The sequence below is a fragment of the Salvia miltiorrhiza genome, chromosome 2 (genome assembly GCF_028751815.1).
Source record: "Salvia miltiorrhiza cultivar Shanhuang (shh) chromosome 2, IMPLAD_Smil_shh, whole genome shotgun sequence".
In the NCBI taxonomy this organism is placed as follows: Eukaryota; Viridiplantae; Streptophyta; class Magnoliopsida; order Lamiales; family Lamiaceae; genus Salvia; species Salvia miltiorrhiza.
In genome coordinates this window covers 11978785-12050140 of record NC_080388.1, presented here as the reverse complement: position 1 = coordinate 12050140, position 71356 = coordinate 11978785, and the positions used below count along the sequence as shown (strand labels likewise).

Below are 71356 nucleotides of genomic sequence, written 5' to 3'. Positions count from 1 at the left end.
GATTTTGGCCATGGAGTCAATGAATGTCATAGAATGGAGGAATACACGCCAGATGGAGAAGCTGAAGTTTATTCAGCTCAAGGATATCCAAGCAGACCCCAATTTGAGCAGAGACAGAATTATAATCAAGGCCAAGAGAACTTTAATAGCGGGTGGAGAGGTCAGCAGAATTTTGGGTGGAGAACTCAAGCTTCAGGAGGAAGTCAAGGAAATCAATTCCGTAGACCACCTTAATTGGGATATCAATGATTTATGCTTAATTGTTCGTATTTTGGGGGTTTGATTGCGCTAAATTTGAGTTAAATATTCTGGAAGTTGGTGCGTGTATGGTTTGTTTAATGCTTTGTAGGAGATTTTGATAAAATAGGAGGAAGAATGCCAAGTTGGAGTTTTTGGATAAAAAGTCACGTATTTGGACTCAAAGTGGTGTGCAGAGCTGACCTTGTCCAGAGCTGCTACTTCGACAGAGCTGACCAGAGGTGACTATCTCCAGAGCTGGTATTCATGTGTGCAGAGCTATATCTCCAGAGCTGACTTTACTCGCCAGAGCCAACATTGTTCCAGAGCTAACAACCCCACGCCAGAGCTGAATTCCAGAGTCGACAATCTCCTTATCCAGAGCTGACTACTTCTATAGAGGTGATTTACAGAGCTGCCATGACTCGCCAGCGCTGATGTTACTTGTCGAGCACTCTTTCCAATCCTAAAGTTTCCTTTGCTGTCACGACTTTATTTTTTAGGCCCAGCTTGGCTGGGCCGTTCTTGATGGATTTTGGGGTTGATGAAGGCTCTATAAGAAGGGATGAACGTGCATGATCAAGAGACACTCTTCTGCCTCAGGTATTTAGTTAGAAAACTCTTCTGCCTCCGGCATTTAGTTAGATACTCTTCTGCCTCCGGCATTTAGTTAGACAATCTTTTCTGCTTCTGGCACTTAGTTAATCTTAGGCATTAAAATTACTTTACGGTTTTTATTGCTTTCATAGTTCTTTAAGTTTTCCATATTTCGTTCTAGTTAGATTTCAATTCCAGTTTTAGTTAGTTCTCCGTTTAGAGTTGTAGTCAAGTGACAGATTGCTTCTCGAGATGATTTATGGTATTTTGTATTTAAGTTAATTTCTTTGCCTCGTTTTAAATTATGCTTTACTTTCAATTATGCAATTTCGTTTCTGCCTAGTTAGATTAGAAGCTTTTAATTAAAGTTATTTAAATTCAACTCACCTAGTTAATTCTTTTACTTTATGCTTTTAATTATGCCTAGGTTTAATTGTTTAATTCTGCTTAAGTATTTACGTTTGTTCATTTCTGCCTAGTTAATGATTCTTTCTGGCCTAGTTAATTTTAAGATTAAGTTTTAGTTAAGTTTAATTTGCAAGCATTAGTTTACTTCCTTTTCCGCCTAGATAATTCTTTAGTTTAAGTTTCTAGTTAAGTTTTAATTTCAAGCTTTAGTTAATTTCACAGCTTTCAATCCGATCTTTACTGCTTTCTCGTGATACAATTAGAAGCCCTTTAAGATCTTCCTTGAGAGACGACTTTGGGTTAACTTACCATTGCTAGAGTGTCCTTGTCCTATTGCAAGTCAATCTAGAGGTGTTTTAGGTTGAGTCAAATTTTGGCGCCGTTGCCGGGGAAGATTTTAGGCGTTTTAGTTGTGTCGCTTTTCTTTCTGCTTTACTTGCTTTATTTAAATTTAAGTTTTTCTCGTTTTTGTTACTTTCTCTCCCTCAGGTGCGTTTAATCCGTGTGTTTTAGTGTTGTGCATGCAGGGACGCCGTAGTTTGAAAGGACAACTGGTGTCTCCGTTGGATAGCACGAGCACGGGTGTTTTCAGAAAGAAAGGAGAGAAGAGCTCTGATTTTAGTTCGGACGAAAGGGAGCGTGACAGAGCAGACGAGCCCAGCCCTGACGAGCCCAGCTCTGACGAACCTAACTCTGACGAGACCAACTTTGATGATCCCGCCAGCTCTGACCATACAGAGCAGCCCGTAGATCAGGAAGAAGAAGCGATGAGCGCTGTATGCTCATTAGGAGGACCCGTAGCTGCAATCAAAGAGGATGTGTTTTCACAGGGATTAAGGCAGCTGAAGCTTCAATGTGACTTTGGTTAAAGGTTTCTCTAAGTCGGGCTGGCGACTTTAAAACTAGCGCTTTGTGGGAGGCAACCCACAGTTTGTTTAATTTTATTTCCGTTCTGCTTGTTCTTTGTTTTCTGTTTCCGTGTTTCTTGTTTTGTTGCCTATCTTGTTGGCTTGATTTTGAGTGTTCTTACTTGTGTTGCAGATGACGGGAATTATAGTGTTGCTGTGTTTTGCAGAAGAGTTTATTCGCCAACGCTGACAAGGCCGCCAGCACTGGCAATCACTCGCCAGCGCTGACAAGGCCGCCAGCGCTGACGAGGGCCGCCAGCGCTGACATTCCCCTCGCTGAGTCCTTAAAGCTCATAGGCCGCAAATTCTAAACCCCGGACGCCACGGGTGCAGATATATCACTGCAGTGTTAGTTTTTGTCGAGATGTTCAGCGCAATTATGCACCAAAATCATATTATTTGTGGGTAAGTCCAAGATCTTGTGTTATATTTGTACTTTCCATATATTCCAAAAGTACAAAACTTTTTATCTTTATGTGCAACTGTTCATTGTTTGCATCAATGTGTTTGTAATTTAGTTTATATTGAATGTTGTCGTTCTGATGGTTTGATGATTTGGTTTGATCGGTTAGATGAGCATGTGCCATTAGATAATGAGTTAAGTTGATAGGATAGCTGAGTATGTGTCATTAGATATGAGTTTAATCTAAAACCGCATATAAATTCAGTCTAACCAGACGTACCTTGACATACTAGAATTGTTTACAAAGATATATAGTGTGAAGGCTAAAAAATACTTACCATCTACCTTACCCCCTGCCCAATGCATAGTTGCTACTTAGATAGGCTTTAGTAACAAAACGATGTCGTTTAGGACCCACTCTCATTGTGGAGGGCAGAAAGTGATGACATATCTCTTTGCCCTGCATTTGTTGAGGCTTGAAGAATCAGCAAAGGCGTAGCTATACGCATTGGGACAAATGGCCTTGAACAAATTTGCAAACACTGTAGGTTTGCATACTGTCCTGTGCAGGAATATTTTGGTGATTGCATACCCGACAAGCCGCCCTCCCACCCTCACCTCCAGCGTTCAGGTCGACCTCGCACGACGCCACCCCACATCCGATGGGCTTCATTGAGACGGGCAGGTTGAACCCATGTGTCATCTCGACCACCGTCGCTGGTGGTGCTCCGCCCATTCCCTGGCAGCGGAGCAGTCGCCCGTGACGCATGAGCCTTTCCCATTAGAGTCGAAGTTACAGAGCTGCCTTCCCCACAACCGGCCTGAGGAGGAAGCCACCGTCACTGAGGGTTCGCTGCCCCGCGCCGGCCTGGATTCCGGGCCATATGCTCTCGTTGCAGTTGTTTACTACGATGAGCTGATATCCACTGCCATCTGCAAACATAGATTACTGTTAAGATCTCGATCACAATTGAGATTGAAAACAAATGAAAAAATAGATTAGCAGAAAATAAACAACAATGGGTACTTGTTCTAGTGAGAGACAGGACTATGGTGATAGTAATGAAGAATCCATATTGGAAAATAGGCAGCATTGTTAAATCAATCTGTACCAAAACTAAAACTTGTGCTTCTTCTGCGAGGGATGGATGCTCAATTCAAAGTAGGAGAACTCTGCTAGAGGCTACTGGCTTATCTTCAGTTTGCAAGTTCTTTATTTGTTTTTATTCCTCTTTTCCCACACTTTCTCTTTTTGTATCACACAGCATATATGCATTGCTTCTAGCTGAGGATTTCTATTACTTTGATGATAATGTGGATTGATCCATGTCGTAGAAGTGAATATTATCTATTATTGTGTAAATGTCTAAATTTGTACTCACATGTAGGTAAATAATGGATCAAGTTAAGGCATTTCCTGCATATGCAAAGCAAAGAGGATATTTTGCCATCTTTTAACAGATTTTGCAGCATATAAACAAAACTAGCCTTTGTCATTTTATAGGCGGCTGGATATGGATTTATTTTCTGCTGGGGAATATTAGATTGCCCGACTCTCAATCCTCATATAAAATTGGCTTAAGCCGATAAGAGCATCCGCAGCGGTGGGTGCGATGGCCGGATCGAACCCGGCCTATCGCACCCACCACCGTTGCCGCACCCGGGTGTGAAGGAGGGGGGGCGTTGCTTCGCACTCGTGAATAGTGGGAGCGAAGGAGGGGGCGTGTAAACACGCGCCCCTTTTCGGCCCAAAAAAAAAAAGAAAATTAAAAATAGTCGTTTTTTACCGTTTTTTTTTTCGTTGCCGATTTTTCTTTTTTTTTTTAATTTCTATACTCCCTCTATATATACATATACAACCTCATTCTCTTCTTCATTCTCTATCATTCATCCATTCTCCTCATCTTCTAAATTATTTCAACAAATAGCAATGGAAGGCGATTGGAGCAACTATTGGCGTGAACATCCTCAAAATCCATCCCCCGGCGAATCAAATGCTTCCAGGCAAGGATTCTCGCCGTTCACGCAAGAATCGAATGCCTTTCAAGCGGCGGCCACCAATTTGAACCCCCGCTTTGCCGCCGTTGCCGAGCCCGAGCCCGACGTGGAGGAGATTGCTTCTATGCCGGCGGCCACCAAACGTAGCAACTATTATCCGCCAGAAACGGTGCTAATTTGCCGTTTGTATTGCGAGCACACCCACGACTCTGTGGTGGGTGTCGACCAAAAAGGGGCGAAGTTTTGGGGCTCCCTCTGCACCGAATACAACGCTAAAAGGCCCCAAAGATCTATTTCATGCGACGTCACGCAAATCAAATCTCACTTTCAACGGGTGTCGAAGGATGCGAAGAGGTTTGAGGCCATGCACAAAAAATGCCACGATCAATGGAAATCAGGCATGAGTGATATTCAAATCCTGGAGCAAGCAGAGGCAATGTGGCTAGCCGAGTACAAAGTTCCGTTCCGGTATCCGCATGCATGGAAGATCTTGCGCGAGTCCAAGAAATTTGCAAGTCTCGGCGAGGATGTTCACTCCGATGTCCATTCAGACAAACGATCAAAGGGGTCCGACGGTCTTCCCACAACGACTTCTAGTGACGCGAGTATCTCCACCCGGCCCCAAGGCCAAAAGGCGGCCAAGAGAGACAAGCGGAAAGGCAAGAAAAAGGTCGAAGAGACGTCGGAGGATAACCAAAAAGCTCTCGGGTACATGGCGAATATGGTGAATGCAATGGAAACGTTCTCCCAAGTTCAACGTGACCTCGCCGATAGCATGTTGATGAGCCGGGACACCTCTCAAATGAATCCCGACGAATTGGCGTTTCACGTGTGCAAGGTGGCGGAGATCAAAAAACGACACAACATCCCGTAGATTTTTAGGATTTTTTATTTTATGTTTGTTTTAATTTAAGTAATTTAGGATTTTAATTTCTTGTATTTCTTTTATTTCTAACAATGTAGGATTTGAATTTTAATTCAATGAAATTTTAATTTCTTAATTATTGTTAAATGGAAACTAGAATAAAACTAATTCAAAAATAAACTAAAATCTATTGCACCCAAGTGGGTGCAATACCATTGTGGGAGTGGATGGTGCAAGCATTGTGGATGCTCTAAGTCGATAACTACTTTGATCTGAAGGGAAGTTAGATCGAGAAATAGTAGATTATCAAAATTTGGATAATCTATAAGTTGAAATTGCGTTTGATATTTTGAAGAAATTTCGAGATATTATACTTCTTATTTTTATTTTTGGAACATCTTAATACATTACTTTCCGTTATTATTTGTCGAAATTCGATGAAGAATTATTTTAAATTGTGATTTAAATTATATTCTCTTCGTCCTTCAAATATTTTCTAAGAACAGATGACACGAATTTTAATAAAAGTTAATTGTGTATTTAGATAAACTAGTGTGTAACCCGTCGAATTTCAACGGGTATCATTTAGTGTTATAATTTATATTAAAAAAAGCATAAAAAATTATTTCTTAATATATTTATAAATTTTGGAGATTATTTACTAAAAAATGTGTTAATATGATATAGGTCTACGTTACACAACATACTAAAATGAAAAAATAAATTAAAGAGGACTTTCATCGTTAATATGACTTAGCGAAACGTATATTTGAAAAAATTATTTGCCACCCACTAATATTTGTTACTCATACCCGCGATCCGCGGATACCCGTCACCCATCAGGTATCGGCCACCCACTACCCGTCGGATACCCGCCGAGGCTTGAGAGGTAGGGGCGCAGCTGCTTCTCGGTGTCGGCATCCTACAATAAACCACCCAACAAATGCAATAAACCACCAACAAATAAATCACCACGAAATTTCAGCAAATTTTAGAGAAATTTTAACTTCCTGTATACTACTATTTGCCATCCTTACTCACGACCCGTGGATACCCGCCACCCGTCGGATACCCGCCGAGGCTTGAAAATAACGATAAATATTAGTTGAATAATAGAATAATTCTATGAAGCATGGGGACGAATACATAATACGGAAACGATACGAAGACGTAAATATGTCATTTTTCTAAAAAACATGATACGATATGTCAAACAATACGTTTTAGTTTTTTTATTTAAAATATATTTTATATATATTATCACTACAAAAAAAATTGAGTTTTTGCAATAAATTTTTTTGTTACAAAAATACATATTTTCATCATAAAAGACTATATGTGAGGGAAAAAAATTCGTCACATAGTCGTCAAGACAGGGTCCTCACATATAGTATTATGTGAGGAAAACTTAATTTCCTTACATTAGAGTGTCATGCTAATATGATGAAAAAAATAGTCACAAATAGTCATTTTTTATCACAAAAACCCAAATAACTGTAAGGTAAAAAATTCCTCACAAATAGTCTTATTTTTCATCACATCCCTAATTTTGTAACAAATACCTCAATTTATATATATATATTTCAAACCTTAGTGAATAACACATTTATTAATGGCACATAGTAATCTGAGAAGACACATACAAATCCAATTCGAAGGAGAAACCTACTACACTAATGATCCTACGAGATCTCAATTTTATATACAAATATGATCTGGTGGTTGGTTCTGCAGAAAGAACGGCACTCGTTGCCTCAAATAAGTTCGGTTGTTCCTCTGTATCTCCTGCTGCAACCTTCTTCACTTCCAAGGTTGTAACTCCTTCAATACCCTTCTTGAACTGCTCTTGTTTCTCGGCTTCAGGAAGCTTGGGGATCAAGTTCTTGATATATTTCTTTACGTATGATATGAACTGTTTTTTGTCGAAAGGAGGTTGCTCTTGAATGACCCACTACACATACCAAACAAAACTTGTCTTAGATTTCTCACTAATCACACAAAATTCATATATAGTATGAGTGCATATGATCATTAGTTTACACCTTTCCTTCTACTTCTCACAACATTCCATTCTTGATTTCCTTATATGGGAATGAGTTAGAGAGAAGCTCATCGCCTGCAATATAAATTTAGCAGAGTTAGCTAATAACCAAATTAATCTGATCATGAATCAACTTCTGTTTCTTAGGAAACCTTTCAAAATCAGATTAATTTGCTCAATACATGCAACATGGAGTTTTACAATTGTGATATAACATCATCTTTAATTCAAACAACTTTAAACTTAAAACACGACAAACCAGAAAAAAGCTAAAAATATCAGATGAATTTAACTGACAGCACCTTTAGCTTATCCCAACTAACTCTTCGTATTGCAACAGCCAAGGGGAACAACCGAGCACTCTCCGTTTCTTCCTCGAGCAAGATAACATAACCTAGGCAAGGTTGAACAACGGCCCTCGCCGAGTTTTGGAGAACATCGGCAGTTCGCTGGACCCGAGCCGATGGCACGACTGCGCGTCGTCGAACGGTTTCCAGGCTCAAGGACGACCAATAGTCGAGGCATAATTTATAGCTCAAATACTACTATTCGAAATCCAAATCTCAAATACAATTTAATATGCGAAATTGTTCATCATACATATATTTTGATAATTGAGTTAAAAAAAACATTAATAAAATAAAATTGATATAATGTATACCTTGAGAAATAAGCAAAAGGAGCAATAAGCAAGAAGACAGTAGAATGTGCTGCTGTAAAACTCAATGCGGCAATAAAATTTCTCATTCAAACTAATGAATTTAAGCTAAAATGTAGGTTATAAAGTTTCCATTGTTAAATCTAAACCCTAAGAATTTGCTGATTATTAATCAATTGGTAAATCTTTCCAAATTTTCATATTTCTAAAATTTAGTACTAATCATAATGAAATGTAATCTTTCCTAACATAATAATTTTCCATTGTTAAATCTAAACCCTAAAAATTGGCAGATTATTGATCTATTGGTAAATCTTTCCAAAATTTCATTATTCTAAAATTGAGCACTGATCATAGTCAATAATTACATTTCCTAATTGAATACTTACCATGGCGAGGTGGCGGACTATGTCGATCTCGGCGGTGGCCGGTGCGGCGAAGCGAATCGCAGCGGGAGGCAGAATGAAGAAATTGGTGGAGTGGGAGGCAGATCGGAGCAGATCTCTAGCGATTGCGGCAGCGGCGGTGACGCGAATCACGACGGAAGAAAGGGAGAAATTTCTACACGGAGACAGGAAGAAGGGGCCGCGGTGGCAGATCGGAGTAGATCTCTGGCGATTGCGGCAGCGGCGGTGACGCGAATCGCGGCGGAAGATAGGGAGAAATTGCTACGCAGAAACAGGTAGGAGGGGCCACGGTGCCGAGTTGGGGCCGGAGTAATCGCCGCGGGAGAGGGGAGAGGCTGGTGTGGAGCTGCAGAAATAATAGATAAACGAAGGGGAGGGATTCACGGCGGAGGAAGGAGGCGCTGATTCAGATGGGGGAGGGGAGAGTAGTGTGGAGACGGGGGGTGGTTGAGGGGAATTGAATTTGGGGAGGAGAGATACTTAATTTTGTGTTTTAAGAATTAAAATAAGATATGTCATGTAGGATGTATTTTGCCACATAGGATGACTAATATTATGTCAGAAGCTCTAGAATTGCAGGAATTTTGAATACTGAATATTTAGATACGCCACGTAGGATCTAGAATCGAGGAGAGGCCAGGAATCACAAACCGTATTATATATTTGATGGAGAATGAGTCCCACCAAAAATAAAGATTGCAAGAGTAACACTTAAATTTGATTTACTAACAAAAAAATTCAGGAATGTGTGAGTGTATATGAGCCCATTTGGCCCAATACAGCCCATTTTAGTTCCATGGAAAAGAACATAGCTTTTGGAACAACAGCAAGAAAAATCAGAAACCAGAGCTGCAATTCGAAAGTTTTTTCTTTTTCTTGATACAAATCAGAACAAGGAGGAGGGAACTGAGGAGGAGAAAAAAAATACAAAAACATAAATAAGTGAAGCAATATGATGAGGCTCACAGCTAAAGTTTCGAGGGCCGTGAGAAATGGAATAGGCTCCGTTTCAGTGCTTAAACCACCACCGCTTCCAAAAGCGGCGGCGCCGCCCCGCAGACAATTTTCTGCGAGTAGCAGCACTTTCACGCCGAACCCAATTGCAGTTGAAATGATAAAATACGCCACCTCTCTTGCCCGCGAGAACAAAACAGGTGTCACCCCTCATGCTTTGTTTATTCACTCTTCAAGTTTGGATTTGAAGTTTGAGATCCTTCCCTTAATATCAGAGAAAAAAAATAGCTGAGATTAGTGGTATTGGTATTTGCAATTTCAGAAGAATCTTACGCGCGAGGATTGTTGGTATTGGAACAGTGCGAATCAACTCAACCAGATGAAAATTCCAAGGGTTTGGTCGAGCTTGCTCGTTCTACCTTAATGTTTGAGAGGTAATTTTGAATTTCTTTTACTTGTTTTTTGTTATCTTTTACTCCCCTTTTATTTTCTGAAAATTAATTTGATTTAGAGGTTCCCATGAGACAGCAATCGAGGGACTAGGAAAACTTCAAGATTTAAGCTTGTCATCTCTTGATATTAAAGGTGATAAAATCGCTTCATTTACTTATTCTCTTTTCCAGACTTATGTATTCTATTCGATATTGAAATCTGTGTTGGGCTTGTGCAGTTGCTGCTTCTGAAGCTCTAGTGGGAATTTATCTAGAAATATATCGAGTAAGTCACAGTAATAAAAAGAATAGTTTCTAGCTATTTAGCTCTGTCCTTTTCAAGTTCAATGTTGTTTATAGATTTATAGCTCTGTTCAAATTCTTCAGGAGGATGCTGCATCAGCTGTTGCAGATTTGGCATTGCAAATCCTAGGATCAATCCGACATGAACTAGGTGATGGGGCTGGCTTTGAGGCTCTAGAAGCCCGAATCAAAGCTCTGAAAGGTCTGATTGAGCTCATATGTGGCGACATTGAATGTGGTGCGTATGATGGATCTGTCAGGTCCTCTGTATATTTTTATGATGGCGTCTTTTATTCACAGTGTCTGAATTTCAATCCTTATCTGCAGCAAAGTTGGTCTTTGAGGGAGTTCCGAGGGAGGGATTGTCGAATGGTAAGGTTTTAGTTGAATGTCAAATAGTATATAACTATCATGGAAAAGAACCCACACTTATATTTATCAATATTGTACTATTTTGTAGCCAATGCTGCCCTGTCTTATGGTGAATTCCTTCATGGAATGCGGAAGTTTTCTGCTGCAAAGGAGATGTACCAGAGAGTGATTCAGGCAACGTCCGACATCAAAGATTTTGGTGATCCTAACAACCTCGGAGCTTGTAACATGTCGCCACGGGAAGTTGCAATTGCTGCCGGTTGTTGTTTAGGACAGCTTGAGGCTCATGCTGGGTAATTAAATGATTAGATTATTATAGTTTGCGAAAAATTTCCCGTGTTATCATGGTCCTCGTGTTAACGAGTGGTTTTTCACCTCTAGGCATTTTGGTGATGCAGAGGAGATACTGACCACAGCACTGAAGCAAGTTGAAGAGCACTTTGGTATTCTACGTTCACGATAAAACTGATCAGAGCACGAATTGCGTATGAATTACATTTGTATAATGGTGCCTTTGCTGATATATGCAGGCCCTCAACATCCCAAAGTTGGTGTCATTTTGACCTGCATTGCTCTCATGTATCGACTAAAAGCCATGGTGGAGCGCTCGAGCTCCCTTCTAATTCAAGAGGTATGGAAAATTCTTTTGCTGCGGATAGGATAAATTGTCAGATATATCAGTTATCTTCATTCACTTTTCTTCACTGTCTATCTCTATTGTAATTCGACTCAGTGTCAAGTAAAAAGTTATTGCAAAGCTTTTTACTATGTTTTGGCATTGTTGGCCATGTTTGAAAACATCCTGGTGTTATACTCTTTTCTTATATGGTTGATAGGGCCTTTTCAGAAGAGCAATCGAACTGCTTAAAGCTCCACCTTTGGAGGTTGATGGTACGAAATTGCTTAATATCTTCATGAATCTCACCTTCCTTGAAACTTAGGCACTTTTTTACTGAGGCTGTTTCTTTGTAATGATAATAGGTGCCGATGCGAACATTAACAGAAAAGATATAATTGTACTAGCCAGAGGTATGTCTTAATATCTGAGCTAATTTGCTTGCTAATATGCTTTTGCTTATAATTATGCGCGGTTATTGTCTATATTTGTGAAGGCGGGTATGCAGAAACGCTGCTTGTGCAACAGTCGAGAAAAGCAGAAGGGGAGAGATTGAAACAGTGGGCAGAAACTGCTTGGGGGAACCGGTGGATGTCACTGGGGGAGGCACTGGAGCTGTCGGAATCTTCGCCTAAGGTGCCAGTCATAGATACTCGAATATGCAGGGTCGTGTAGTTTCGTGTACATAATATATAGTTTATAATTATATGATCTTGCCTCTGGTGACAAAACTACAACAACTATTTATACCTTGAGTTAATACAGCACAGTTGTTATGTTGCTGTTTTGTTTTAGAATGGAAGATGTTCATTTTGAGGTTTACTAATAAGGAGGCAACCATGGAAGTCATATGATGTTTCTGATTGAGGATGGCATATAAAATGTAGTGTTAATTGGCCCTGGATTTGATTATTAAGTTGTTGAAATAAAGAAATTCAAACTTCTGTTTGACTGTTTATTTTTGTTGTAGGATTAATTAATGATGTTTGGGTTGTTTGTTATCTTAACATAATTTCTTGAGGCCTAGTTTGGTAGTCTAGTTTAGTCCTAGATAGATTATTAATCTAGGCATATCATATGTTTGGTATCCTTTATTACTAATGTATGGCCCGTCCATGTTTTACTGTAGCTTTTAGGTTTATTTGTCTTACCATTCCCCTCGGATTATTAATGTTGAAATGAATAGTATGAATTGATAAAGCATTGATTCTCAATTTTGCCCTCATTTTCAAGATCTCAAAAACCCTTTGTGATTCCCCATTCCCCAACGTGCTCTCCAAAAAGTTCAGTAATTCAATTGCAGGCGTGGGTGCTCACTCAGAGGTATGCCGAAATTTGTTTTCTTTCCCATCACCGATTAAAGCTAAACTAACTCCACCACCTCTCGCTCACCGGTCGCCAACATTGCGCCTAAATCTGCCGCCACCAGACACCCCCGTTGTTTGTTACGATGCCGTCGGAGATAATTTCACAATCCGATCCAAAGCTTTGGAAGGCTGGGCGGAGGGATGGCGGAAGACAGGTGGCGGCAACCGATTAGTGGGCTAGGAAGAAAAAAATTAAGTGATGAAATTTACAGAAATGATATTTTTGATGTAGGCGAAAAATTAGGAGATGAAATTTGCAACAGATTAGTGGGTGGGGAAGAAGAGGAGAAAGAATAGGCAACGAAGAAGAAGATATAGGTAAAGTGGACGGACCGCAAACCTTAAACATTAAATTTAATTAATTAATATTAATCAAAAGTAAAATTAATAAGTACTAAGCAATTAGATTTTTTTTTTAAGTTTTCAATGCAGTAATAATTTTATTTATTTCAATTCAATATAAAGTTGCATTTAAATACTGTTTATTTGAATTAGCAAATATATTAATCTGCTTAATTTTTTAAATAGGGCAGAGACAAAATTGAAAGTTCATAAGTTAATCTTGAGTTTAAGATAGAGTACCAAACAACCATCCCTAGTATTATTAGCCTGTAAATACATGAACTTTTTATATTTTCTGAAATTTAACATGACTTTTATTTTTAGCCCATAAATACACAAACTTAGCATTTTTTATTATTTTTTACATCGACATGAAAAAACTATTTATTGTTGAGGTGGAGGCCGGAATACATGATGTGGACTACGAAATATGCACTTGAATAGAGTAATTTGATTTATTATTTTGATTAGAGAGTGAATGACATGGTATACCGACCTTCACGTTAATAGTAAATTAGAACTTTGTTGGGAACCTAATGGAATATCATAATCCCTGTTTTGATGATACCAAAATCCATAGGCCTTAATTGTAATAGACTAGAACTGTTCGAACTCAAGTGTTAGAATTCTTTTCTAGTTTAGTTAGCTGTTATGAAGACTGAAGATTGAAGACTGAAGTTGCCAACTAAAGTATCAGTTGAAGAATCAGTCTTGAACTGATTACTTAATGCGTGCCACGTGGATTCAGCGGACTGATACTAAAGTCAAGTATCAGTTAAACATTCTTCATCGGACTGAACCTCCAACGTTCAAAGGAAGCCACGTACTCCAAAAAGTACAGCCGCATTAAATGCGGAGATCTCAGGATCATCCTTTTCTGCAGAGGTCATTCCTATTTGGTGGCTAATTTATCAGAGACATCGCATCTCCTGCTCTTCAACATAGTCGTTCTCACCAAACAAGGAACCTCGAAGATTGAAGCCTCAGCCCAAATTCAAAAAGCTCTCCAACGGAAGAAATCTTAAAGACGTTCTCCGCCAACAGATCTATTCAAGACCTCTCCTATAAATAGCGCTCGAGGATCACTTCAATCTTCACCGATTCAACAACATAAGCTGAAACTCTGCCAAAATTGTTTCTCAGCCAAAGCTTAACCTCCCCAAAGCTTGAATCGAAGAAGATAATACCAAAGCCAAAAATCAGTCACTGCTGATTACATACATTCTCTTAGACCTTAGGCAAACCCCTGTTTATCCAGAGCCTAGGTCAAAACTAATTCCAAAGAACTTGTTCTTTGGAGTTTAGTTGGCAAGATTTCAAACCTCCCTTCGACCGATAGAATCGAGTGTTTGAGTTGAAAAGGAGTTCAGGAAGGTACTCTGACTCCGTGAGATCCTAGTGCCAGTTCGTGCTACGAGTGAGAAATCCAACGCGAGTGAAGTGTTGGTACTGAAGATTGGATCTTCAGTTGATTCGGTTGTGTGCACCCGGCTAAGCACACGGATTCGGTTTGCAGTGCACCCGTAAGCACTTGCGGAGTAAAGTTGTTGGTCTGATCAACCGACCGTGGATGTAGGAAGTGTTTTCCGAACCACGTAAAAATCTCTGTGTTATTTACAGCTTTCAGTTTTACTTTCCTACTTGTGTTCTTACTTTTGATAAACTGAATACTGATTAAATACAAAGAGAAACCTAAGATTAACAGCGTGCTCAACAAAGGCTATTACGAAACAAAAGTATTTCCGCTGCGTATGTTATCAGTCTGACTGATCTATCATCTGATAGTCAGGAAGATTTATAACATCTTTATTTTAGCAAACTCGGTGGAAGCCTTAACGTGCATCAGTTAAGTTCCAGTGACTTAACTAATAACTCATTACTGAAGAGTATTTCGGTATCAGTCGTCAACCCTGTTTGGTCAAAACTCTTTTCAGTAAACAGGCGTCTTAGTTTGTGTGTAAAGTTTCATTTTGATCTCTATCTTGATATCCCTCTGATTTGCAAAAAAATAGCCTATAGGTGTATTCCCTCCCCCCTCCATACACCTATTCGAGACCCTCCGGACCTAACAATTGGTATCAGAGCAGGTTGTTCACAAGAACAATTCTGTTTCTGATTAAGTTCTAACTGAACTAGATCCTTTTGAGGGTAATTTTCTTTTATCAAAATCTTCTCGAGATTCTTCTTGAGAATTGCATGTTCCGTGTTTCTTTCTTACACCCTGTGTGTCTTCTTTTCTTTAATGAACAGGATCAAGAAGGACTCCTCCAGCGACTATATCAATACATTCTTTCGAGGAGTCAACGGACTTGAGATTGGGCTATTGGATTCAGACCACGACGACAGACTCATCCTTTCAGAAGAAAATCAGAATCCAACCCACTCACAGTCAGAAGGAACTTGCAGATATGATCAAGTTCGACAAGAGTATCAAGACCTAAGAATGAGATTTGAAAATCTCCTTAGGGAGCACAGACAGATCATCAGAGAGATTCTCTATGTGCAAGATGCTCGAAAGATAGTCATGCGCTATGTCTCAGATGAAGACGAAACTGATCGTAGAAATGTTCAAGAGCGCAGACTGATCAACAGACTGAAACTCCTTCAGTCTCAGAAACAAAAATTTTTGCCACGTCTTGAAGAAACAGAGATAGACTTCAAAAGGACGTCAGAAGTATTTGAAAAAGTGATTCATGAAGAAACACTTTAATTCGGAAGAAAGATGAAACAAGAGAAGAACGTGCAGCAACAGTCGATAACGAAGCAGCTGAAGAAGAACCAGTCATCTATTTAAGGGGGAACTTCCACTGTAGTCAACGACTAATCAAGTGCTGGTCAATGTGTAAGTTTCTCTCAACAAGTTCATATGTTTTAATGACTAAGTTCCTTCGCTTCTCTCGACTGAAAACTGTTTTTAGGCTGATGTGTCATGATTCCTATATCTTCATATGCTTTTAAATGACACGAAGAAATTCCTCCTAACTATGACTGTCACACGTTCGCATGATCCTGCCCTTTTCACTAACAAGCGGATTGATCCACGTGCCACGTCTTCATTTGCACGGATTTCAAAAGTTTATTGAAACCGCCTTGTGCACGATCTTCCACATTCTCTTCAAAATCGTTTCATCTTTTGAAAAAGATTTACTCTATCTCTGAGAAATCTCTTGTGTCAAAACTATCAAGTGTGTTTTCTCTTCCCAACTCACCGTGAAATCCACAGTTCAATCTCTGTGAGAACTTTTTCGAGATTTTTGCAGAAACCTCTCATTTCAAAATCTACACATGGCAAGATCCACGAAATCCATCTCTCAACAAGCAGTATGTTACGCGCCCATCGTCACATCCGAGGCTCTTTAGAGTCTCACTGAACATGTCAAGATTAATGAGATCTTGGAATGCCATGGATGGACAAGGTTTCTTCACAACTCGTCAGAATTCCTTCTCGACGAATAGATCATCAGAGAATTCTATGACAACATCCAAACTGATGAGTCGACTGGTGACTTGACAGCGGACATCAATACCTACACCAATGAAGATTTTTCAGAATCATGAAGTTGTTGGGAACCTTGAGGAATATCCTAACCCTTGTTTTGATGATACCAAAATTCATAGGACTTAATTATAATAGACTAGAATCACTTTGAACTCAAGTGTTAGAGTTCGTTTCTAGTTTAGCTTGCGGTGTCAAAGACTGAAGACTGAAGACTGAAGAACGAAGGACTGAAGACTGAAGACTGCAGATACCAACTGAAGTATCAATTGAAGAATCAGTTGAAGACTAATTACTTAATGCGCGCAATGGACTGATACTAAAGTCAAGTATCAGTTGAATATTCCTCCTCGAGCTGATCTTCCAATGTTCAGAGGAAGCCACGTACTCACAAAGTACAGCCGCATTAAATGCAGAGATCTCAGGATCTTATCTCTGCCGAGGTAATTCCTATCTGGTGGTAACTTTTCAGAGACGTCACATCTCCTGTCCATCAAAGAAAGTCGTTTCCACCCAGACAAGGAACCTCGAAGATTGAAGCCTCAGCCCAAATTCGAATTGCTCTCCAATGGAAGAAATCTAGAGGACGATCTACGCCAACAGATCTATTCAAGAGTTCTCCTACAAATAGCGCTCGAGGATCACTTCAACCTTCACCGATTCAACGACATAAGCTGAAGCTCTGCCGAAATTGCTACTCAGCCTAAAGCTTAAATCTCCCCAAAGCTTGAATCGAAGAAGAGAATTCCAAAGCCAAAATCAGTCACTGCTGATTACACACATTCTTTTAGACCTTAGGCAAACCTCTGTTTACCCAGAAGCCAAAGGTCAAACTTGCTTCAAAGAACTTGTTCTTTGTAGTAAAGTTGGCACTCGATCAAACCTCCCCCCATAAGAGTGTTTGAGTGTTTCAGAGTTCAGGAAGGTACTCTGACTCTGAGTGAGAAGTCTTAGCACGGGTTGTGTTGAGCAGAGAAATCCGACGCGAGTGAAGCGTGGGTCCTAAAGAAAGGTTTTCTTCAGTGGTACGGTTGTGTGCACCCGGCAAGCACACGGTTTGGTTTGCAGTGCACCTGTTAAGCACTTGCGGAGTGGATTGTTGGTCTGATCAACCAACCGTGGATGTAGGAAAGGGTTTTTCCGAACCACGTAAAAGTCTCTGTGTTGTTTATAGTTTTCAGCTTTACGTTCTTACTTGTGTTATTTCAATTGATAAACTGAACACTGATTAACTGCAAAGAGAAACCTAATAACCAACAACGTGCTCCACCGAGGCTATTGCGAAACTAAGTTTAATTTCCGCTGCGTATGATATCAGTCTGACTGATCTATCTTTTGATAGTCAGGAAGAGTGTTATCATCTCTGTCTTAGCAAACTCGACTGAAGCCCTTACTTGCATCAGTTAAGTTCCAGCAACTTAACTGATAACTCTTTACTGAAGAGCTTTCAGTATCAGTCGTCAACCCTATTTGGTCAAAACTGATTTTAGTAAAACAGGAGTCTTTGTTTGCATGTAAAGTTTCATTTTGATCTCTGACTGAGATCCCTCTGATTGAGGATTGTTTAAAAATAGCCCATAGGTGTATTCCCCCCCCCATACACCTATTCGAGACCCTCTGGACCTAATAATTGGTATCAGAGCAGGTTGTTCGCAAGGACTATCTGTATCTGATTAGGTTCTAATTGAACTAGATCCTTTTTCTCAAAGGTCTCGAAAAAGTTCTCTCTTTCTTTTTGTGCTTGCTATCTGTTATATCTGCTGTTATCTGTTCTCTCTTTTTTGATGGAGACTAACCACAGCAGATTATCTTCTCTACCTATGTTTAGTATTGAAAAATACGACATATGGAAGTTTCGGCTTGAAAGCTTCCTCACCGCCCAACATTGCCGAATGTGGGAAGTCATCACCAGTGGACCAATCACCATCACCGAAACCGTCAAAAGGGTTTCTGTTAATCCACAACAAGATCCTTACGATGAGGTCCAGCCCAAGCAAAAAGCAGACTTCACCACAGAAGAAAGGAAGTAAGATGAGCTAGACAACCTCGCCAAAAGCATCATCTCCGGCACCGTTTCCGACAAGCATGTCATGAAGATCATCAAGTGCGGAACTGCAAAGGAGATGTGGGACATTCTGGAAAGAATGTGCGTAGGTTCCGAGGAAATCAAGGAGAATAAGCTATCCATAGCTTGCCAGAAGTTCGACTCCTTCCTCATGCTCAAGAATGAATCTGTCGAGGAAATGGAACTTAGATTCAATCAAATCTTGAATGAAGTTCAATCCATTTCCAAAGACAAATACACTCAACGAGAAATCAACCTGAAGATTCTTCGAGCACTGCCATGAGGAGAATGGCAGATCTACTCAGTCGCTCATCAGCATAAGCCTGGATTCAGTCAGCTCCCGACAAACAAGCTTTTCTCCGATCTCATGGCAAATGAGTTCGACCTTCTGAGAAATCTTGGAAACAAAAAGGCTGGAGGATCAGACGAAGATGGTCCATCAACCTCAAGAGGAGTAGCACTGAAAGCCTCAACAAGAGAACGCAAGAAGCAGATCAAGGAACCAACGGAACTCAACCCTAAGGACTTCTTCAATCAATATGCTTTGTTGACTGAAAGATTCAACAAGATGGAGTCCAAGTTCCGGAAGTACAGAAGGTTCCACAAGCAGCACTACAAAGGAAAGGAAAGAGAAAGCAACTCCAGACATTCCACAGATCGAAGCGGAGACAGGAAGTCAGTCGCTTACGACATCAAAGACATGGAATGCTTTGGATGTAGAAAGAAAGGGCACTTTCGAAATGAATGCCCTGATCTGACTCAAGCTGAGCGCAGAGAGCTGAAAGCTAAGAAAGATCGCAGCTTTTCGAAGAAGAAAACGATGGTTGCTGACGATGCTGACTCTTCCAAAGACACATCAGAATCATCCGACTTCGACAGTTCCAGCTCAGACGATGAGAGCCGAGCCCTGATGGCCAATGAATCAGAAAGCGTGGCTGACAACAGCTACGACAATGGAATGAATGGCTCAGAGGTAATCTCTCACTCAAAAACTCCTTATACTAATAACTTCCTGATGCTTTCAGGAGACCACTCAGAATCTGGAGATAGCTCATCCGATGAAACTGACGAGTTTGATCAGCTCATGACTGATCACTGTCAGTTGAGGAAAACGTTCGAAGATCTCCTCAAGCAGAATCAGAAAATGGACAAGGAAATCAATGATGAACAAGCTAAGAATCAGACAATCATCTACTTTCCGGATGAAACTTGTCTTGATCAGCTAATCATGGAGAACAGCCGACTGGAATAAAAGCTCAGAATCTCCAACTCAGAATGTGAGAGAGCATCTCATGAGATCAAGAGGCTCAATCACAAACTGGAAGAAACAGTCAAGAACTGCATGATGCAGTCTCCTATGATGAGCAACTTTCCATCGAAAGGTCTTGTTAAAAGCATTGGAGGAAAGGTTGCAGCTGATAAAGGAAAGAAGATCATGATCATTTCAAAGGACGATCCTTCTGAAATCACAACATCAGAAGAATCAAGAGATCATGATATGGATGAAGTTCGCAAACGCAGACTGATGGCAAGATCAAATGTTCCACCTCCACGGAGCTACAGACGAGCAAAGGAGGGCCCCAACCAGATCATCCTACTGAGAAGACTGGAAAGCAAATTTCAGTCAAAGATCGGGGAAAGAACATCAGGAATCAAGAAGAATCTTCCTCACCAACCCAGGGGGAAGAAAGGCCACATCAGTCAGAGACTGACATCAGTTCAGTTTCGGAAGGAACAACATCCATGGAGACCAAACAATGCTGAGTCCAGTCGAGCTAAGCGACATCCACGACAACAAGCAACTGGACATCAGTCACGTCTCCATAAGTCTACAAAGACTCGAGTATCTCAAGGAAGATACTTGGCCGAGCAAAGAAGACCTCAACCACTCATCAGACAGAACTGCTACAAGAGTGAGGCCTTCAAAGGAATTTCTCAACAGAAGAATGCTCGTGTGCCAACGGAAGCGCCAACAACGTCAATCAGACAATCAACAAAGCGCAAGAGATCAGCGAGACCAATTCTGAAGCAGATATGGGTTCCAAAGGGAACTCGAGCTAACATCGAAGGACCCAAAGCTTGATTGGGTGCCTGAAGCAACTCTTCCTTGCAGGTCAATGTCAGGAAACACATAAAGAATGAAGAGGTTAAAGCTTTAATCAGAACGTGGTATCTGGATAATGGCTGCTTGAAGCACATGACGGGCTACAAAGAATATCTGTCTCAGTATGTTGAGAAAGCTGGATCCAAAGTTGCATTCGGAGACAACTCAATCGGAGAAACAAAAGGCTACGGTGTGCTCAACATGGATAACGCCAGTATCAGTAATGTTAGCTTTGTTTCTGGTCTTAAACATAATTTGTTGTCTGTGAGTCAATTTTGTGATAGCGGTTTCACAGTGAAGATCAAGAAGGATGAATTCACTGTTAGAAACAATCAAAAGAAGGTGGTTCTGAAAGGATTCAGACAAGGGAGTCTCTACGTCGTTTCTTGGGAAGACAACCCACCAGAAACCTGCCTCATCAGTAAAAACAGCTCGGAACTCAACTGGCTGTGGCACAAGAGACTCAACCATCTCAACTTCAAGACGATCAACAAGCTTGCTAAACATCAACTGGTAGAAGGTCTTCCTTCTATTGTGTTCCAGAAGAAGCAAGAATGTGAAGCATGCCAAAGAGGAAAGCAGACGCGGATGTCATTTAAGTCAAAGTCAGGACACTCATCTGGAAGAATTCTGCATCTACTTCACATGGATCTGTTTGGCCCGATCACTCCAAGAAGCTACAACGGTAGGAAGTACACCTTAGTAGTTGTGGATGATTATTCACGATATACTTGGGTTATCTTTCTCTTCAAAAAGAAAGAAACGTTGGAGGAACTGCCAAAGCTGCTGAGAAGACTGAGCGTTGAAAAGGAAGTCAACATCATCAACATCAGATCAGATCGTAGGACTGAGTTCCTCAATACTGTCATTCGTGAGTATTGTGATGAACAAGGAATCAGCCATCAAACTTCTGCAGCAAGAACTCAACAGCAGAACGGAGTTGCAGAAAGAAGAAATCGGTCTTTGAAGGAAGCAGCAAGGACGATGCTAGCCGAATCAAAACTTCCCTTGAAGTTTTGGGCCGAAGCAGTCAACAACGCATGCTACACGCAGAATCGCTCCTTCCTCACTCAGAGACATGGAAAAACTCCATACGAGCTATGGAAGAATAGAAAGCCTTCGATTGCCTACTTTCATGCTTTCGGTTCTAAGTGTTTCATCCACAACAATGAAAAGAAGAGGTTAAACACTTTCGATAGCAAGGCCAATCCAGGTGTCTTCCTTGGATACTCTGGAACAGAACGTTCAAGCAAAGCCTATCGAGTGTGTAATTCTCAAACTCTTTGTGTTGAAGAAACACCTCATGTGATCTTTGATGAGTCTACAGTTGATTTCAGGGAACAAGGAGCTGAAAAGTGTGTCCAGAACACTGAAGGTTCCAAAGCTGAAATCCACAACACCGAGCCCTCTACTGTCTTGGTGTGGGGACCAGGCAAAGATGAAGAAACTGAGAAGCTTCAGTATCAAAAGATCAACCAAAGGTCTGAAGTTCAGACTGGAGCCAATGCAGATGGCATCAGTCAAGGGGGAACTCCAGTTACTGAAGATCGAGTTGAACGTGCAGAAGCAGCTCCATCTCAACTCTCCCCTGCTCCAGAAAGTGCTCAACACTTCAGAACCATTCTGACCGAAGAAGCCCCACCATCTCCAGAAGAGATCAAGAAGTATCGAAGATGGTTTGAACTCCACTCAAAGGAGAACATCATTGGAGAACCATCAGATGGCATCAAGACTCGGAGATCAATGTGCAACCTCGTCTTCGACATCAATCAGAACTGCATCAACGAAGATAAGATCTTCAGCTATTTCTTATCATCTACAGAGCCCAAGGATATTGAAGAAGCTCTGAAGTCTACTCAATGGGTCATCGCAATGCAAGAAGAACTCAATGAATTCAACTGGAATTCAGTTTGGGAGCTTGTGGATCGACCAGACGATGCAAAAGTGATTGGCTTGAAATGGATTTTCAAGAACAAGAAAGACGAAGAAGGAAACGTTGTGAGAAACAAAGCAAGGCTTGTAGCTAAAGGATACAATCAAGAAGAAGGAATCGACTACGACGAGACGTTCGCACCAGTTGCCAGATTGGAAGCAGTCAGACTCTTCTTAGCCTTCGCAGCTCACAAAGGTTTCAAGGTACACCAAATGGATGTCAAGTATGCATTTCTCAATGGAGTGCTCACAGATGAAGTCTATGTTGAACAACCTCCAGGGTTTGAGGTTGCTGGACCAGAAAAGGTGTACAAGCTGAAGAAAGCGCTCTATGGATTGAAGCAAGCACCAAGAGCGTGGTATGATACTCTCTCGGAGTATCTTGTTGAACAAGGTTTCAAGAAAGGATCTGTGGACAGAACTCTGTTCACTCTCAAAGAAGGAGAAGATCTCTTGCTTGTTCAGATTTATGTCGATGACATAATTTTCGGATCCAAATCCGAACGCATGTGCAAGAAGTTTGCTGACATCATGACCAACAAGTTCCAAATGTCCATGATGAGAGAAATGAATTTCTTTCTCGGATTGCAAGTCAAGCAGACTAACGAAGGAATACTGATCAGTCAGTCCAAGTATGCCAAGGAACTGATAATGAAGTTCGGTGTTCAGCACATGAAATCAGTCAAGATCCCAATGAACACAAACTGGAAAGTGGATCCAGGTTCAGAAGAAAAATCTATCTCTTCGACGAAGTACAGAGAAATCATTGGATCTTTGCTGTATTTGACTTCGAGCAGACCAGACATCGCATTTGCAGTCGGGGTATGTGCAAGATATCAATCAGATCCAAAGGAAGCTCATTTGGATGCAGCAAAGTGTATACTAAGATATCTCAAAGGTACACTCAATTTAGGATTGTGGTATCCAGCAGACGACGACATCAAGCTCACCGGATATTCAGACTCAGACTTCGGTGGATGCAAGCTTGATCGCAAATCAACCTCCGGAACATGTCAATTCCTAGGCAACAAGCTCATCTCATGGTTTTCAAAGAAGCAGACTTCAGTCGCCACCTCTACAACTGAAGCTGAATGTGTTGCTGCCGGAAGCTGCTGCTCACAAATCCTATGGTTAGTCCATCAGTTGAAGGACTATGGGATCGACGAAAAGGAAGTTCCTATCTATTGCGACAGCTCCAGTGCTATTGCAATCTCCCAGAATCCAGTTCATCACACCAGAGTTAAGCATATCGCTATTCGACATCACTTCATCCGTGATCATGTCGAAAATAAGAATATCTCTGTAGAATGGATTCCCACTGCTTTTCAGAGAGCGGACCTGCTGACCAAGGCTCTTCCAGAAGAGAGGTTCAATGATCTGTGTGGAAAGATCGGCCTCATCAACCCTGAAGAGTGATGCTGTGTTTGAAGACTTTCTAAAACAGTCATGCTGACTGGTGGTCAACCAACTGCTGATTCTACGATCACCAACGTGGAAAGCAATGAAGTCAGAACGCTCATCTGAAGAAGAAGTCATCCTGATGATTCAACCAGAATCTAGTGGTATCAACTGACTACAATGTTCAGTTGATCAGTAAGTATTTTAAAAGCTTACTTTTAAAATCAGTTATTTCAGTTCAGAGTTTTGAGTTTAAGTTCAAAATTTTTCTCTAACTGATCAGCTTCTTTCAAAAATTTTAACTGATTGTTGGAAAATGGAATATCCGAGAAGGACAAATATTTTAAAAGGGAAAATCTGTTTTGATTGAACTTGTCCTGATCTTTTACCAAAAATCTTTCCAACCTTTTTGCCTCTGTGATAAAATTTCTTGAGAAGCTCATTGACATGACAGAATGCAATGATGCCTCTCACCTTTTTGAAGTCTCAGTCCCTCGCAGTGACGGCGGACGTAAATTTTTCTTCAAATACATTTTTAGGCACAGTTTTCGAAATACTTTTCATCTTCTTACATGGTTCACATCTTGTCTATTTATACTATGTTGTCTTCACGATTTTTCGCATCAACTAACAACTCTCCACAGCCTTCACTGTGAGAAAATCTTTCAAATCTTTCCAGAAATTGCAGAGAAAAATTGTTCCAACTAAAGGAGAAATCTATGACTGCAAAGTCATGGAGTGGAAGAATGACGCTCACATACCTGGTCTTCACCGGACCCTTCCACTGGATCTCAACGTCTCTCCGACGTCAAAGTTTGCTCTACCCTCACTTGTATCCAGCGAAGCGAGTGTCTTCCATTCTCATGCCTGGCGCCAAGAAGCTTCACAGCTTCTGGAGGAGATCTTCCTTATCGCATATATTGCACTCCTTCCTGGCTTGCAACAAACAACGAGACCTCTCTCGTTGTTGGCCGGCATCTTCAGCCGCACCAGGTCTATTCTTCAAAGACCCTGTGGCGGCGAATTCGATTCGATTCGATTCTTCCTTCTCACGCCCATCTTTCCTTCTCTCTTTCTTTCCAATTCACCAACCTCTCATTTTCTTCATAAGGCAGCCCTCTTCTCCTTCCAAGGCAGCCTTCTTCTATCTCTCGTTTTCTACGTTTTCTTGCCCTCTTCCACTTCTCCGTCTCTCTCATCTCCCCACCTCATAACTGGCGTTCTCCTCTTCTGCATTTCTGGACTCACCCTGTTCTCGAATCTTCTCACGAGATTCTGAGATTAGGAGTTGGGTACCATCCGATCATAGCTTTCATCATCAGCTCTCTTTTTGATGTTGCCAAAAAGGGGGAAAGTCAGAAGTCAGAGAGAAACCTTCCCTAAGGTTACTCCTGTCCTTTCTTGATTGTAGATGAGATAGCAAGGATCACCAGAAGTTGTAAGGATGACGTTCCAGTAAAGACCTCAAATTAACGGAAAACAAGTGAGAGTGGAACAAGCTTAGGAACATGAAGACACGAAGACAGAAGATGAAGATCAAGAAGTTCAAGGCGCAGCCAAGCAGACTGCTGGAGTCCATGGGTTTCCCATGTTGTTTTTGTTTTTGGTCGTTACTCCAATGTAAGTCTTGCTCTGTACCTCGACTGATGGCTTATCAGTCCTTCATTAATGAAAAGAACTTCTTTTTGATCTCAACCTGAAGACAGTGACTCTTTGTCCAGGCTCTGATTATGTTTTTCTGTCTTCTCCTTGTTCTGTTTTTAGAATTGTTTTGTTCTTAACTCTAAGTACAAGTTTTTAGGTTCTATTGTTAAGGGGGAACTGTTTTCACCCCAGTTTTAGAACTTGTACTGTGAGTTCAATTTTTTTGTTGTCTAGAACTGCTGTGTGGTTTTGGCATCATCAAAAAGGGGGAAATTGTTGGGAACCTTGAGGAATATCCTAACCCTTGTTTTGATGATACCAAAATTCATAGGACTTAATTGTAATAGACTAGAATCACTTTGAACTCAAGTGTTAGAGTTCGTTCCTAGTTTAGCTTGCGGTGTCAAAGACTGAAGAACGAAGGACTGAAGACTGAAGACTGCAGATACCAACTGAAGTATCAGTTGAAGAATCAGTTGAAGACTGATTACTTAATGCGCGCAATGGACTGATACTAAAGTCAAGTATCAGTTGAATATTCCTCCTCGGACTAATCTTCCAACGTTCAGAGGAAGCCACGTACTCACAAAGTACAGCCGCATTAAATGCAGAGATCTCAGGATCTTATCTCTGCAGAGGTCATTCCTATCTGGTGGTAACTTTTCAGAGACGTCACATCTCCTGTCCATCAAAGAGAGTCGTTTCCACCCAGACAAGGAACCTCAAAGATTGAAGTCTCAGCCCAAATTCGAATTGCTCTCCAACGGAAGAAATCTAGAGGACGATCTACGCCAACGGATCTATTCAAGAGTTCTCCTACAAATAGCGCTCGAGGATCACTTCAACCTTCACCGATTCAACGACATAAGCTGAAGCTCTGCCGAAATTGCTACTCAGCCTAAAGCTTAAATCTCCCCAAAGCTTGAATCGAAGAAGAGAATTTCAAAGCCAAAATCAGCCACTGCTGATTACACACATTCTCTTAGACCTTAGGCAAACCTCTGTTTACCCAGAAGCCAAAGGTCAAACTTGCTTCAAAGAACTTGTTCTTTGTAGTAAAGTTGGCACTCGATCAAACCTCCCCCCCATAAGAGTGTTTGAGTGTTTCAGAGTTCAGGAAGGTACTCTGGCTCTGAGTGAGAAGTCTTAGCACGGGTTGTGTTGAGCAGAGAAATCCGACGAGAGTGAAGCGTGGGTCCTGAAGAAGGGTTTTCTTCAGTGGTACGGTTGTGTGCACCCGGCAAGCACACGGTTTGGTTTGCAGTGCACCTGTTAAGCACTTGCGGAGTGGATTGTTGGTCTGATCAACCAACCGTGGATGTAGGAAAGGGTTTTTTCGAACCACGTAAAAGTCTTTGTGTTGTTTACAGTTTTCAGCTTTACGTTCTTACTTGTGTTATTTCAATTGATAAACTGAACACTGATTAACTGCAAAGAGAAACCTAATAACCAACAACGTGCTCCACCGAGGCTATTGCGAAACTAAGTTTAATTTCCGCTGCGTATGATATCAGTCTGACTGATCTATCTTTTGATAGTCAGGAAGAGTGTTATCATCTCTGTCTTAGCAAACTCGACTGAAGCCCTTACTTGCATCAGTTAAGTTCCAGCAACTTAACTGATAACTCTTTACTGAAGAGCTTTCAGTATCAGTCGTCAACCCTGTTTGGTCAAAACTGATTTCAGTAAAATAGGAGTCTTTGTTTGCATGTAAAGTTTCGTTTTGATCTCTGACTGAGATCCCTCTGATTGAGGATTGTTTAAAAATAGCCCATAGGTGTATTTCCCCCCCCCCCATACACCTATTCGAGACCCTCTGGACCTAACAGAAGTTCACCGTCAACGTCTCTCGAGCAGCAAGAGAACTGTTCAATCTTCCTGCAGAAGGACCAGCTCCATTCTTCATTGATGAAGAAGCCACAGATCTCATGAGAGACACACTGATGAATGATACGTCCTTCGACCTCAACATCACAGACGTCTTGAGCATGTCAAGACTGCATCCCCTTCTCAGACCAATTGCCAAAATGATCAAGAAATGTTGGTTTGGCATTCTTGGATCGCCTGGTCATCTCTCAAGACCACACAAATTGGTACTGATTGCTTTGCTTCAAGAAGGCCCATTTAACTGGGAAAGGGCCTACCTTCAAATCCTGGCTGAAGAAAAGAAGGAGACTCATTCCTCTCGACATCTTCGTCAAGGAACAAGAGTTTCATCATTGATCCTTCACAATATGAAAGGAATTCAATATTTCTGGAAGAACACCACTCAAGTGCCTTCAACAATCGATCTCTTTGAAGGACAGAAGAACTCAACCAAAGGGATTTCCAGCCTGGTCAGTGAAACCCCTGGTTCTACAGTAGAGGCTCACTACAGAACTCGAGGTTCAGTCAAAAGGAACCTTGACAGTTTCTCAAATCCAGTCAAGATCTCCGCCTTTTATGAGCCTTGCGAAGATTTCCAGCAATTCTGATAAACACTGCTAACTAATATCTACCATTGCATTTTCTATTTCACAAAAGGTAAATATATCTCTCTATTAATATTTACAGGCTTGTCCTATCAAGGTGGGTTTTTATTTTTCAATGTATGTTTTGAATTATTGAGCTCTAAATTATTTTTATGCAAATGCAAATGAATGTCCATGTTAAAATGTTTGTATCTCTCTATTGTTTAATGTGCTCCTATGTTCTCTAACGATCGAGTCCTAACCGGCGTAGCGATTGAATCGCCCTGGTTATGACTGTGTACACATACCAGTAGAGAGAAGACTGAAAATGGATCCACAATTTATTTTAAGTATGCATAGAATTAGGGATGGCAATCTACCCGCGGGTAGTGGATATCCGCGAAAACCCGAACCCATTAGGGTGGGTTTGGATACCATTTGATATCCACGGATAGTTTCGTGGGTACAATTCACTATCCATTTAGTTCGTGGGTATGGGTTTGGATACTTACTATCCATACCCGCGAAACCCGTTTACCCGCGAAAAATACCCGCCAATTACCCGTCAAATATCCACAAAAAATTCTATAAAATATGGGCTTTAAATTCATATTTTGAGATTATGGGCTAGTATTTTATATTTTAAAATAGGCCCAAAGTCTAATATTGAGCACCGCAGTCGTCTCAAACCAAAGCTATTAGAAGCATTAATGTGTACTCAAAATTGGCTACGAAATCAACTTGAAGGTATGTAAATTTATAATTATAATTAATCTTTTATTTCATATATCTAATGTAAATAATTGCTTATTTCATAGGTCAAGGAAAGAATGGAAGCTTTTGGACTTGTCTTGAAGATGAAGAAGAAGAGTTTAATGAAGAGGATTCTATTTCTACTGTCGAGCAATTATAGACATTGTTCTTTGTTGGATTTTATATTTTAGTTGATGAATTTAAACATTGTTCTTTGTGAATTTGAATTTAAACATTGTTCTTTGTGGATTTGAACTATGCTATTTGTGTTGATTTTTTTTTTCTATTAAATTTGTTGTAAATTTACATTTAAATTCTATTTCGTGGGTATCCAGCGGATAGTGGGTATCCGGCGGATAGCAGGTATCCGTCGGATAGCGGGTTTTGCGGATACCCGACGGGTAGCGGGTATCCGCGGGTAGCGGGTTTGGATACCATTTGATATCCATTGATAGTTTCGTGGGTAGCAACCACTATCCATTTAGTTCGTGGGTATGGGTATGGATAGTCACTATCCGTACCCGTCGTACCCGATTGCCATCCCTACATAGAATGCTTTTAAATATTTCTATGTTATACTGTTCATAGCATGAATTATTCTTTTAAATGGATTTTTCAAATATTTTCAAATGGCTAAACCCACTGAGTATTTTAGTACTCAGCCCTGCAATTGTCTTCAAAACCTTTTGTAGGTTGAGCGACAGATGGTGACGTGCGAGGCTGAGGGAGGGTGGTGTTTCTGTATTTTCAAATAAATGCCAAGAATAATTCCATTGCCATAATATTCACTTAGTGAATATTATTTGTGATTGACTATTTTTATATTCCTAGTCTATTTATTATGAATTTTGTTGGTTATTGCTATCCTAGCAATTGTTTCTCGAATATAATATATATATGTCTAGTATGAAATGTTATCTTGTTGTCTCAGACCTCCGAACTTTTGATCCTGTTTGGGAGAATTTTCTATCTTATTTGTCGTACCTGTTGCCTTTCATTCAAGACGTTCTCTTTTATTTAGAAAGTGATATCCAAATTTATAAAGCACATCACCCATTTTGTTTAAGCAAAGTCTAGTAATCCCATTACATAGCTTGTTCCTTTATCTCCCGGAAAGCGGGCTGTTACATTTATTCTTCTCCAAAACTAAAAAAGAAAATGAATACAAACACCAGTAACCCCAAAAATCATCATATTGCAAACAACAAATCTAGGGTGATTATGGCATGAGTGAGGAGCTATGCAGCGGCGAATCGCGATTGGGTGTGATAGCCCTAGACGGCGACTCGACTTGAAGAAGCTGCGGCGGTGAGAGCGAGAAGCACTACAACAACATTGACGAAAGTTTAAGGTCGGGGAGGTTTTTGAGGGTTTTCATTTGTTTAACAAATTTTAAACTTTTGTTAAAGATTAATTTTAGATTTTTAAAATCTTTCAAACTTTTAGATTTATTTGTTAATATTAAATATATATACATATATAGATATATTTATGAAAGGGAATTTTAAATAATAATAATGGCTAACATTATTATATTTTTATTTTTGTGTTCATAATCAACATTTCCTTAAGCAAAATGGTTAATTTAATATTTATCTGTCCTCTTTTTAGGAATCAACAACCAATATTTGACATGATAATTTTTAATCTTTAATTGGATTAAATGACTTGTAAGCATACATGATTATTTTTTAATCTTTAATTGGATTAAATGAGTCGAAAGAGTAAATTATTGCTGGTAATAAAAAAAATTAAGTCCAAACTATTTATTAAAAAAAAAAAGAAGCCCAAACTTACACAAACCAATATCCAATATTTTATAAAATTAATTACATTTAACTGACAACTCTTTTAGATTACAAACAAAAATAAATAAACAATAAGTTACCGTCGCTTCTTTCTCTTTTCTTATTTCTTCATCTGCATTGCTTTTTTCTTTTAGGTGATTCTATTCATAGCATCAATTGTACTCCATATAGCCTCTAATTTAACAAAATATTAAAATATTAATAAAAATACCATTTTATCCTTATAGCCTCTAATTAAAAAACTAATCCCCTTCCAGCCGTCTCTCTATACACGCTGCTGCAGATTTCTCTGCCGTCATCCCCAACCTCGCCTTTCATTCCATCATCCTCAATTGGTCCGCCGCCACCACCTCGACCCCCCTAATCCCCCTCAACTTATACTCTGCCGAGAAAATCATTCATCAATTGATGCCCTCATAGTCGCCGCCGCCCCGTCTAACTCGATCGCCGTAGGTCGCCAGCTCGGAGTAGTCGCGGTCGCCGACTCTTCTCCCCGCGGTTCTTGTATCGGTTGTAGCGCTTCACATATTGGAGTGATTTCTCAAACACCCGAGACATTTGATTCAACGGATCATTGGCCATCTGCTGAAGCTGCTCATATTTATGTTCAAGTATAAGGGAAACTTCACAATTCATAAGGCATTTGGCCTTCAAAAATTAATCGAGAATTTTGAGCTTAGCGGCGTTCTCCTCTTCTTCCACCAACATCTTCGATTTTCCTGGTAGTGGAGTGTTATTCGAGGTTGTTGATGAGTATTTTTTTTTTCAAGAGTCATCTTCTGAATTATTCGAAGAATCGTTCTCCCTCAGCCACATTTTTAATGTTTTTGTTGTCAATGGACGAATTCATCGTTTTTGGACGAAAAATGGAAGAATTTGTAATTAATCTCAACTTATTTTCTGTTCATATTTTGAGAGGCTACAACTGACGATGTTATATATAAATTAAACTGGAGTTATAAGGGCAAATTAATATTTTTAATATTTTATTCAGTTGGAGGCTAAGTGGAGTAAAATGGGGGCTATGAATAGAATCTCCCTTTTCTTTTCTTTTTCTTCATCAACACTGTTCTTTTCTTATAAAGACCATGTCTCAAATTAAAAAAATGGCCCAACTTTGATAAGTAAAATCAAGCCCAAACTAACAAATCTCTCTCTTTCTCTCTCATATACAATCGGTCTCCTCTCTCTCCTCGTATCTCTCATTCTCTCTCAATCTCACAGTCACAGATACGCACACACATCCCCCCACCGCTTCCTCCTCCGGCGAAGGGCGCCGCCCTCGACCACCGCCGCCAAAGGCATCTCCTCCGTCTCGCCTCTCGCTCCCTGTCTACCCCCTTCTAGCAGTCAGCGCGCACGGCAAGGCTGCACATGCAGCGCCGCCTCCGTCGCTACGCCGCCGCCGCAGTCACCATCTCCATTCCATCCACCTGTAATTTTCGGCCTTGCTACCTCTCGTTTTGCTACCCGAGGTTTTCTATCTCAATTTTATTCAATTACAATGCTAATTAAAAAAACCTAAAACTTGAAATCCTTAACACCCAAACTCCCTTCACTCCCTAATTGTTGTCGCTGCTGTGACCACCATCTCGCCGCCCCTCGCACCTTCAAAATCACAGGCCGTGACCACCATCTCGCTGCCGCGGCGAGTCTCTTCGCCAAGCCATGCGAGAAGAAGAACATTGAGGATTTCATCGTGAACATTGGATCCGGTGGTGGCGGTGCTGCCGTTGTAGTTGCTGCTCTCGTCGCAGTTGCGCTCCTACTGGCGGTGCTACAGGCGCCGCTGCAACTGCCCCTGCTGTCGAAGAAAAGAAGGTGCGCCCCTGTTCTCTTTTCGAAATTCTCGTACAAATTACATATTTTGTTTCTATTTTCTGCAAAAAAAAAAAAAAATTGCTTTTATTTCAATAAATTTTAGGTTTCTAAGTTATGTTCTTTCCCATTTGCACTATTTTGATGTGCAAATGATTTACAGAATCAGTTAAATACAAAAACAACAAAAATACAGAATCAGTTGATAAATACTGCAAAAATACAAAAATACAAAATCTTTGATGCCAACTTATTACAAAAATACATCTACAATCTATGTTTCCTATAAATCATGAATATATATATCTAAGAGTTTCATTCATGCTCTTTTTTGTTGCTGTTGCAGATCTGAGACAAATTGTGATTTTTGAAGTATCGACAAATTTCTTCAATTCGATCGAGTCAACGAAATTGCAAAATGCCGGTGAGAATGGTGGAGACTTCTTCTCCATCTGAAGTTCCAGGTGCTCAATCGAGTTTTTTTCCCATAATTTTTTTTGTCAGCTCTTCTTTCGCGCCTTTTTGTAGTGAATTGAGAAACCTTCTTTTATTTTAGTTGTGTGCGCGCGTTTGAAGAATGATGAGAGTTGACATGATAGGAGTAAATGTGAATTTTAAATTTATATGATACTCAGCATAAAAGTCTACTGTGATTTTGAAGGTGCAACTACTGGAAATACTATGATGCCCCAGCCCTGTACACTTTTAAGTGTTGGACAGGTAGCATCTGCTTTCCTTGAATATCTATGTTTCTTTTATTTGTGTATTTACTTGGCAGTAATTGGTTATGGAAGAGCTCACAATCACTAGCAGTTAGTGACTGGGAAGTGTAGAAACTATTTCCAAAGCTTTGTTGCACAATTGTGTATTAACATATCCATAAAAGAGAATTGGGATGAGAGATCACATTTTTAGAACTCCTTGTTTGATGTTTACCTAACTCTAGAAAAACTGAAGTTTGATTGAGCTAGCACTGTCTTGAGTCAAGAGATTAGGTGCAGCTCATGCAAGAGTTGATGTTTTTGCAATATATATAGTGATCATGAAGTGTATGAGATAAATGGGGTTAGGAAACACTGCGTCGTCTTTTGCTTATACCAGCTCAATCAAGTGCATGAGATAAATGGGGACAGGAGCTGTTCGTCTTTTGCATAAACCTTGTACTTCATCACAGGCTTTCTCGGGGACTCAGAATGTTTCGAGTCTACAGAAAGATGAAGCTTGGAGAGTGAATGTACGAATCCAGGGTTATGACCATGATCATGGATATCTATGTGGCACAATGGAAGCTCTGAATGTTCCCATGGCAGACACTCCAGTAAGAACCCAATCACTCAATTTAGTGGTTTCTCTTTGTAAGATGAGAAGATTTGCGACTATGCATATTATATCTCAGCTTTGAATTATGTTCTAACTGCTGACGGGCTGTTGTTTACTTATACTTGGTTATGGTTGTCTTAGGTTGTTACGTTTTGGGAGGGGGAGATTGTTGACACCAAGAACTATACATTCTACACTGGAAAGTGGGGAGCAACGTAAGTCATGTAATCCTTCTTGTTCACTGCAGACCCGAAAGTTCTAAGAGTTACAACAGTGGATTTATGTTTGAAAAACTATGTGCACAACTGTAACTGACTCGAACTTGGTGACTATGAACAGGCGAGAAGACGACATTAAGCACTGGACAAAATTTCCATCCTTTCCACCACTACTGGTAAGTATTATGTGCTTTTACTTTGATTAGAATTTACATAATCTTATCTATGTTCTCGTTTTGCAGCCCAAAGTGGAAGCTGATGGAGGGAAGTCTTTGGACTTGAGCAACTATCCTTATATATTCATGGTAATAGCGTTGATTCTGTACTTCCTCTCTTATTCGAATTTCATGATACTTTTCCCTAACTTCACCCTTTTCGATTTGGACAGAGGTGGAAGGAGCAACACTTTGTCAATGTTGGAACTGATTGTGGACTGACAATCGCTGGCTTCTACTATGTCTGCTTCTCCTGTAGTGATGGGTCTATCAATGGATTCTATTATGATCCTAACAGCAGGTAGCTTCCATGAATTTGCTTTATACATATTCACCGGCTTTCTTCATGTAAAATTGCAAGTCACATTTGTATAATGAGTGATTGATGTGGTAATCATATTATTTCGCAGCCCTTTTCAAAAGTTGGAACTGAAGTCGACTAATGTTGGAAGATCAGGATTCAGTTTCTCCACTTACGAGCTGCAGTAAATCGAGCGCGATAGAAGGTGCTGACATTATGCTTGTGCAAGTCTTGTTAGGAGGTAAATGTTCTCAATCATGGCAAAGTTGATTTGTGTACTAAAACATCGAGAAGCTCTTCTCGAGTTCATCGATATTTAGAAATTTTAGAAGAACATACATTATACATACATATATCAGTGAGTGAAATTTGATCTATCAAACACAGTAATGCCACAAAATTGCTCACTTATGCAGCTTCTCGGTTTGTCTCAAGACTTCCTAGTTAGATAGGTACAGAAGTTTTTGTTTTATTTTTTTCAATTTTGTAGCATTATATGCCGAGGATTTTCCAGCTGAGTTGCTTATGTGGGTCGAACGCCCTTCAGAAGTTTGGTGGTTGATGTTCGCAGTAAAATGATCCAATTGAAACTTGTCAACAATGATTAACTTTTGGGAAAATATCATATTTTGTAACTAACGGTTGATCATTTTTTTAAAAATAATGTCATTTTATTAATTTTTGACTAATTGATAATATTACAACATTCTTACAATAATATTGTGGTGCCTGAATTGGCCTTATATATAATTTCTACCACTTTCTGCTAATTCCAGAGGAGGTGGTAGCATCTCTCCTCAAAATACCTTCCCACAACACAATCTACACCCCCAATAGTCAATTCTTGAGGATGCGCAATGCCTCCCTTCATTGGAAATGTTATTAGTATTTAGTAGTAACACTTTTGTAAAAGAAACAAGGGTGAATAGCGTTAAAATTCATGTAGTTTCGTCCGTTTCGCATTTTTCCCATGACCTAAAAATTTCTCGTTAAAATCCATGAACTTAATCCCGAATATTAATTTTCCCATAAAATGCTGACATGGCAATCGAAAATCCACGTAGGCTAATTTTCCGGCGAAATGAACGACAATGTTTAATTCATAATATAAAACGTCGTTTTATATTTTCTTTGGGGATTAAATGAAATCAAATTGAAATTAGGGGGTTTTCACCAAAAAAATCCCCAAACCATTGTCAGGCATTGAAGACATAAAATTATCATGTCTTGCTCATCATCAATCAACTGTCACCCCGACGCTCGAATAGTATGTGGCCATGGCCATGGAATTGTGGTTTTCAATTCGTGATGAGGACAATGGACCCATCACTAGTCCTTTTCTCTCTCCCTATCTCCCTATACTAGGGTTTTTATACAGTATGGAAGACGTATAAGATAGTGTTGATCGCTGCTTTAAATTGTTGCAGAGTTTTTGGCGGATCCGTTCTCGTTTCCAACCCAACGGACGTCCGGGCGTCGGAGAATATGTTGGTGTTGCTCTGTAGTTCCTTCACGCGAGATTTTAAGATCAAGGGAAAAACGAGAATCGTGCCAAACTTCAGGGATTTTGATGCTATTAGGTTAGACGCAAAATGACGTCGTTTAGCTTCTAATTAAGCTACTCAGCATAAGTGTACCACGTTGGTGCCACGTCATCTAATTAATGGCCGGAAAACGTCACTAAGGGAAAAACGATAATTGGAGCAACGGTCATGAATTTTAACGAGAAATTTTTAGGTCATGGGAAAAATACGAAACGGGTGAAACTACATGGATTCTGACGCTATTTGCCCAAGAAACAATATACTCACATGGCCGTTTTGAAGAAGGAAACACAACTTTTGGCCACTAATTAAAAAAAATACAAAATCAGGTCATTTTTTCCATTTTAGAATTATTTTGCCCTTAATTAAGGCGGATCAAATTCGGGTTGGATTTGGGTTTGCGCGCGGGTTAACCATTATTCATATTTGAGGGTAATCCGACCACCCAATTTGTTATCCCTCAAAATAGAGGGGAAACAGAAGAAGGAGAATTCATTATTAATAATTCATTTTCATTGTTAAATCAAACACTTAATAAAAGTAATAGTTATTGGTATCATTCACTCTTTTATTTGATTACATGCCCTTTCCATTCATCTATTTGAACCAAAGGAGCGCTAAACCTATTCTTTCACCCACATAACACTATAATACATTTTGTATCTCATGAGATTTTAAAATCGCAAACAATCTGCGTGATATTTAATTATGGGGGAAATTTATATTTAACCTATAAAATAAATAATATATTCAATAGAGCCACAAGTATAAAATTATAGTAAAAGTAGCCATTTTGTAGTAAAAAGACAAACATATCCTCAATGGGGACCACAAATAATATAACTATAATATATTAAATAAATAATAAAGATTTTTGGTGGTTTGAAGGGATATTACTATTAAGAGGAGTTGGGTTTTTTATGATTTTGGTGTTTTACATAATTATCCTCCATTAATTACTTCCCTTAGATTAGGCTTAATTTTCGTTTATCTTCTTTATCAATAGTTGACTTTTTTTCCCTTTATTTCCGTTTTTTGGCTGTTTTAATTTTCTATTTTTTGTTTTCGAAAATTATTCTTATAAATCTTATAATAATTCGAATTTTATATTATTTTTTATTTCTGATTTTATTTATTTATTTGTTTCAAAATATTATCATTTATTTTTCGAAATTAAATTGTTTTTTTGAAATTAATATTTTTTTTTGAAGATTAATTTTCTTTTTCGACAATTATGTTTTAATATTTAAGTTTTTTCTGTTTCCTTATTTATCGTTTTTTTGTTGCCTTATTTTTCGGTTTTTTATTTCCTAAAATTATATAAATCATATATTTCGATGTCTATATGATTTTTTATTTATTTGTTTCAAAATATTATTATTGATTTGTTACCAATAATTTTGTGTTTCTTGTTAAAATAATTCTAGATTTATTTCCTGCTATTATTTTTTTCGAAATTAATATTTTTTTTGAAGATTAAATTATTTCTTTTCAAAATTTATGTTTTATTTATTTGTTTCCACATATTTAGGGATTCTTTTAAAAATAATCATAGCTTTGTTTTCATATATTATTTTTTTATTGTTTCGGAAATAATATTTTTTTCTAAAATTTTGTTTATTTATATTCGAAAATTATGTTTTTTTTAATAATTTTTTTATTTTTTGTTCGACAATTATGTTGTTTTCACTAATTTAGAGATTCTCCAAAAATCATCCTAGTTTTGTCTCCTCTAATTTAGAGATTATCTTTAAATAATCCTAGATTTGTTTTCACTAATTTAGAGATTCTTCTAAAATAATCCTAGATTTGTTTCCACGAATTTAGAGATTTTAATTCTCCTAAAAATAATCCTAAATTTGTTTCCACTAATTTAGAGATTCTAATTCTTCTAAAAATTTATAATGATCGATTAATTCAAAAATCGATCTAAAATCAAGCATCCCATTTGTCATACACAAGTTTTTAGTTGGTCCTTTTGAACAGTTACTAAATCTGATTTATATATTTCGTGTACTATTCGTATACTGAAGAAATAGGTTTTGTGTATGACTTCGTGTACTTGATATTAATAAATAATAACAGCTTTCGTGTACTGTTTCGTGTTTATGTTTATAGGTTTCGTACTGTTTCGTGTTTCTATTTACAGGTATTGTGTACTATTTTGTGCACTTGGGATAACCAGGTTTCGTGTACTATGTCGTGTATTGAAGAACATGTTCAAGTGTGCACGAGATATTGTACACGACCATAATCTTTTGAACACAACACTAGACACGAAATCAAATAACATACTTTTAAATGATTTGGCATCGATATGGATGTTAACATTTTCATTTTCATTGAGAATTATGCTTCAAATCTCAAAATAAACTTACTTAACACAATTTTATTGAATTCTCTATTAATTTAGTGAAACTTAAAACTTACAACTTTGTAAGAGAATGTACGTAACTATTAATGAAGTAACTTAAGATTTATACTAATAGTAAGTCATATTGTTGTTTTAAAGACATTCTTAGTAAAGATTATGAAAACTACTCAATTGGCTCAATGCATCAATTTATAATAATCGATCAATTAAAAAATCGATCTAAAATCAGTCATCCTATACGGTGCACGAGATTAGGGTACACGAATCCTTAGGGTACACGAATCACTGCACGAACCACTGCACTGCACGAATGATTCGTGTACCCTAATCTCGTGCACCGTATAAGATGCTTGATTTTAGATCGATTTTTGAATTGATCGATCATTATAAATTGGTACAATGAGCCAATTGAGTAGTTTTCATAATTTTTACTAAGAATGTCTTTAAAACAACAATATAACTTATTATTCGTATAAATCTTAAGTTACTTCATTAATATTTATGTACATTCTCTTACAAAGTTGTAAGTTTTAAGTTTTATATATACTAATTTAATAGAGAATTCAATAAAATCGTGTTAAGTAAGTTTATTTTGAGATTTGAAGCATAATTCTCAATGAAAATGAAAATCTTAACATCCATATCGATGCCAAATCATTTAAAAGTATGTTATTTGATTTCGTGTCTAGTGCCGTGTTCAAAATATCATAGTCGTGTACAATATCCCGTGCACACTTGAACATGTTCTTCAATACACGACATAGTACACGAAACCTGGTTATCCCAAGTGCACAAAATAGTACACAATACCTGTAAACAGATACACGAAACAGTACACGAAACCTATAAACATAAACACGAAACAGTACACGAAAGCTGTTATTATTTATTAATATCAAGTACACGAAGTCATACACAAAACTTATTTCTTCAGTACACGAATAGTACACGAAATCTATAAATTAGAACACAAAGACGTACACGAAACCTGACATCATCCATAGTTATCAAGTGCACGAAATTGTACACAAAACCTGGTTATTCAGTACACAAATAGTACACGATTACATAATTTAAGCACAATTTCATCCTACAACCAACAAAAGCTCCAATAATCCATCCATCCACAATTTAATCGTGTTTCTCCTGCTTAACACATGTCTTATTCTATCAATCCATGAGACATTAAACTCCAAATAGGATAGACTTGTCTTGTGACAATCGTATCCCATCTCATCTTATCCATATCTTAAACAATTTCTTTATACAAATCATTCTTCTCTCATCAAGACACTCCTCGTTTATTGAAAACTTAGAAATCAATAATTCTTAAATGACTTAACAATTATAATTTGAAAATCGTCTCACCACCATTTTACGAATTTCAATAATAATTATATATATATAGCATATAAATATATAATAATCATTTCTTTACTCCCATGCAAAGTTTACCATTCAAATAACTTTGCAAAATAAAATAAAATAAAAGATATATTTCATTTCCATGCTTACCTAGCCTCGTAAGCAAACGATGAATTCCGATCGTCTCCAACTCGTATGATTCCACGAGTTTCGCTTAATCGCCGAATATCTATAATTATAAATCATAGAAGGCTACCCGGCGTTTAACTTGGCGAACGACGAGAGTTCGCAAGAGCCTTTATTCACTTTAAAGTGAATAAACGAAGGAAAAGAGGGTTGTTTCCTTGAATTCTAGACTGTGAGGGCCGAAGAGAAAGAGTGAACGGTGTCCAGCGGCAAAAGGCCTGCTCTCTAGCCGTCGCAGGAGACGAGGCGATCGTGAGAGAGAGCAAGAACGAGATGAAACGTTCTTGAGATCGTTCACTAACGTCGTTTCGCCGGAGGATATTGCGGCTATTGGTTTGGGAGATGTAGAGAGTGTTTGAGCATTTCGATTGTTGGTGGTGGTAGCCTGTAGATAGGTGAAGGGCTACGCGTTCTCGGTTTGCAGCCTCGTGGCCGGTCGGCGACGAAATAAACCGGCAAAGAGGGCCCACTCGTGCTTCTGTTCTAATTTCAGCGAGAGAACATGGGGCTTTTCTCAGCGTTTCCCTTTCTGTTCCACGGATTTCTCGGCTGATTGTGCGAGGATGGCGACGACGACGGTGGCCGGCGGAGCTCTATTGGCGAGTTTGGAGTGGCGACGTGATTAAGCAGAACAGCTGCTATCCTGCTTTAACGGTTGCTGTTAAGATATGATCGGAGAGGGAGCTTGGAGCTGGAAAAGGAGGGAGGGGTGGTGGTGTTCCACGGTGATGGCGCGAATAGGCGAGGCGGCGGCGCGACGGGGGCGGCGCGCGGCTACTGCTCTCGTGTTCTGCTGACAGCAGCTGCTACGACTCCCAGCTCCTGCTGCTGCTCGGCTGCTGCTGTCTTGAAGGAGCTGCTGTTGTGCCGGCAAGAGGCGGCTGATGGTGATCGGCGAGTTCGACAGCAGCGGTGGAAGTTGGCGGCGGCGGCTGGAGCTTGGCGATGGAGAGAGTTTGAGCGAGAGAGAGCTGAGTGAGAGTGAGAGATAGAGGAACAAAATAAATTTGAAAGCACGAAAAAATCGAGAGAGAGAGATAGAGGAGAGGAGAGAGAGAGGGATTTGTGGGCCCCACTGAGGATATACTTGTCTTTTCACTAGAAAATGGCTACTTTTACTATAGTTTTATAGTTGTGGCTTTTTTTTAAATTGTTTTTATATTTTAGGCTACTAATATATATTAACACTTTAATTATTTATGATGTGGAGGTAATGTACATGTAGCTGGTCCCTTTCATGGTCCTCCAAAATACCTGTGTTAAAAATATAAAAAATCTGAATTCTGATAAAAGTGAGAAAACTGAAACTGGAAGATACTTTTTTCAGTATTTATCGAGCCACATAGACAAACGTATCCGATTGTCCGATTGAGCAGTTGAGGAAGCTGAAAAAAAATAGTAGTATCATTTTGGTTGCTTGTGGTCTTCTTAAAAGTACAAACCTCATGTGTACGAATTTAATGTTAAAATAATATCAAGATACTTATAGATATTACACACAAGTAAATAATGAGTCGTGACTCATGTACTTGATGAATTTGGTGTACCGCAGCATTAAATCATACTATAGTGATTTCTCTAAATAAAATATAAAAACATAAATGATACTCCTTGTGATGGCCAAAAAAGCTTTATTGAGCGAACTAATTAGTAGTTTGGGTAAGAATTCTCACAGATAGCTCATGGATTTCAAGCCACCAATGTATTTTAGGAAGAGTTAAAGATTTATTTTTTGGACACTCGTTAGCGGATATATATAGATTACAAATTTCTTAGTATACCAAATAATAATACAATAATAAAAGGCGAAAAGTTGATATACATGATCACTAAAAACAATAAACATTTGAATAAAAAAAGAAGATATCCATTTCTTTTTTCTCTTTTACTTTATATACATACCGTTAAACAATTGATATATCACCTACGGTTCTATTTTTTCCACGTAAATTGCAAATAGAGATATTTTAAGGAAAGTGGCCAGCCATTTTCCTTAAATAAAAAAAGGCCAAAAATAAAAGCACTATATCACGAAATATATTATCACAAATTCTTGCGTGCTCCCGGGTCAAATCTGACCCGGATTCGTAACGATAGAATATTTATTAAACGGCATAGAGCATTTACCAATTGAGCAATTAGCTCAGTTGGTTTGGATGCATTCCTATATTTTTGAGGTTGCGAGTTCGATTCTTATCCTTCAGCGCATTTCCACTTTCTTCTTCTTTACTTAATTTCTTTTCCTTCTTTACATAGTTTCTTTCTTAATTCAGTGCATTTCAACTTCTTATTCTTCTTTTTTTAGTTTCTTTTCCTTCTTTACATAGTTTCTTTCTTAGTTTCTTTTTAATTATGTATAACAATACTAATTCTATTATTAAATTATACTCCCTCCGTCCGTCAAAAGTATTCCACTTTGGCCGGGCACGGAGTTTAATAAAATGTGTGATGATATTGATGTAGTGGAGAAAGGGTCCCACCACTTTATGAGATGTGTGGTTGAGATTGAATTTGGGGTGGGTTTTTTGTAAATAAAGAGTGTTTGTAAGGATAAAATATAAAGGTGGATGGTGGGACCATGGCTTAAAAAGGAAAGTGGAATACTTTTTGCGCACGCCAAATATAGTAATTGTGGAATACTTTTGGCGGACGGAGGGAGTACTATTTAATCCTATAATGATACTATTGTTGTTAGTAAATTACACTATCTATATCATTAAATGATACTATTATATTTTTATTTGAATTACACTTTTAATTATGTATAACAATACTAATTCTATTATTAAATTATACTATTTAATCCTATAATGATACTATTGTTGTTAGTAAATTACACTATCTATATTATTTAATCTCCAGTTTTTCCTTTTGTTCTTGCTTCCCGAGAGAGAAAGGAAAGAAGTGTTTTTGCCTATGAGATGATTCGCTCGATAACAGGTGGAAAGGGAATGAAAGGCTGGAGCACGATGGAAAGGGAATGAAAGGTTGGAAAGGGAGTGAAAAGCTGGAAAGGGAGTGAAAAGCTGTAAAGGGGCCTCGGACGAACAAGTGCAACGGGCAAGTCTCGGCAGCTCTGGCGAGTGATTGCCAGCGCTGGCGGCCTTGCAAGCGATTGCCAGCTCTGGCGACGTAGGTGAGTGATTGCCAGCTCTGTCGGTCTTGCAAGCTTTGGCGGTCTTGTAAGCTCTGGCGGTCTTGTCAGCTCTGGCAGTGGAAATCTACTTTGGCGAGTGACCGGGTCAGATTTGACCCGGGAGCACGCAAGAATGCCTCATATAACATTTGAGCATGAAAAGATTGCTCACGATTGGGTTGTTTTCTTTTCTTATAAGATTCAAGATATATATGATATATCCTTGAACTAATCAAATACTTAAATTAAATATTTAAATAAATACAATTCAATACTTATACAAAGTACAATTCACATACAATCGATAAATTTGATATATATGTAGTATCGTAATATTAGTATACATATTGTGCGTTGGCAGCGCGTTGCGATGCATCGTACATTGAATATTTTATTTGTGAAGGTTTCAATACCAATGAGAATTCCAACAATATTTTAATTATTTAATATTAACTATTATGAAATTATAACGTAAAAATAGTAAAATGGAGTACCATACACTATTGTAGTGGTCATCGGTACAATTGATTGTCAGATGTGGAATGATTGTTAGCTCTGGAGACGTAGGCAGATTTGGAATGATTGTCAGCTCTGGAGACGTAGGCAAATCTGGAATGATTGTCAGCTCTAGCGCTCTGGCGGCCTTGGTCAGCCCTGGCGAGTGAGAAAGCTGAAGAGCCGCCCAAAGCAGAAGAACCAGCCCCAGCAGCAACTGAGCCGCCGAAGCCTGACCGGAAAAAGAAGCCCCGTCGTCATCGTCGTCGTCGTCGTCCATGTGTTGTACCAACTGCCATATATGATGTTTGTATATGTGATTGATTTGTTATTCTTTATTTAAGTGTCAAACTAGCTAGTCCTCAAATTTCTTTTGTATTCTTGTACTATTGTTTGCTTGAGATTGTATCTACAGTTTGGGATGTACACGAAAACTTTGTTGAATTTCATACCATTTCGAATTCGATACCACACGCTGTCTTAATTGATTTCTATAGACAACTCAAGTCTATTTGGATGATGCATGTTTCTGGTGTTATTCATCGTTGAGTAATGAATCCAGATATACATCACATTGATGTTTAGTAATGATAACTACTCCCTCCGTCCACGAAATGAGTACCCATATTTCCTTTTTCGTCCGTCCACGAAATGAGTACCCATATTTCCTTTTTCGTCCGTCCACGAAATGAATACCCATATTTCCTTTTTCGTCCGTCCATGAAATGAGTACCCCACACATCTCTTTAATTAATACACTCAAAAGTGTGACCCTTAAACTATTCACACTACACTCCATACATTTCTTAAAATCTGTGCCGTCCACAAATAGGTACTCATTTCGTGGATGGAAGGAGTATGTCTCAATATTGTCGGGGAAAGAGAAGTTAAATTTGAAATTATAACTCATAATTTAACTGACAAAAAAGGTAAAACACAAAGATTTCCTGCCCCGAAGCGCTGCTCTGCCCCCGCAAGCGTTGCTGTTGTTCCCGTGTGGAGGTTGTGTTGTTCGTCTGTCGACGGCTTCCGGCTTTTTCTCTTATTTTGGGGGCGTTGTTTTGGTTGCTGTTTTCTCGTTTACGTGTTTTGCTCCCTTTTGGGAGGGCTTGTTGTTTTTTCTTTTTCTTGAGCTCTCTTTTCTGAGGCTCAACCCCTTGTTTGCGCCTGTGCTTTCAAGGTTTTTTTAGATCTTCTTTTTTCAATAAAATTTCCATTTCAGCAGAGCAGTTTAGAGCAGAGCTGAGGATAACGAAGAATATACAACCTTGAAACATCAATTCACATGCTACTTGAGAACTCTTTGGGTTCAAGATTGGGCTGCATGACTTTCATCTCTGTCCGGGTTGGGATTCAACTCTGGAAATTGATCTATCATATTTGGGACTAGCCATGGACTGAAACGTTTAAGCTCAGTTGATTCAGCTCTGTCAGATACACAATAACCAAGAGAGGGGAATCAGAGAGGCTGGACGAAAAATGAGCTTGGTACTTTAATTTTGCAGTATGGGGGTTGAGGCCAACTCGGGAGATGGGTATACAACAGGGATGGGCAAGAATGGGGCAATTGGGGGTTGAGGCCGGGACAACCTTGCTCGAGATTTCTCGACGCATTGGGGAAATCGCCGGGACTTCAAAGTGGATTTCCAACCCTTCTTTCTTATAGCTTGCCCAGCTGTGGATTTCTTGAAGAGCAGGGATGTTAGCAAAGAGTATGAGGAACCTATATTTTCAGCGCTGCTCGTCACGGAGCTCAGAGGAAGGCGCATTTCAGCGCTGTTGGGTATCCTCACGTAGCAGCTTTACAGGTCTATCGGGTATTCTCGCGCAGCCCCGCCGATTCTTCACGTGCAGCAGGCTTCCAGCCCTGCCGGGTCCATTCATGCAGCGAGGCTTTTCAGCCCTGCTCGGGTGCATTTTCAGCCCCGCCGGGTCACTTCTTGACATCAACTTTTTCAGCCTTATTCGGGTGTCACGTTTCCAGCCTTGACCGGCTGCTCTGGGTGAACATCTCCAGCCCTGCTCGGGTGTATTTTCAGCCCCGGGTCACTTCTCAACATCAACTTTTTCAGCCCTATTCGGGTGTCACGTTTCCAACCCTGACTGGCTGCTCTGGATGAACATCTCCAGCCCTGCTCGTGTGCATTTTCAGCCCCGCCGGGTCACTTCTCAACATCAACTTTATCAGCCCTGTTCGGGTGTCACGTTTCCAGCCCTGCCGGGACACCTCTCGACACAGGCTTTTCAGCCCTCCCCGGGACGCATTTTTCAGCTCTGCCGGGTCTTCCCACGCAACAGGTTTTCAGCCCCGCCGGGTCACTTCTTGGCACCGGTTTTTCAGCCCTGCTCGGGTGCATTTTTAGCTCTTCCGGGTCATTTCTCGGGACCAAATTTTTCAGCCCTGCTTAGGGCTCCTCGGGGCACATTTCCAGCTCTGCCGGGTCTCTTTATGCCGCGGATTTTCAGCGCTGATCGAGACCTCTTGGGACCAGATTTTTCCAACCCTTCTCGGGCTCCTTGGGATGCATTTTCAGCTCTGTCGGGTCTCCCCACGCTGCAGTTTTTTCAGCCCTGCCGGGCCTTCTCGCGGGCCGATTTTTCATTGAGTATGTTGCAGCATTGACTGAAAAGAAGGGTGATTCTATTCACAGCCCCCATTTTACTCTATGTAGCCCCTTAATAATATAATAATTATAAATTTACTAATTTACCATTTAAAGTATAGCCCTTAAATGAAATATAATTATTTTCAATATTGAATATGCGTGTATAGCCCCAAGAAAGGCCATCTTCTTCTTCCTCAATCTATACAACTGCTTTCTTCTATTCCAGCGCAAGTCGCCGGCGCCGTTTCAATCAACACCACCAGCGCCTCTCATTTTCTTGAAAATTTGAAGGCAGAGGCCATCGCCGGAAATCAAGGGAGGAAGCGGTGGAAGATTTGGGGATCTGATGGCGCAGGCAGCGAGATTGAACCTGCGAATGCGAAAGAAACTCAAACTCCTACTAACTGATCCACCTCCGGGTGCCACTTTTCCCACTCTTTTCGACCACCACCATGCAGGCGGCGAATCCTCCCTCACCTCCATCGATGCGCTGCTTCAAGGAAGCTGTCGCTGGAGTCTCAAGGATGCAGTAACAATGAATGGGACAATTCATAAGAACCATGTGAGGAGATGTCTAAAGTGCCAATTCATAATTCCTCAAAGAACCATATTGGAAACGGACCACTGAAAGAACCATATTGGAAATGAGAATGTGTTCATGCAAGCTGAGAAGGTATCAGATCTTGATCTATACCCAGCAACTGATGCCAAGTCTGGTAAGAAGCAGCCCGCCATTGAATCTTGTAGGTTCAATCTCGCTGCCTGCGCCACCATATCCCCAAATCTTCCACCGCCTCCTCCCTCGATTTTCGGCGATCGCCTCTACCTTCAATTTTTCGAGAAAATGAGAGGCGCTGGTGGAGTTGATTGAAGCAGCGCTGGAGATTTGCGCTGGAATAGAAGAAGGCAGTTGCGTAGATTGAGGAAGAAGAAGAGGGGCTTTCTTGGGGCGATACACGCGTATTCAATATTGAAAAGAGAATTATATTCATTTAAGGGCTATAGTTTAGAGGGTAAATTAGTAAATTTATAATTATTATACTCTCTCCGTCCACGAAAAAACTTCCTATCTTTACTTTTTGGGACGTCCACAAAAAAACTTCCTACCTATTTTTGGACTATACCCCACCACTTATAATCCTCTTACTTTTCACTTTTCACAACTCCCAATTTAATTATAACACTTTTTCACCATTACCAATACACTCAACTACCTTTTATCCACTCTCAATATACTTAACAATATTTTTTCTTAAAACCCGTGCCACTCCCTCCTAGGAAGTTCTTTCATGGACAGAGGGAGTATTATCTAGGGGGCTACATAGAGTAAAATGGGGGCTGTGAATAGAATCGCCTGAAAAGAATGATCTTGTGAAAGATAAAATTATTGGGCTGTTGGTGTACAGAAATTGGGCATACTAAAAAAAATTAGTGTTGTATTGGTGCAAAGGGATTATTGAGGGGATTTATTATGTTTAAATCTGAATGTATACTCCTTCAGACTTTGACACTTCAAGATTTTTTTACTATCAAAATAGTTTTTGATTTGTTTATTGGGGCTTCTCTGATTTACTTATTGGGTTTTCTTTGATTTATTCATCGGGTTTTCTTATGTCTTATTTACCGGGTCTTCAACAATCGTGCTTGACTTCTAAAGTACGCGCACGACACTGGGGGGGAGGGGGGGAAGTAGGGGGTGTATACCCCCATCACCTCTTATATCCTATTTTTTAGGGATAAAAAATTTAAAATCTAAGGGAAAGGGGCTGTTCGTTGACACGGCTGTAATAGACAAATATTTAGAGCTGCCTAAGCGCAAAGCTCCCAGAGCTGCCTTAGCCGCGAGCATTAAGTTTTAGAGCTGCCTAAGCGTGAGCTCCCAGAGTTGCCTTAGCCGCGAGCATTAAGTTTTAGAGCTGCCTAAGCGCGAAGCTCCCAGAGCTGCCTTAGCCGCGAGCATTAAGTTTTAGAGCTGCCTAAGCCGCGAGCTCCCAGAGCTGCCTTAGCCGCGAGCATTAAGTTGTAGAGCTGCCTAAGTCGCGAGCTCCCAGAGCTGCCTTAGCCGCGAGCATTAAGTTTTAGAAGCTGCCTAAGCGTGAGCTCCCAGCGCTATCTTAGCGCGAGCACAATGATAATAATCCCTAAATTGAAAATCCTAAATTCGGGTTTTGGACCGACGGAGGCGAATATATTTCGAATTTTATTGGGCTATATATTAGCCCATCTATACATGGGCCGAGTAATGTTTTTTGTAAAAAATTGCTGGTTTGGGCTCTCTCGCTCTCTGCTCTTCTCTTCTCTCTCTGCTCTCCTCTCTCGCAAGAGAGAGAAAGAATCAAAGCGTATGAGAAGAAGATTTCGTCAGAAAGTGATAGGCAAATATGTGAAGCCAGTTGAAGATGAGTCCAACACCACCATTACTGCTGTTTGAAATGTAATTCTATACAATTAAAATTTTTCATTTTTACCCCAATTTTCTTTTCCATTTTTTCTTTTTAATTTCAGAGTGGATGCCTAGGGTGGTTTGTACATTCTATATGAGATATTGTAAGTAGTGCGCATCCATCTGATGTTCTTTTACACTGTACAACATATTTTGAAGTGAAAAATGTGTGAATAAATATGTTGTTTTGCCATTGCATAAGTTGATCTTGGGAGTAACAGAAGTAACAAGATTTGATGTTGCTTTACTATAATTAGGCTAAAGATTGCACCAAATATCAGCAACATTACAACAGCTATACTGAAATAATGTTTCAGAACAGGCTCTTTTACTTCAGACACCCTCCTCGTTTCGCTTGCGTATTCAGCAGCAAGGTCAATTGCAATGCACGGATAACTCTTGTCGTCTCAAGTTGGGAGTTTCTTCTAGGGCTGGTTGTCGAGCAAACGAGCACCGGAGACTTTCAACTTCAGAGGACCCTAGTTTCAGACTCTTGGAGCTGTGCAGGCAGCAAATGCAAAGCAAAAGGGAATCAACCGATGCGAAACTTCAAAGATGAGTATAGAAAACATGTTGATATCGAGTGATTTATCCTACCTCCACCAATGGTAGCCTGATTTATGTTTAATTTACACTATTTTTATGGGTTTGTTTGTGCGTGTTTTAAGTTAATCTTCTGGAATTTGGTGCGTTTTATGGTGTATTATATGCTTTGCAGGAGATTTAGGCTTTCAAGATGAAAGGATGCAATTTTGGAGAACTTTGGATGAATTTGGCGTTTTCTAGGTGTTCTGGTCTTCAGAGAAGAGAAATCACCATTCCTCTGGCGTCAGAGGAATCGACGCGCCAGAGGAATCGAAAGCCAGAGAAATCACTTCGCCAGAGCAAAGAAGTCATGCCAGAGAAATCACTTCGCCAGAGCAGAGAAGTCACGCCAGAGAAATCACTTCGCCAGAGCAGAGAAGTCATGCCAGCGAAGTCATCACCAGAGGAGTCCTCGCTGCCAGAGGATTCACTTCCCCGCTGCCAGAGCGGAGGAAGGCCAGAGCGGAAGACATTCCGCTGGCGACCCATTCCGCTGACGAAGTACCTGAGATATCACCCGTTCCTCTGGCGAATGCCAGAGAGATCATCATTCCGCTGGCAAACCATTTCTCTGGCGAGGTCAGGGAAATCATCCATTCCTTTGGCGAGAGCTGCGAAGTTGGCGAGAGTAGGAGTGTTTTCCAGAAGCGCGCATCCAGCTGGAGAGTTGCCTTAATTCACACGATTCTATTACCATTAGAATTCTACTTTGCATGGCAACTTCCATGGTGATCCGAAGGAAAGCTGAAGCTTATAAATAGGTCCTCTTTTGACCTATTCGAGAGAGCCCCCGACACCCAGACTTATATTTTCAGTTTTATAGTTTTAGCTTTAGAATATTTTAGCTTTCTAGTTTTCAAGGCTTGGATCAAGATTGAAGATTCAAGTCGCTACAATCGTTTTTATTCGGTTTTTATATAATTCAGTTTTTACAATTGCATTCTCTTTAATTATGTTTATGTTTTATTTTACTATGTCTAGCTAGTTTCCTTTAGCTGATTCTAGGGTTTGTAAATAGTTGATTGAATTTATGTGTTTTATTTGTTAATACCTTTGTGCCTTCCAGTTTATGATTCATAATTCCTGGTGCTTAATTTCTTGTGAATTATCTGATCAATAGTTTGCATGTTTAGCTATTCGGTTTGAGACCTAGCGGAGATAACTGTTTAGCGGATTCAGGAATGTATGATATGATTTTAACCTTGTGACCTAGCGGAGATAGGTGGATCATAGGGAGCTATTCTTATGAGCTATTGGGAGTTAGTAGATTATTTTGAGACCTAACGGAGATAGATAATTTACTAATCTACGATCGTTGCTGCTCTAGCGAGAGTGATTGATTAATTAAGTGATCTCTCATCATAACTGGATTAAACTGGTACATAGGATTAATAGATTTATTATGTGGATTTAGTTAATGAATTTACTACCCTAGGATCAGTTGTCTTTTAATATTCGAATTTTTCCTACGTCTTTTTAATTATTGTTATTTGCGTTTTAGTTTAAAGTTAATTAAACCTTCCTTCTTTCGTTTGCCTGAATATTACTAGAGTGTAATTAGGATTACTTAGAGTAATTCGTCATAATAGTCCCTGTGGATACGATACTCGGTTACTTAATTTGTGCTACAATTGCACCGTGTTAGTTGCGGTAATTTGTTGCTAATAATTTAGTGATCAACTTTTTGGCGCCGTTGCCGGGGACTATTTAGAATTTACGTTAATATTTCTGATTAGACTTAAGCATTAGTTCAGGCGTTATAAGTTTTTATTTTATTTTATTTTTAGTTTTTAAATTTCTGTTTTTGTTTGTTGTCTCAGGCGTGTATGATCACGAGATCCAAAGGAAAGGAACATCTAGTACCTTTGAACTTGGAAATCGAAAAGCAGTACAAAAGAGACAATCGCGACAAAAAGAAGCAAGTAATGGCAGAGCAACAGAATAACATGGACCTTGAAACTCTTGTGCGAGCCGTGACACACCTTCAGAGGCAGCTAGACGAAGAGAGAGAGCGCAACCGGACTTCTCCACCAGAGCCACCACTGAATCACATGTATCAGCCTCGGGTTGATCAATTTCAAGGAGGCAGATGGGGACCAACTGTGCAGGCTAACACGTTCGAGCTGAAGCCGGGATTGATAAACATGGTGCAAGCTGAACAGTTTAGTGGAGCGGCTTCTGAAAATCCGCATGCTCACATCACTCAGTTTCTAGATATCTGCGACACTATTAAGCAGAATGGAGTGCCACCTGATGCCATCAGAATGAAGATGTTTGGATTCTCTCTCAGGGACAGAGCGAAGGAGTGGTTCAAAAGTTTGGACAGAGGTGCTATTACTGGATGGGAGGATTTGTGTAGAGCTTTCCTGGCAAAATACTTTCCTGCTTCTAAAGCTCAGAAAATCATTGCGGAGATTTCTCACTTTTCCCAGCTAGGAGATGAGACCATTCATGATGCCTGGGAAAGATTTCGTGAGCTGCTCAGGAACTGTCCACAACATGGTTTTACGGAGGATCAGCAAATCATTCACTTTTATAATGGTTTGACTGGTCTGACAAAAAGTATGGTGGATGCTACTGCAGGTGGATGTCTTCTCCATAGAAATACAAAGGAGGCTTATCGTGTGATAGAAGAGATGACCTCCAACAGTTATCAATGGCCGAATGACAGAAATTCTACGAGAAGAATTGCAGCTGTAAACGAGGAGAGAGATGATTTTAAGGAGAAATACGAAGCTCTTCAAAAGCAGTATGACTTGGAGAGAAAAGCACTGCTAGCCAAAATCCCTCAGCAGCCGATTTCATCCGATGTAGCACAGTTTGAAGATGATAATTTTGTCCAGCAGCAGTACCAATTCAATAGACCAAACTATCAGGGACATCAGGGCGGAAATCCACCGTATCATCCTAATAATAGGAATCATCCAAATTTTTCCTATTCAAATCCCAACAGTGTTGTGCAGCCTCCACCTGGGTTTTCTGTGTCTAGTGGAGGAGTAATCAATGAACCAAAGAAAGATTCAATGGAGGAAATGATGAAGCAAGTATTGGTGAAGGTCACTGGGATGGAGACAAATTCGGCAAACATGGGGACCAAAATCTCCAACATGGAGCAAAACTTTTCAGCGTTGTCTAAGCAGGTGCAGATGTTGGAGATTCAAGTTGGTCAGATGGCTAACCAAGCAGCTGCATAGCACAAGCCAGGCCAATTTCCTAGCAACACTCAGTTCAATCCGAAGAGCCAACATCAACAATTTCAGCAAAATCAGCAATGTCATTCCATACGGGTGGTTGATACTACAGTTGAGGATGCAGAGCAGCGGGATCATACTGAGCAGAGGAATGACAAGGGAAAAGGCAAAGTAGTGGAGGACGACGATGATGACTTGGAGGAGCTTGCAGCGAAACAGACGCCTCCCCCTAAAAAGGATTCGAGCTCTTCTGCTGTTAAGGAGCCGGTTCCAACTCTTACGTTTCCCAGGCCAGAGTACAAGCCTGTAGCACCCTTCCCGAATAGCCTGGCAAAGCCGAAGATGGATCAGAAGTTAGCCAAGTTTATGGAGATGTTTTCAAAGCTTCACATCAACATTTCTTTACTTGATGCTTTGAGAGATATGCCAGGCTATGCCAAGTTCCTCAAGGACGCAGTCTCCAACAAGCGGAAGTTGGGGAAATATGAGACGATCAATCTTTCCGAGGAATGCAGTGCAGTGCTACAAAGGAAGCTACCATTGAAGCAGAAGGACCCTGGCAGCTTTACTATAGCTTGTGAGATTGTAGGGCAGAATTTCTCACGTGTTCTTTGTGATTCAGGGGCAAGCATCAATTTAATGCCTCTCTCAATTTTCAACCGATTGGAGATTGGAGATATCAAGCCTACCTCTATTGCATTGCAGATGGCAGATCGCTCCATCACATATCCCATGGGAATTGTGGAGGATGTCCTAGTGCAGGTGGAACAATTTATTTTCCCTGCAGATTTCGTAGTGTTGGACATACCGGAGGACAAAAATACTCCATTGATCTTGGGGCGGCCGTTTCTAGCTACGGGCCGTGCATTGATAGACGTGCAAGAGGGAGATCTGACTTTCCGCGTCAACGATGAAAAGATGACATTGAGAGCCTATGGGGAAACTGTGATTTTCAAGAAACCTCCACCAAAGGAAGTTCCCCAGAATGAAGTGATTAATTTGGCTGACAGTTTTCTAGCAACTTCGGAGGATGAAGAGGTTGAGAAGAATGAGCTGTCCAAGTATGAAGCCAAGAAAAATACTCCAAAGCCAAAAGAAGTTCTGACTTTTGAGATGTGTTTGTTTTTGGAGCATGATGGGGGGTCTTTGAAAACCCATACCCCCAAGAAGAAGAAAGTGAAATTCCGGATTTTTCGGAACAAAAATGAGAATGGGGCAATGCTTGTGGAGGATGTTCGAGCCAAGAGAAGTGTTTTGGTGGAGATGGCACCCAAGAGTAGAAAAGCTTTCCAATGGTTAGAGTGCTGTTTCCGACCTCCATGAGTTTTTGAGGTATAGTCGAGCTCTAGACGTTAAATTAAGCACTTGTTGGGAGGTAACCCAATTGTTTTCCTTTCTTTCTGTTTCGTTTTGTTTTGTTTCTCTTTGTTTCTTTGTTTAGTTTGGGGGCAGGTTTTCTCTGCCAGTTTTCTGGAGGTCTTCGTGTTTCCAGTGCAGCCGCTCACTTCGCTGCCCTGTTCAGCGCCGCCACTCTCCCCTCTGCCGAGGCCGCAAACCCACCTTTTCGCCACCTCTCACGATGATTCAGTTTTTCAAATGCCGAAAATCAGGGATGTTTTCTACACTCTTCTTATTTCTTTTATGCCCTGAGGACATGGCATGCTTTAAGTGTGGGGGGGTGTTTTGGAACTTATATTTTTCAAAATTGGGCGAAATTGATTTTTCTATGCTTAGTTTTTGGTCTCGAATCTTGCTAATTTTTATGAATTTGTGGAAGAGAGGATGGTGTTCGATGTGAATTTCGGGTTTGTGAATGAATGGAGGATATTCTTATTTTACTTTTAATATATGTTTCTTGATTGTGCAAAGAACGATGAGTTTTGTTGCAACACTTTTGTAAGTTAGTAAAACGTGATTTGTCCGGTAGATGCTAGAAGGAGTGTTGTCATTGTGATTGCCTACGATCGTATCTTATCTGTGAAAATGTTGGACGAATTGCCAACTCTAAAAATTGCCAGCTCTGAAACATCTGGCCTGTTCTGAAATGTGATAGCTCTGAGTCTCTGCTCCTCTAGTCTAACTATGAGCATGGGAAACCACGTGAAAAGACTTTGGATTACATCCAAATGGTTTTATTTCATGAATTATGGCTCAACTGTCGAGAAATCTCAAGCACACAAAGTGTGAAAAAATGGTGATATTGATTATAAAGGCGATCACATTAGGGAATTCACTTCTAGCGGAGAATTGGGTCTGATCGAATTACTCGCATTACTCTTTTGTTGCTTCTTAAACTTTGAGTTACTTGCATGATTGAGAAATGTGTGTTGATTGTAAAGTTTTGAATTGACTTTGTGAATGAGTGGATGGAAATTTACATTGTTGAAATCAATTTCTTCCTAGGATTCATATAGATTTTGCTTGAGGACAAGCAAAAGGCTAAGTGTGGGGGAGTTGATTTATGCTTAATTTACACTATTTTTATGGGTTTGTTTGTGCGTGTTTTAAGTTAATCTTCTGGAATTTGGTGCGTTTTATGGTGTATTATATGCTTTGCAGGAGATTTAGGCTTTCAAGATGAAAAGATGCAATTTTGGAGAACTTTGGATGAATTTGGCGTTTTCTAGGTGTTCTGGTCTTCAGAGAAGAGAAATCACCATTCCTCTGGCGTCAGAGGAATCGACGCGCCAGAGGAATCGAAAGCCAGAGAAATCACTTCGCCAGAGCAGAGAAGTCACGCCAGAGAAATCACTTCGCCAGAGCAGAGAAGTCACGCCAGAGAAATCACTTCGCCAGAGCAGAGAAGTCACGCCAGAGAAATCACTTCGCCAGAGCAGAGAAGTCATGCCAGCGAAGTCATCACCAGAGGAGTCCTCGCTGCCAGAGGATTCACTTCCCCGCTGCCAGAGCGGAGGAAGGCCAGAGCGGAAGACATTCCGCTGGCGACCCATTCCGCTGACGAAGTACCTGAGATATCACCCGTTCCTCTGGCGAATGCCAGAGAGATCATCATTCCGCTGGCAAACCATTTCTCTGGCGAGGTCAGGGAAATCATCCATTCCTTTGGCGAGAGCTGCGAAGTTGGCGAGAGTAGGAGTGTTTTCCAGAAGCGTGCATCCAGCTGGAGAGTTGCCTTAATTCACACGATTCTATTACCATTAGAATTCTACTTTGCATGGCAACTTCCATGGTGATCCGAAGGAAAGCTGAAGCTTATAAATAGGTCCTCTTTTGACCTATTCGAGAGAGCCCCCGACACCAGACTTATATTTTTAGTTTTATAGTTTTAGCTTTAGAATATTTTAGCTTTCTAGTTTTCAAGGCTTGGATCAAGATTGAAGATTCAAGTCGCTACAATCGTTTTTATTCGGTTTTTATATAATTCAGTTTTTACAATTGCATTCTCTTTAATTATGTTTATGTTTTATTTTACTATGTCTAGCTAGTTTCCTTTAGCTGATTCTAGGGTTTGTAAATAGTTGATTGAATTTATGTGTTTTATTTGTTAATACCTTTGTGCCTTCCAGTTTATGATTCATAATTCCTGGTGCTTAATTTCTTGTGAATTATCTGATCAATAGTTTGCATGTTTAGCTATTCGGTTTGAGACCTAGCGGAGATAACTGTTTAGCGGATTCAGGAATGTATGATATGATTTTAACCTTGAGACCTAGCGGAGATAGGTGGATCATAGGGAGCTATTCTTATGAGCTATTGGGAGTTAGTAGATTTTCTTGAGACCTAACGGAGATAGATAATTTACTAATCTACGATCGTTGCTGCTCTAGCGAGAGTGATTGATTAATTAAGTGATCTCTCATCATAACTGGATTAAACTGGTACATAGGATTAATAGATTTATTATGTGGATTTAGTTAATGAATTTACTACCCTAGGATCAGTTGTCTTTTAATATTCGAATTTTTCCTACGTCTTTTTAATTATTGTTATTTGCGTTTTAGTTTAAAGTTAATTAAACCTTCCTTCTTTCGTTTGCCTGAATATTACTAGAGTGTAATTAGGATTACTTAGAGTAATTCGTCATAATAGTCCCTGTGGATACGATACTCGGTTACTTAATTTGTGCTACAATTGCACCGTGTTAGTTGCGGTAATTTGTTGCTAATAATTTAGTGATCATAGCCTCAGGTAGACGTTCAATGGAATATTGGTGCTTTGTAATGTACATAATTGGCACGCCAGGGATCTGAAATTTGATCAATCTCATCACCAAATTGTAAATATACAAGAGTTATCAATGTCAGAAAATAGAAAACTAGAACTCTTATTCCTACATATTAGTTTATCGTACCTTACGGATTCTCCTCTTCAGGTCCCGATCACAGGTTGCAACAATGCAGCACTTGTGCTGTTTCATAGGCCATGATGGCAATCGGTTATTTTGTTTGCAATTAAAACCTCATGCCATAAATTATATGTAATTTGACAACAGCAAAATTTAGTTGGTAAGAATTTTTAAGAAAATTTAGAACAGACCATTTCTACCATTTAGTGATTTTTCAAAGCATGGGTTAGGTTATAAAAGGTTGGAAGAAATTTTTAGTCACAATGCTTTAAAGTCTAAAGATCAGCCGATTAATTGTTTTGTACCTGCGTAACCCTGTCAACAAGACAATCATCAGCATAAGTTCCTTTGTGAATACAAGGAAGCCTTTCAAATCGTGGATCCTTTGCAATTCTGTTGACAAAAGAAAGAACATAGCACAAAATGAACCAGCCTCATTCGTATAACAAACAAGCTAATTTCAACATACACAATATTCTTCATTACAGTCTAGAATAAAATAAACATGACAACAAAATAAATGTAGGGTATTTTTTTGTAGGCAGACTTGGGGACAAGAAAATAATCGCTTCGAGCACTTGCATCATTACTAATACTCATGAATTCATAATGCATGAATGTAAACTATCAGCAATAGCCTCACAAGCGTTCTAGAACTCTCATCATCAGTACAATAGATCATGAACTTAAAACTTCGAATAGAAGTTATATCCAACATAAAGATACTTATATTGGGTTAAAGAAGAATGTGCCTCAAAGCAACTCGGTATTTCTGACCCAACTTCTCAAGCTCGGCCATAACACAGTCTGTAATGCAAGGAGTGCCTACAGAGAGGAAGATGAGGCAAGTAAATAATAGAAATGTGCAGCAGACAAGTGTACAAATAAGTTGTGTAAAGAATGGTAGCATAACCTACATTTTGCATACAAGCAGTCCACCATTGCTTTCTCCAAATCTAACTGCAACATATTTAACAATCAATAAGACAATAAACAGTCAGAATTTGACATCGTGCACATGGAAATAAAAGTAAACAATGAACACTGAGAAAATGGCAGCACTCACTTTATTTTGGATGGAGAAATTAATGAAATTAGTATCCACCAATACTCGGTATGGCGGCCCTAAAGCAGTATTGTGCTTGAAGTAAAGCGCTGATGAAACTTGCGGCCTGCATCAAATAACCATTCGATATCAAATCGAATACCAAGATAACGACTCAGCATAAAATGTGCAAACGCGATTACAAAACGATAGTATAGTTCAAATATGAAAAGCTCGGAAAGATGAAACTCACACATTGCGGGGGAGTTTCTCCTTGGTCAAGTCTTTCCTATTAGGGTTCAAGACATCCTCCTTGTACCTGCAATTACAAATCGAGGAAATTGGAAACTAACAAAGCATGACTGCACGAGAATCTAGATTAAACTGTGAATGGAAAATGAGAAATTTACTGTTTAATTGCTTTATGGGTGACGATTTTCTTCATAACAGCAAATTTAGGAGTTTTCTTCGCTTTCCCCATCTTCAGTAGTAGTTAGGGCTGTCAAACCTAGCGGGTCGGGCTGGCCCGGCCCAACCCGACGGGCCTAGGCAATTTTTTGGGCCGGGTCGGGCCGGCCCAAAATTTCAACGGGCCGCTAATATTGAAGCCCAGCCCAGCCCAGCACGGGCCATCGGGCGGGCCGGGCCAAAACGGGCCAAATTCTTATAAGTAAAATTTTAACTTATTATATTTTCAATAATCGCGTATTCACGTTTCCATCTTGAATATTGATAAATGATAAACAAGTTTAAAATGCATTCATATTTAAAACAAAATGCTTTTGAAAAGCAAAAGGTGAATCATCATTCATCACCTATTCACGTTTAAATCAATAACTTTTGTTTTTCTTGTTCATCTTTATTCTTTAGGTTGATAACTAAATTAGAAATTATTTTAATATTAAGTACTATAATATTAAATGACTAAGTGATGATTTAAATCCTAATTTTGATTGCAGACGACTTGGACAAACTTTTTTGGACTTGGACTCTTGGAGGAATAATGATTAATGAATTTAAAACAACTTATAACTAACGGGCCAATTTAGGCCCAAAAGCCCAGCGGGTTTTTTGGCCCACGGGCCGCGTGGGTCGGGCTTGGGAGGCCCGGTTTTTTTTTGGCCTTGGAAATCCTAGCCCAGCCCGCCCAAAACTACGGGCGGGCTGGGCGGGCCCAGCGGGCCGGGCCAATTTCGGCCCATTTTGACAGCTCTAGTAGTAGTAATTCGCAGGTGCTGAGGTTGAATCTGTTATCGTGTTGATTCAGACTTGAAGAGTTATTCTGCAAAACGTAAACCCTAAACCCCTAAATTGAAAATCCAAAATTCGGGTTTTGGACCGACGGAGGTGAATATATTTCGAATTTTATTGGGCTATATATTAGCCCATCTATACATGGGCCGAGTAATGTTTTTTTGTAAAAAATTGTTGGTTTGGGCCGAGTAATGTTTTTTCTTATAAGATTCAAGATATAAATGATATATCCTTGAATTAATCAAATACTTAAATTAAATATTTAAATAAATACAATTCAATACTTATACAAAGTACAATTTATATACTATCGATGTAGTATCCTAATATTAGTATACATATTGTGCGTTGGCAGCGTTGCGATGCATCGTACATTGAATATTTTATTTGTGAAGGTTTCAATGCCAATGAGAATTTCAACAATATTTTAATTATTTAATATTAATTATTATGAAATTATAACGTAAAAATAGTAAAATGGAGTACCATACACTATTGAAGTGGTCTTGGGTACAATTGATTGTCAGATCTGGAATGATTGTCAGCTCTGGAGACGTAGGCAGATCTGGAATGATTGTCAGCTATGGCGCTCTTGCGGCCTTGGTCAACTCTGGCAAGTGAGAAAGCTGAAGAGCTGCCCAAAGTAGAAGAACCAGCCCCAGCAGCAGCTGAGCCGCTAAAGCCTAACCGGAAAAAGAAGCCCCATCGTTATCGTCGTCGTCGTCGTCCATGTGTTGTACCAACTGCCATATATGATGTTTGTATATGTGATTGATTTGTTATTCTTTATTTAAGAGAGGCAGAGTTGGTAGCGCTGCACTCTGGCAGAGCTGTATTTGGTAGCGCTGCACTTTGGCAGAGCTGGTAGCGCTGCACTCTAGCAGAGTTGAAAGCGCTGCACTCTGGCAGAGCTGGCTCTGGGAACGCTGCACTTGGCAGGGCTCACGACAAGGTGGCTCTGGCGGCCTTGGTCATCTCTAGCGAGTGATTGTCAGCTCTGGAGACGCCATACCAGGGGGAGTAGCTATTAGCTTCAAGAGCAGAGCTGACAGATGATCAGACTCTGGACGGTCTCGTCTGACCATACCAGGGGGAGTAGCTGATGAGGGGTGAAATATGCAAGGTCCTAAGATCAAGACACGTGACCTTGCTTGGAATACCAAAGATGAACAGCAGGGAGTAAAGAAGTTATGAGAAGTAGGTAGAGGAAAAAGTCCGAAACCATTTGACAGAGCAGAGCGATGAAGACGAAGTCAGGCCCGAGAGGAAGAGTACCCTTAAGTCTCCAGAGGAAGAGAGTCAAAGGAAGGCCCGTCAATCCAACTCTGTATTTAGGGGACAAGGACCCGACAGGATATATGCTAATGATAGCCCTAGCCAGTCAAATAGTTAGCTTGCGAAATGAATGACCAAGTGAATTTACTGTTTTGCCCTAAGTTGTAATGCCTATAAATATCCGCTACGATGAAATAAAACACACGCTCTCTCTTTTCCTCCTTCTTAATTCTCTTTCCTCGTTTTCCCTCTTAAAACTCTCTGAAAAACTTGAGAATCATGGGAACACAGGTAGATAATAATGAATTCCCACCGTAGATCCGATAGGTTTAATTATAGATTCACCAACTGGCGCCGTCTGTGGGAAGCATGAGCTAAGGCGTGAGGAAAATCGATGATGGCAACCTTGGTCATCTCTGGCGAGTGATTGTCAGCTCTGGAGACGTAGGCAGATCTGGAATGATTGTCAGCTCTGGCGGCCTTGGTCAGCTCTGGCGAGTGAGAAAGCTGAAGAGCCGCCCAAAGCAGAAGAACCAGCCCCAGCAGCAGCTGAGCCGCCGAAGCCTGACCGGAAAAGGAAGCCCCGTCGTCATCGTCGTCGTCGTCGTCCATGTGTTGTACCAAATTCCATATATGTTGTTTGTATATGTGATTGATTTGTTATTCTTTATTTAAGTGTCAAACTAGCTAGTCCTCAAACTTCTTTTTTATTCTTGTACTATTGTTTGCTTGAGATTGTATCTACATTTTGGGATGTACACAGTATTTATAGATACTAAGAAGTGCAGTTGTAGGATGTGGAATTTGAGTGGTATCCCATGCCCTCATGCCATAGCTGACTTTTACTCAAGTCAGTTGGACCCCATGTCTGTGATGAGTAAATGGTACCATAGCTCGATGTATAGGAAAGCTTATGAGAATGCTATACAGCCAATACCTGGGAAGAAACTTTGGGATTTTCCGTTTAAAGATTGCATTGAAGCTCCACCGGTTGAGAAGAAGATAGGGAGGCCCAAGAACAACATGGTAAGAGCTCCAAATGAGCCCAGATTGAAACACAAGCTGTCAAAGCTTGGTAAAACACAACACTGCAGCATTTTTGGAAGTGCAACCCACAAGAAACATGTTAGGTCCAGAGGGTCTCGAATAGGTGTATGGGGGGGAAGGAATACACCTATGGGCTATTTTTATCGAATCCTCAATCAGAGGGATCTTAGTCAGAGATCAAAACGAAACTTTGCATGCAAACTCAGACTCCTGTTTCACTGAAAATAGTTTTGACCAAATAGGGTTGACGACTGATACTGAAAGCTCTTCAGTAAAGAGTTATCAGTTAAGTTGTTGAAACTTAATTAACGGATGCACATAAGGGCTTCAGTCGTGTTTGCTAAGACAGAGATGATAACACTCTTCCTGACTATCAAAAGATAGATCAGTCAGACTGATATCATACGCAGCGGAAATTAAACTTAGTTTCGCAATAGCCTCGGTGGAGCACGTTGTTGGATTTAAGGTTTCTCTTTGCAGTTAATTAGTGTTCAGTTTATCAATTGAAATAACACAAGTAAGAATGTAAAACTGAAAACTGTAAACAACACAGAGACTTTTACGTGGTTCGGAAAAACCCTTTCCTACATCCACGGTTGGTTGATCAGACCAACAATCCACTCCGCAAGTGCTTAACAGGTGCACTGCAAACCAAACCGTGTGCTTGCCGGGTGCACACAACCGTACCACTGAAGAAAACTCTTCTTCAGGACCCACGCTTCACTCGCGTCGGATTTCTCTGCTCAACACAACCCGTGCTAAGACTTCTCACTCAAAGTCAGAGTACCTTCCTGAACTCCGAAACACTCAAACACTCTTTTGGGGAGGAGGTTTGAATGAGTGCCAACTTCACTACAAAGAACAAGTTCTTTGAAGCAAGTTTGACCTTTGGCTTCTGGGTAAACAGAGGTTTGCCTAAGGTCTAAGAGAATGTGTGTAATCAGCAGTGACTGATTTTGGCTTTGGAATTCTCTTCTTCGATTCAAGCTTTGGGGAGATTAAGCTTTAGGCTGAGTAGCAATTTCGGCAGAGCTTCAGCTTATGTCGTTGAATCGGTGAAGGTTGAAGTGATCCTCGAGCGCTATTTGTAGGAGAACTCTTGAATAGATCCGTTGGCGTAGAACGTTATCAAGATTTCTTCCGTTGGAGAGCAATTCGAATTTGGGCTGAGGCTTCAATCTTCGAGGTTCCTTGTCTGGGTGGAAACAGCTCTCTTGATGGACAGGAGATGAGACGTCTCTGAAAAGTAACCACCAGATAGGAATGACCTCTGCAAAGATAAGATCCTGAGATCTCTGCAATTAATGCGGCTGTACTTTGTGAGTACGTGGCTTCCTCTGAACGTTGGAAGATCAGTCCGAGAAGGAATGTTCAACTGATACTTGACTTTAGTATCAGTCCATTGCGCGCATTAAGTAATCAGTCTTCGACTGATTCTTCAATTGATACTTCAGTTGGTATCTGCAGTCTTCAGTCCTTCGTTCTTCAGTCTTCAGTCTTCAGTCTTCGATACCGCAAGCTAAACTAGAAGCGAACTCTAACACTTGAGTTCAAAAATGATTCTAGTCTATTACAATTAAGTCCTATGAATTTTGGTATCATCAAAACAAGGGTTAGGATATTCCACAAGGTTCCCAACAAAACATAACTGCCCTAACATGCCTACACAGGTATGAAGTTAATTTACATTCTTGTTAATTTAACTGCCCTAAAAAAACCAATCACAAGCTTCAACATCCACAAACATTGGCAAGAAGAAGAAAGGTCAAGTTAGGGAAATTGGTCTATATGTCAAGATGGAGACAGGAAAGCAGATACTAAATGTAAGTTTGTCTATTAGTGTAAGTTTACAACTGATTTTCATGATTTCAAGAACCATTGCTGAGAGTAAATGCATTATGATCACAGCCTGGAGGGTCACAATCAGTTGTGATCAATGAAGGCACACAAAATGAAGCAGATCCAACTACAAGGTTCCCAATACCAAACGAAGCAGAGATAGGGAACAAAAGAGAAAGAGAGGTAAAGGTCCACTGGAGACACAGTGAAGGGAAAGAAACATAGGGCTGCCAAGGGCCAACCGGAACCGGCGGTTCGACCCTGAACTGGCCCGGTGGTCAACGATTTCGGCCTGGACCGTTGACCACCGGGCCGGTTCAGGGCCGAACCGCCGATAGTTAAGGACCAGTTTAGGTTCAAGCATTTGTCGACTTGAACCGGCGGTCCGAACCGGGGGTTCGACCCCGAACCACCGGTTCGGGCGCGTAGGCCACTCAATTTTAATATTTATATTAAAATTGAGCTCAAGCCCTTAATTATTATTATTTTTTTCCCCCTTTTAGACAACTCTATTTCGGAATTATTATAATGAATTAGTTATTTAGTTAGTATTAGTTAGTTTACTTATTCAATTTTGAAGAGTTGTAATTTGTATTCTTGTAATATTTTTTTTGTACATAGAATAAATTCAATAAATATATCAATTTTTATGCATTATTTTGATTGTCAATGTGTTAGAATTATTTTTCTTTTATTGTATTTCAATTTTCAATTCAAGTCATTTAATTTAAAAAAATATTTTGATTGTCAACTTTATAAGTTTATAATTTGTTATAAATTTAAAAAAATGACATGATATTAATTAAGATGACACAAGTATTACTTAAGAATTAAGATGACATAAAAAAATATTATTTAAAAAATATATTAATTGTCATGTTTATAAATTTTCAACACAAGTCATTTAATTTAAAAATATGACATAAAAAATATTACTACATGTTTATATTTTCAATTTCAACACATGTTTATATTTTATATTTTAAGTTGAATAAAAATTTTGAAATTTCATCACAAATCATTTAATTTCATTAAAAAGATTACAATGTTTTTTTTAAAAACAAAGGAAAAAAGTCCGAGAACCGCCGGTTTTTGGCCCGAAACCGCCGGTTTTCGGCCCGGCCCGGAACCGGCGGTTCAGGGTTCGAAAACTGGCCCTTCAAATTTTAGGAGGGCCGGTTCAGGTTCATGAAATTTTTGAACCCGCCGGTTCGGGCCCGGAACCGGTGGCATCCCTAAAGAAACAACCAAAAAAACCATTCAAAGCTCCAAGAATGCAGACAGAGGCTGTGGAGCAAGAACAAGTCCTCATAAGGAGTCCAAGAGGAAAGAATGTTATCTCAATTATTGGCTCAACAACCACTAGTTGAGCTAAGATTTAGAATTTGTGTGTTGCTAGGGCTTTGGGTTGTTTTATTTTGTTTGTTTTTGGAACTCAGCTAGACAATGTGCAACATATTATGTTTTTTTTGAAACTGACAGCTTATGACTATGACTTGAATTTGTTGGGAATGAATTTGCAACAACTTTGGTGTTTATGTTTGTGCATTTAGTTTTCTGTGTAAAGCACTATATTCCTTTAGTATGTCAAATGCTTATGATACAAAAGCACGATACATTGAGAATTCATAATATAACAGGGGAGATTATATCATTCCACAAAGAAATTCATTAACAACAACAAGATACATTAAGCATCATTCCATAGCATCAAAATAGATTGGAGATTTACAGATAATTTCCATAGCATTTCAAAAAGTTCATGCTATATAAGAAGCTTGATTATCACACACCATGAAATAATCAGAAAAATGAAAAGAAAACGGCTTCTCCTTCTAACACCCCTTGACTCTTCTTTCCAACTTGCAATCACTGACTAAAGATGATCAATTTCAGTTTCCAAATCCATGGGGGGCTTCGAAGTTAATTTCATGCAGCTTTACAAGCTTAGTGTTTTCCTTCTTCAATGCATTTATAACTTCCCGAGCTCTTTCACACATTGGTTCGTCATACCAATAAAAGAAATCACAATTCCGGGTCTGTGAAATCAAAAACTGAGTATTAATTCCATGTTTAGGGCAAAAACAAAATGAGTGGTAAGCAATTGATTTACCTTCCAATTTCGACACCCATAGAATCTTCTACCCGGGTTTTCTTCAGTCCAAGAAGTCAGTCTCGTAGCTTCCAATCTCTTGCCTTCAAATTTACAACGGCAAAACCTTACCTCATCGCCATTCATCACCTGCCGTCTGCCACGCGACGAGGATGACCCGAATCCTGAGCTCGAGCTCATGATAATATCTCGATTCCTTGTATACTCAACAAACCCTAACCCAATTGACGAAAATCTTGTAGATTTCTCTCAATTTCCAGCAACCTCGCAACCTCGCAATAAAATTAGGGTTCCTTCAAATTTGAACCCTAATTCCTAAATACAATACTGTTGGAAGGGGTGGGGGGCCCAACGAAAAAAAATAAAATTTGAAGACGGCGTTAAACGTTCGTCAAGCCTCCGGACTTAATTGCACCCTTCTTCCGGGACTCTGAGAAGGTCAACGCCCTTTGACCGACTTTGAGGGGACTAAAAGCTTTAAGGGGGTGTACTACAGGGGAGAATCTGCACCTTTTCCCTTAATTAATTAAAGCTGAAATGCGATACTCAAAGCTGAATCGCCATCAAAGGATTCAATGTTAATAAAGCTGGTGTGCCAAGAGAATGATAGTGTTATCAAATTAGCTTCCGGTGTACACGTTAGCTTTAGTGAACCAAAATTTTTGATTCGAATTATTAAGCTAACAATTAATATAAGTATAATTTATATTTATAATATGTATAACATTTGTAAAGTTAAACTAAAAGATCCCAACAAAATCCAAGGTCCAGCTATAATTGAATTATAACCCTTCAATTTATAACTATCTTTTTTACTATTTTATATACTCCAACAGTCTCACAAAAATATTAACAAATTGGATGTAACATGGATCTTAAGAAATGTTAGTTGAAAGTTATTATATATGAGTGGAAAATGGGTCTTATTTCTTATAAAGTGTTATGAGAGTAATAATTTAATTCAGAAAAATAGTGATGGACAATAATGTTTTTTTTTTGTGAATAAGTATAAAAATGAAGAACAAAAAATCAAGGGATATTGTATCAAAATAAAAAGGGGTTATAGCTAAAAAATACACGAACTTTGAAAAAAGTTGCAATTTTCACATGAACTTTCAATTAAACCAAAAAATACATGAATTTAAATTTTTGTTGCAATTTTCACATAAGTTTGACTTTCAATAAAATTAGAACTTAATTGACAGTCATGATTCACTTAATGTTGGTTTAACTTATGATGATGAGGAGTATTTAGAAGCTCGGAGGTCTAAGAAGACAAAAATTAATAATATTTGTCTTAATTTCAACCGTCAATTAAGCTCTAATTTCATTGAAAGTCAAACCTAAGTGAAAATTGCAACAGAAATCTAAATTCATATATTTTTTTGGCTTACTTTAAAGTTCATATATGTGAAAATTACAATTTTTTTCAAAGTTCATGTATTTTTTGGCCATAATCCCAAATAAAAATGTTCATATTTTTATTAAACAATCCAAAATAATAAATTGTTCATATTTTTGTGAGACGGATGGAGTATTTGATACTCCCTCCGTCCACTAATTCAAGGCATACTTTCCTTTTTGGTCCGTCCACCAACGCAAGGCCTATCTATTTTTAGTAAGTTTTATTCATATTTTAATTGGTGGGTCCCAATAAACAATATACTTTTTCTCCACTCAGCTAATAAACAATACAATTTGTTGGTCCCTTTCTCCACTAAACCAATAAACAATATATTTTGTGGGACCCTTTCTTCACTTAACTAATAAAAATACTTTTTTTTTTAAATTCGTGTTTTTTCATGTAGGCCTTGAATTCAAGGACGGAGGGAGTATTAATTTTTGGTACTGTATATTTGTGTATGTGAACTTTCACAACTAAAATAAAATGAATAAATTTTCAACTAAAAAACACTTAATAATCTATATATATATAAAAGCTCAACTTGAGCCAATCTAAGCCATTTTGGCGGGAAATTGATGAACTCTTTTAACCAATGTGTCTCTTTATATTCATTGGGTAAAATCTACATATACACATCTACATGGTTAATACACAATACTTTGGCTCCAAGAAATGATGAAGTACAAATACCAGTTGGCACAATACTTTGGGGCCAAGAAATGAATCAGTATAAATACCAGCCAACAGTTGTATCATTCGCATAAATGGAAGAGAAGATACAATTTCAAAGGCAGAGAGGAGATAGAGAAAGTGTGGTCGGTAGCTATGACTGAAGACAACGAATCGGCTGAGCTGATGAAGAAGCTAAGAGAAATAAAAAGAAAAAGAAAAAAGAAGTTATTGTGAAGAAGAATCGCAGTAGAAGCAACATCTTTTATTTTTGACTTTCTATTGTTACCTGCTACTGCTTCTAACAGGGGCACCAAGGACGGAGAAGGCGGGGGTCGGCGAGACCAGCGGCCAGATTCTGACGCAGCGTCAAGGACGGAGGAGGCCGGGCGGATCAGAGCGACGGGATAGACTGAGCGAGTCGGCGAGATCGGTGGCGCAGATTTTAACGCAGGCGCCAAGGACGGAGGAGGTCGGGCGAGTCGGAGCGACGAGAAATTTTGGTGATGGTGGACGGCGTGGAGATGGTGATTGCGGCGGCGGTGTGGAGACGGAGGCGGCGCTGCATGTACAACCTCGCCGTGCGCGGTGAAGGATAGAAGGGGGAATGCCGGTGGTGGTGGTGGTGGTGGCGGTGGCTGAGGGCGGCGTCCTTCGCCGGAGCAGGAGGCGTTAGAAGAAGATTAAAAAAAATGCAAAAATAGAATGGAGAAGAAGAGCGGCGCTGCGCTGGAGTAGGAATTAGGGTTGCTGGCACAATTTTTCATTTGATAGAAGTGAGAATGGACTTTTAATTACTTTTGATGTTGGGCTAATTAGAATGGACTTTTAAAGGCTTTTGATGTTGGACTAATTAATAATGGACTTTTAATTATAGTTTGTAATTTTAATAGTGTAAAATTATAAAGGGCCGTTTATTTAATAAGAATTGTGAATTTAAATTAGCTTTTATTTGTTAAATTAAATTACCTTATTTCGCAAAAAAAAAAAAAAAAAAAAAAAAAAAAAAAAAACTTCTTAGATAAGAGTCCTATATTTTATAAGAATTGAGCTTTAAATTTGTTTCGGCATTTTAACTCCTCCAATTATTTCAAGGAAATAATTTCTTGATGTCTCCAATAACTCCTCCAACAAAAGCCAAATATACGAAATATTGGTTCTATATTCATAAAAAATGTGAATATTTAATATTATGCATTAATAACATACTTTTATTAATTTTATCTCTTATTTATTATATCTAATTTTATCTATTATAGCTATGGCATAAAAATGATAAGTGACAATGATATATAATGGCATACATTTAAAATTAAAAGGTTTTGTAGAATAATATATAATTTGAAAAATTATGTATGTAAAATTTTAAAAATACAAAAAATAGTATGATACGAAATATATAGAGAATATTCGTTAGAATCATGAACTATGAATGAAAATAAAATACATAAATTGAATTTTACTAATGAAAGTATATGCACCTAATTTTAATTTTTTTAAGTATAGTTTAATACAAATTATTATTCATTTAATTATCGATCGGTGAACCTCTTTTGTAAAAATATGAGAAAAAAAAAACTAAAATAAACATTGCATAAGTCACATAAACAATTTAATAATAAAAAAAGCATCCATAGTTCAAATATATAAACAATTTTATAATCAAACTTTTACTATAACAAATACATCCTTTCAACTTTAATTAAATTCTTAGATTATTATTACTCCAACGAAGAAATTTTGAATATATCCCGCAATTTATAATTCAAAACTGAAGGTATTATAATTGTTATATTCATTTTTACATGAATATAATCAATTATGCAACCCACACGTAGGCGGGACCTCAACACCACTCAACGGTGGGGAAAAATACACCGCACGTAGGCGAGAACGCCCTGCATGTGGGACCTGAGCACCAAACAATACAATACAATAACAATACATCATCACATAAAGTGGGAAAACATCACCGTCAGACGGAATTGAACTCAAGACCTCTAACAAAAACAAATATTTGAGTGTCTCAACTTTGCCACTGGAGCAAGACCTCGATCATTGGTCAGTTATATGATTAAATTTTTAGCATGTTTATTTAAAGTTAAATCAGTGTATATTGTTATATTTAAAATATTGATATTAATTTACAAAACTTTATATTTTTGTAATTTACCTACCTTTTGAAATAATACACTTAAATTTGTGTATTTCATGATCATAGAGTTTTATATAATTTGTGTATTTGACGTTGTCATCGTTATATATACGATATAAATTTATGATTTTTATTTTAGAATGTCATTTTTTTAGCTTGCACAAATATTATGCTTTTAGGAAAAAAATTATTTCATACTTTTGTGTAATTAAATGAACCTGATTTCTCTTAAGGTAGAATGTTATATTGTGTAGGGACCATAAGTTTGATGGATTATTTCGCACAAATGTAATCGTGTAATTGGATATCTCTTACGTTTAACTTTTTACGTAATAAACATTCTTTTTATTCCATGAGTTACTGATTATTTATTATTTCATAGGTTGGATTGATTTTAGCTTGCACATTTATTATTTCATAGGTTGGATTCATTTTATGTTCGTATATCAATGGTTACTAATTATTAATATTTGAAACTTGAAATTTTTTTATTCTTAATAATATTGTTTATATGGAACTCTATATAATTGATTTGTATAAGACATTTTGTAGTTTGTTATATATATTTTGCTTTATTTAATATGATATTTTTTCTTATGTTTATAATTATATTTGATGTATTTGTGAATTTGGTACCCGTGCATACGCACGGGTAAAATACTAGTCTTTATAAAACGTCGGAACACAAATAGGTGTCGATATATACAATGAAGATCCGAGAAATTGAGAAATCATATTCGTCAAGATTTTGTTTTCAGACGACCTATATTAGGACCTATATTAATTAATGTAGGCAGGTTTATAGAAAAGTGCCAGCTAGAATTTGATTGATTCAATTATTCCTTAACCAAAACTTTACATTTCATCTTTCTTTCTTTGTTCTCACTATGAAAGAATTGACAACTTACATCTTACATATATATTGGATTAAGTTTATCCATGCAAAATACCTACAAACGGCACAAAATAGGTCAAATTCACTTTTCAAGCCTCATACACTGAAGTGTGATCGAACTCAATTTTATAGCACAAAGCAGTGAATTGGCGGCGAAAAAGAAAATAGTACTCTTCCATTTCATTAAAAATGATAAATTACTTTTTTTTAGAGAATCAATAATAATTTTACATTTTTCTCCTTAATAACTCTCTGACCTAATTGACGGGTTACTTTATTACACGTAAAATAAGAAAAAGATATAAAGTGATTAAAAGTGATAGAAACCTACATTTTTTTATGTTATAAATTTTGGCATTTATGAAAATAAGCTACTTATAGTGAGACAACCTAAAATGAAATACAATTCATTTTTAATGGGACGAAGGAAGCATGTTTTAGTACAAGGATAATTGTATATGATTTATTGAATTTTAATAAAAATCTAATCTTGCACAATAATTTAATAGTAATTTATTTGAAATTAATGAACTTTTAAATTATTTGAATTTTAATAAAAATCTAACCTAACGAGTTGGATCACAATCCAATTTAACGCTTACATGATTGCCTGAAAATTCGAGGTGACGGAATCAAATGACAAATAAAATGACATCAATTTCACTTACAAAATATTGATTGTAAATAATTGACATCTAAAGTTGGCAAATGAATCGATGCGGATTCCTACTTATCAGTAAAATCATACGAATTTAATTTGATAATTATCATATAAGTTTTCATGTTGCCATATGAAATTAGACTTTGATCAAAATTTAATGGAGTAAATTATAATCTATTGTCCCTTCTAATACGTTAGACGTGAAAATTCATCAAACTCAAACCTTCAAACTAAAACACCTAATTAACTAGCACATTTATATAGCTTACTTACAACAACTTGGGCAACTATAAATTTAATTTCTCTATTTCGTTTCCACACTTTAATTTGAGCTGATT

The 71356-nt window shown here is 39.0% G+C and overlaps 3 protein-coding genes, 3 long non-coding RNA genes, 1 other non-coding gene and 1 pseudogene across 10 annotated transcripts; 2 read left to right on the top strand and 6 right to left on the bottom strand.

Annotated features, from left to right (window-relative positions):
* Positions 1–2753: 2753 nt before the first annotated feature.
* LOC131011225 (thaumatin-like protein) lies at positions 2754–3680 on the bottom strand (annotated as a pseudogene).
* A 3330-nt stretch (positions 3681–7010) lies between these two features.
* LOC131011226 (uncharacterized) lies at positions 7011–9134 on the bottom strand. 3 transcript variants are annotated; one of them, XR_009096799.1, is made up of 4 exons: positions 8505–9134; positions 7760–7999; positions 7459–7532; positions 7011–7367 (listed from the first exon to the last, which is right to left on the bottom strand). It is a non-coding gene; the product is annotated as an uncharacterized LOC131011226 (long non-coding RNA). The 3 variants fall into 3 exon arrangements; XR_009096800.1 differs by having other exon boundaries at positions 7760–7929; positions 8505–8657; XR_009096798.1 differs by having other exon boundaries at positions 7760–9117.
* A 178-nt stretch (positions 9135–9312) lies between these two features.
* LOC131011224 (uncharacterized) lies at positions 9313–12147 on the top strand. Its single transcript, XM_057939012.1, has 12 exons — positions 9313–9676; positions 9799–9910; positions 9988–10061; positions 10147–10193; positions 10295–10448; positions 10538–10582; positions 10671–10875; positions 10964–11025; positions 11113–11213; positions 11419–11473; positions 11564–11611; positions 11695–12147. The coding sequence occupies exons 1-12, from the start codon at positions 9475–9477 to the stop codon at positions 11871–11873; spliced, it is 1284 nt and encodes a 427-aa protein (XP_057794995.1). The 5' UTR covers positions 9313–9474; the 3' UTR covers positions 11874–12147.
* Positions 12148–31621: 19474 nt separating this feature from the next.
* Positions 31622–34811, top strand: LOC131011223 (uncharacterized). Of its 2 annotated transcripts, XM_057939011.1 has the most exons (10): positions 31670–32032; positions 32180–32378; positions 32722–32839; positions 33037–33095; positions 33550–33693; positions 33837–33910; positions 34035–34089; positions 34156–34218; positions 34302–34429; positions 34539–34811. In XM_057939011.1, exons 3-10 carry the CDS (start codon positions 32794–32796, stop codon positions 34615–34617), a joined length of 648 nt encoding a protein of 215 aa, XP_057794994.1. In that variant the 5' UTR covers positions 31670–32032; positions 32180–32378; positions 32722–32793; the 3' UTR covers positions 34618–34811. The 2 variants fall into 2 exon arrangements, with proteins under 2 accessions (XP_057794993.1, XP_057794994.1); XM_057939010.1 differs by having other exon boundaries at positions 31622–32378.
* A 16751-nt stretch (positions 34812–51562) lies between these two features.
* Positions 51563–51669, bottom strand: LOC131013800 (small nucleolar RNA R71). Its single transcript, XR_009097880.1, has one exon. It is a non-coding gene; the product is annotated as a small nucleolar RNA R71 (small nucleolar RNA).
* Positions 51670–56494: 4825 nt separating this feature from the next.
* On the bottom strand, positions 56495–57409 carry LOC131011222 (uncharacterized). The gene is made up of 3 exons (XR_009096797.1): positions 56966–57409; positions 56667–56723; positions 56495–56561 (listed from the first exon to the last, which is right to left on the bottom strand). It is a non-coding gene; the product is annotated as an uncharacterized LOC131011222 (long non-coding RNA).
* Positions 57410–57411: 2 nt separating this feature from the next.
* On the bottom strand, positions 57412–58193 carry LOC131008001 (uncharacterized; the record flags this gene model as incomplete). Its single annotated transcript, XM_057934907.1, has 5 exons — positions 58116–58193; positions 57959–58024; positions 57727–57832; positions 57578–57620; positions 57412–57485 (listed from the first exon to the last, which is right to left on the bottom strand). Coding segments are annotated over exons 1-5 (360 nt in total), but the record flags the coding sequence as incomplete, so codon positions are not given.
* A 9086-nt stretch (positions 58194–67279) lies between these two features.
* LOC131011221 (uncharacterized) lies at positions 67280–68212 on the bottom strand. Its single transcript, XR_009096796.1, has 2 exons — positions 67597–68212; positions 67280–67502 (listed from the first exon to the last, which is right to left on the bottom strand). It is a non-coding gene; the product is annotated as an uncharacterized LOC131011221 (long non-coding RNA).
* Positions 68213–71356: the final 3144 nt, after the last annotated feature.

Excerpts from the sequence above, each read along its gene's own strand:
- LOC131011224 (XM_057939012.1), top strand. The coding sequence starts at position 9,475 with ATGATGAGGCTCACAGCTAAAGTTTCGAGGGCCGTGAGAAATGGAATA. Across the intron at positions 10,194-10,294 it reads TTTATCTAGAAATATATCGA|GAGGATGCTGCATCAGCTGT; the intron begins GTAAGTCACAGT and ends CAAATTCTTCAG. Across the intron at positions 10,449-10,537 it reads ATGTGGCGACATTGAATGTG|CAAAGTTGGTCTTTGAGGGA; the intron begins GTGCGTATGATG and ends CCTTATCTGCAG.
- LOC131011223 (XM_057939010.1), top strand. The coding sequence starts at position 32,794 with ATGCCGGTGAGAATGGTGGAGACTTCTTCTCCATCTGAAGTTCCAG. Across the intron at positions 33,096-33,549 it reads CACTTTTAAGTGTTGGACAG|GCTTTCTCGGGGACTCAGAA; the intron begins GTAGCATCTGCT and ends ACTTCATCACAG. Across the intron at positions 33,911-34,034 it reads ACTGGAAAGTGGGGAGCAAC|GCGAGAAGACGACATTAAGC; the intron begins GTAAGTCATGTA and ends GACTATGAACAG.